Source organism: Callorhinus ursinus, unplaced genomic scaffold (genome assembly GCF_003265705.2).
Source record: "Callorhinus ursinus isolate GAN/ISIS: 27379988/994484 unplaced genomic scaffold, GSC_fseal_2.0 scaffold34, whole genome shotgun sequence".
NCBI lineage: Eukaryota > Metazoa > Chordata > Mammalia > Carnivora > Otariidae > Callorhinus > Callorhinus ursinus.
In genome coordinates this window covers 6,025,902-6,090,417 of record NW_027397096.1, presented here as the reverse complement: position 1 = coordinate 6,090,417, position 64,516 = coordinate 6,025,902, and the positions used below count along the sequence as shown (strand labels likewise).

General features: G+C 44.9%; 3 protein-coding genes across 8 annotated transcripts in view; 1 reads left to right on the top strand and 2 right to left on the bottom strand.

The window, feature by feature from the left end:
* Positions 1-4,499: 4,499 nt before the first annotated feature.
* Positions 4,500-30,879, bottom strand: ADAP2 (ArfGAP with dual PH domains 2). Of its 3 annotated transcripts, XM_025851236.2 has the most exons (11): positions 30,684-30,876; positions 29,675-29,805; positions 27,893-27,984; positions 24,735-24,814; positions 23,674-23,786; positions 16,300-16,446; positions 13,103-13,186; positions 10,568-10,630; positions 8,997-9,074; positions 8,050-8,278; positions 4,500-7,121 (listed from the first exon to the last, which is right to left on the bottom strand). In XM_025851236.2, the coding sequence occupies exons 1-11, from the start codon at positions 30,775-30,777 to the stop codon at positions 7,087-7,089; spliced, it is 1,146 nt and encodes a 381-aa protein (XP_025707021.1). In that variant the 5' UTR covers positions 30,778-30,876; the 3' UTR covers positions 4,500-7,086. The 3 variants fall into 3 exon arrangements, with proteins under 3 accessions (XP_025707021.1, XP_073735495.1, XP_073735493.1); XM_073879394.1 differs by lacking the exon at positions 16,300-16,446 and having other exon boundaries at positions 30,684-30,879; XM_073879392.1 differs by lacking the exon at positions 4,500-7,121 and having other exon boundaries at positions 7,128-8,278; positions 30,684-30,879.
* Positions 30,880-41,817: 10,938 nt separating this feature from the next.
* On the top strand, positions 41,818-48,469 carry TEFM (transcription elongation factor, mitochondrial). 2 transcript variants are annotated; one of them, XM_025851540.2, is made up of 4 exons: positions 41,818-41,917; positions 42,823-43,286; positions 45,834-45,983; positions 47,837-48,466. In XM_025851540.2, the coding sequence occupies exons 1-4, from the start codon at positions 41,887-41,889 to the stop codon at positions 48,272-48,274; spliced, it is 1,083 nt and encodes a 360-aa protein (XP_025707325.1). In that variant the 5' UTR covers positions 41,818-41,886; the 3' UTR covers positions 48,275-48,466. The 2 variants fall into 2 exon arrangements, with proteins under 2 accessions (XP_025707325.1, XP_025707326.1); XM_025851541.2 differs by lacking the exon at positions 45,834-45,983 and having other exon boundaries at positions 47,837-48,469.
* Positions 48,470-48,583: 114 nt separating this feature from the next.
* The window catches only part of ATAD5 (ATPase family AAA domain containing 5), a 49,487-nt gene continuing 33,554 nt past the window's right edge, over positions 48,584-64,516 (bottom strand). The window contains exons 15-23 of one of the 3 annotated variants that reach the window (XM_025851040.2): positions 64,240-64,413; positions 63,828-63,961; positions 62,527-62,620; positions 61,347-61,411; positions 56,078-56,258; positions 53,832-54,013; positions 52,488-53,347; positions 51,901-52,059; positions 48,584-51,806 (exon numbers count right to left, since the gene is read on the bottom strand). In XM_025851040.2, the coding sequence (XP_025706825.1) occupies positions 51,728-51,806; positions 51,901-52,059; positions 52,488-53,347; positions 53,832-54,013; positions 56,078-56,258; positions 61,347-61,411; positions 62,527-62,620; positions 63,828-63,961; positions 64,240-64,413 (1,928 nt within the window). In that variant the 3' untranslated portion in view covers positions 48,584-51,727. The remainder of the gene's footprint in view (positions 51,807-51,900; positions 52,060-52,487; positions 53,348-53,831; positions 54,014-56,077; positions 56,259-61,346; positions 61,412-62,526; positions 62,621-63,827; positions 63,962-64,239; positions 64,414-64,516) is intronic. The other 2 variants (XM_025851041.2, XM_073879408.1) reach the window with 2 other exon arrangements.

Sequence of the window (64,516 nt, the reverse complement as noted above, 5' to 3'; positions counted from 1 at the left end):
TTTTGAGGAACCTCCGTAACCGTTCTCCACAGTGGCTGCACAAATTTACATTCCCACCAGGAGTGCCCAGGAGTTCCCTTTTCTCCTCATCATGGCTAATACTTGTTATCTCTTATCTTTTTGATAGCTATTCTTACAGCAAGGTGATATCTCATGGGTGTTTTGATTTGCATTTCCCTGATGATTATGATGTTGAGCACCTTTTCATGCACCCGTTGGTCATTTGTACATCTTCTTTGGAAAAATATCTATTTAGGTCTTCTGCCCATTTTTAAATTGTATTGTTTGGGTTTTTGCTATTGAGTTATATGAGAGATGAACATTACTTAACAATAGAATTAAAGATCGGTAAATTATATTCCTATTTTTTGTTTTTATAAATGTTAGTGCTGAGGAACCTTGTCCACATATATAAATGACAACAATGTCACACATTTTGTTGAATACTTTGAGATCAAAAAAAAAAATCACAGTGATCCATCATCAGAAATTACTTAGTAATCTTTCAGCTGACCAGATTGATTCGATTTTCCTTCAATTTTTATTGAGTACAAAGAATTTGAAACTACCTGTATTTCAAAAATCATTAGAAGTATTCACTTTCTTGGGATGCCTGGCTGGCTCAGTTGGAAGAGCAAGCGACTCTTGATCTTGGGGTCATGAGTGTGAGCCCCATTTTGGGTGTAGAGATTAAATAAATAAAAACTTAAAGAAAAAAGAAGTATTCACTTTCTCATTTTCTGAGAGGTATGCTAACAAGACTTTGCCAAGGCTTACCAAATTACTATCAATTAAACCACTCTTTTATGAGTCACTTTGTTAAACCTGTTATACTCAAAAAGGGCTAGAAAAATTAGAATATTATTCATTTAAATACACCGTTATCAATCTGATATTTTTTTGGAAAGATACTTTTCTAGGATTGAAATATATTTTAAAATTTGGGAGCTGCAGATTTAGCTTATCCAATTTATGCAAAATACTTGCCACATAACCTAAGTGGCAAGGCCAGTTCTCAAGTCAAACCAGTCAGGCAAGTCATATCCATTTTCTGTCAGAGAATCTGACATCATTGTTAAATTCAAATAGATGTGTTAAGGGGTGACTGGGTGGCTCAGTTGGTTAAGCATCTGACTCAGATGAGTCGGGCTCCGACATGAGTCAGACTCCGTGTTCAGCGGGGAGTCTGCTTGAAATTTCCTCCCTCCCTCTGCCTCGGCCCACCTCATGTGCGCTGTCTCTAAAATAAATAAAAACTTAAACACACACACAAAATAGATGTGTTAATACACATCCCTGTGACACTGGTTCTAATGTTAATTTAGGTGGGAAAGGACAAGATCCTGAATTTGTGCACTGGATGAAATAAGGTACGACCATCATTAACATCTACAAGTGTCTTGCTTTGCTCTTACTGGATTCCTTCCAGTTAGGGACAGGAGAAGTCATTAAATGAACATCATCCTTATTTCCACTCCACTTTATATGAATTCAAAACATCCAAACATAAGCCCAAACACACCATTTTTTAAAAATTTTTATTGTTATGTTAATCACCATACATTACATCATTAGTTTTTGATGTAGTGTTCCATGATTCATTGTTTGTGCATAACACCCAGTGCTCCACGCAGAACGTGCCCTCTTTAATACCCAACACCAGGCTAACCCATCCCTCCACCCTCCCCTAGAATCCTCAGTTTGTTTTTCAGAGTCCATTGTCTCTCATGGTTTGTCTCCCCCTCCGACTTACTCCCCTTCATTCTTCCCCTCCTGCTATCTTCTTCTTCTTTTTTTCTTAACATATATTGCATTATTTGTTTCAGAAGTACAGATCTGTGATTCAACAGTCTTGCACAATTCACAGCGCTCACCATAGCACATACCCTCCCCAATGTCTATCACCCAGCCACCCCATCCCTCCCACTCCCCACCACTCCAGCAACCCTCAGTTTGTTTCCTGAGATTAAGAATTCCTCATATCAGTGAGGTCATATGATACATGTCTTTCTCTGATTGACTTATTTCACTCAGCATAACACCCTCCAGTTCCATCCACGTCGTTGCAAATGGTAAGATTTCATTCCTTTTGATGGCTGCATAATATCCCATTGTGTATATATACCACATCTTCTTTATCCATTCATCTGTTGATGGACATCTTGGCTCTTTCCACAGTCTGGCTATTGTGGACATTGCTGCTATAAACATTGGGGTGCATGTACCCCTTCAGATCCCTACATTTGTATCTTTGTGGTAAGTACCCAGTAGTGCAATTGCTGGATCGTAGGGTAGCTCTATTTCCAACTGTTTGAGGAACCTCCATACTGTTTTCCAGAGTGGTTGCACCAGCTTGCATTCCCACCAACAGTGTAGGAGGGTTCCCCTTTCTCCACATCCCCGCCAACATCTGTCGTTTCCTGACTTGTTAATTTTCGCCATTCTGACTGGTGTGAGGTGGTATCTCATTGAGGTTTTGATTTGGATTTCCCTGATGCCAAGCAATGTTGAGCACTTTTTCATGTGTCTGTTGGCCATTTGGATGACTTCTTTGGAAAAATGTCTGTTCATGTCTTCTGCTCATTTCTTGATTGGATTATTTGTTCTTTGGGTGTTGAGCCAAACACACCATTTTTAATGCCAAACTTTGTCACCAACAAAAATCTGCAAAAAAACAAAGGAAGTCATAAACCCTGACCTCAGGGTTAAGAAGACTTCACTGGCACCGTTAAGAGAATAAAAAGCTACAGATTGGGGGGAAATATTTGCACATCCCATGTCTGTCAAAGGACTGATATCCAGAATGTATAAAGAACTCTCAAAACTCAACAATAAAGAAAAGAACCCATATAATTAAAAAATGAGGGGCATCTGGGTAGTTCAGTCAGTTAAGTGTCTAACTTTGGCTCGGGTCATGATCCCAGGTTCCTGGGATCGAGCCCCATGTTAGACTCCCTGCTCAGTGGCAAGTCTGCTTCTCCCTCTCCCTCTGCCCCTCTCCCTGCTTGTGTTCTGTCTCTCTCTCTCAAATGAATAAATAAAATCTTTGTTTAAAAAGTAAAAAGGGGCACCTGGGTGGCTCAGTTGTTAAGCGACTGCCTTCGGCTCAGGTCATGATCCCAGGTCCTGGGATTGAGCCCCGCATCGGGCTCCCTGCTCAGTGGAAAGCCTGCTTCTCCCTCTCCCACTCCCCCTGCTTGTGTTCCCTCCCTCGCTGTTTCTCTCTCTCTGTCAAATAAATAAATAAAATCTTTAAAAAATAAAAATGTTAAAAAAAATAAAAAAATAAAAAAATAAAAATGTTTAAAAAAATAAAAAAATAAAAAGTAAATAAATAAATTCTTAGAAAATGAAACATGGGGGCGCCTGGGTAGCTCAGCTGTTAAGCATCTGCCTTCGGCTCAGGTCATGATCCCAGGGTCCTGGGATCAAGCCCCACATTGAGCTCTCTGCTCAGCGGGAAGCCTGCTTCTCCCTCTCCCACTCCCCCTGCTTGTGTTCCCTCTTTCACTGTCTCTCTCTCTCTGTCAAATAAATAAATAAAATCTTTAAAAAACTAAAAAAATTAAAACGTTTAAAAAAATAAAAAGTAAATAAATAAATTCTTAGAAAATGAAACATGGGGGCGCCTGGGTGGCTCAGTTGTTAAGCATCTGCCTTCGGCTCAGGTCTGATCCCAGGGTCCTGGGATCAAGCCCCGCATTGGGCTCCCTGCTCAGCAGGAAGCCTGCTTCTCCCTCTCCCACTCCCCCTGCTTGTGTTGCCCTCTCCCTGTCTCTCTCTCTGTCAAATAAATAAATAAAATCTTAAAAAAAAAAAGAAAGAAAATGAGACATGGACAAAGTCACTTCTCCAAAGATACAAGGTTGGCAGATAAGCATAGGAAAAGATGTTCAGCATCACCAGCCACTGGAGAAATGCAAATGAAAACCACCGGGATACCACTACACATCTACTAGAACTGTTAAAATTAAGAATACTGACAATGTCAAGTGCTGGTGAAGATGTAGGATAACTGGAATTCTCTGCCTGGCTCGGTGCCATCATAGGTAGGGCACGGGACTTCTGGGCAGAGTGCCTGGACATTGCTAGTGGGAATGTGAAAGGGTCCAGCCACTCTGGCAGACAGCTTGACAGGTTGTTATAAAGTTAAACATACACCTACCAAATGACCCAGCCGCTCCACTCCTGGATATTGTTGCGTGTACCAATGATTCATTCATATTTATTGCCGAGTACTATTCCATGGGATAAACAAACCATGGCATATCCATACAATGCACTACGACTCAGCAATAATAATTGTTGATACATGCAATGACTTGGATGAATCTTGAAGACATTATACTGAGCGAAAGAAGCCAATTTCAAAAATTACATATTGAATGATTCCATTCATAGAACATCATCAAAAATATAAATCTGGGCTGATGAAGGACAGAATTGTGGTTGGCAGGTGGCAGGGGAAGAGTGTGGCCATGGAGAGGTAGCACCGGGAGTGTTTGAGGCGATGTAACCATTCTTTATTCTGATTGTGGTGGTAGTTACAGGAATCCATACATGTATTAACATTTATAAAACAGTACAAAAGTCAACTTTAGTATAGAACAATGTAAAAAATAAAATTTAAAAAGGAGGCTTGTCACTCCTATTTCAAACTGTCTCTTTATTTGGCATCCCAGTGATTTTTATTGCCTTGGAGCAATGTAAGGTTTAAGGTGGTAAGAGGTATGGCTTGCTTTTCTGAACAGAAGAAGGATGTTTAAGAAAGAAGAGGTGGGAAGGAGAGCTGGTGTGCTGTCTCAGACACAGGCCCACAATGACACTTTGGGGCTTGTGATTTATGCAGTGTCCTCCCAGTTGGTCTCCCCGCCTCCTTCCCACCCTTTATTTGTTTTCCTAAGTTTCAAATCTTTTCATGGACTTTGCTTCTTCATGCCAAGTAGCTTTGACTGCCTACGAAAGAGACATTTTCAGGGTGCTTCAGGGGCTAGAAGAGGAAGCACCCCCTTCTCCATCAGGGCTGTCAGGAAGCCTCCAGAAAGACACTCCAATAATGCTGTTTGTCCTCTGGGGGATCCGTAGGAAAACCCCATAAAAAGCAGAGACTCTGTTAAACACCCTCCTGACCCTCTTGGTCTCCACCCCCTCGGTCCCCATCGTTCTGCACGTGACTTGAAGGACAAAGAGTCATAGAGCAGGGACCTCGCTGATCTATTTCTCTAACACTTCAGCCACTCCAGATTTCTTTCAGTTCCTCTTTCTCATCTAAGGGCCTTTGAACAATTTCTGCCCTCAGACGAGTGTTTTCCTCACCCTCTTTCTGTTGACTAACCTCCAAATATCTTTAAGGTTTCAACTTCAACATCACTTTCTGGAGGGCATGGAGGCCCCCCTCTCCCCCTCAGGGGAACCCCTATGTTGCAGGCTCCCACAGAGGTCTGTACTTCCCTTTCTGAACACTTATGGCATTGTCCCACCCCGTGTAAGGGTTGCCTTGCTGCAGTCTGTCATCTGTGAAAGCAGGGACCATCTGGTTCCTGCCCTATTCCCAGGGCTTGGCACAGATCCTGGCACCTGGGAGAGGCTCAAAAATACTTGTCGCTTCCATGGAATTTCAATAGTTAGTACACCTTCCTCATCTGAAAGAGGAAGACCAAGGCACATGGGTGGGAGAATGAGGTTTCTGACCATTTCAAGTTAGTGGCAAAGGCCAGAGCTGGCTCGCAGACTAGAGAACTCTCTGCCCTGGGGTCCAGTGGAGCTGCCTCCTTGGCTTGCTTCTTTGCGTCCGAGTAGGATGGTAATCAACTGGGACATTGGTTTTTGTGTTTTTGGCGGGTTTTTTTTTTTTTTTTTTTTTTGGTATTCTCTGGGTTTTCACTTCTAAAATGTGCACAAAGACGAGACTTTCCCAAGAACTGTTTTGATTCATGTAGAGAACACACTGCTTTTGAAGAGTGGGAGTGGGTGTTTCTTTAAAAATTTCCTCCAGCTTCCAAGTGTTTAATTTGAACACTTTTGAATCTTTAGAAAATTTGCACCAATAGGACAACAAAGACCCATCTATACTTCGTCTAGATTCTTCGGTCGCTAACATTTTGCTAGTGGCTCGCTTTTTCTCTCTCTCTCCCTGTGTGTGTGTGTGTATACACACTTCCTGTCTTCTATACACACACACACACACACACACACACTATATACATGTACACATACACTTTTTCTTTGTTGACCCATTTAAGAGTCAGCTGTAGACTAAAAATTATTACACTTTACCCCTGAACACTTTAGCATGTACCCACCAAGAACAATGAGCAATCTTCTACACAAATACAACATAGTTATCAGTCTCACAACATGATTAGCTAATATACATCCATATTCAAACTTCCCCAGGTATGTCAATTATGTCCTTTATAACTGCTTTTTAAAAAATCCAGGATCCAGGGGGGAGCCTGGCTGGCTCAGTCAGTGAAGCGTGTGACTCTTGATCTCAGGGTCGTGAGTTTGAGCCCCACATTGGGTATAGAGATTACTTAAAAATTAAAATCTTAAAAAAAAAGCATAAAAATCCAGGATCCAGTCAAGAATCATGAACTGCATTTTGTTGCCTCCTTCGCCTTCTTTAATGTTGAACAGTTTCCTCACTACTTTATCTTTCATGATACTGACACTTTTGAAGAGTCCAGTCCAGCCATTTCATAGAATTTCCCTCACGTGGATTTGTCTGATTACTTCCTCATGGTTAGATCCAGAATCAACTTTTTTTCTCTTTGAGCAAACATGCCACTCGCATGACACAGTGGGTGGCTCTTTGTTGGAGTGTCTTCAATTCAGAGGTCCGGGGCCTTGAGGTCATGGGCTAGATCCCCAAGACCTCCCCGCCCCCCCTCCGCCGGGGCTGGACAGTGGGAAGGCCCAGGGAGCCAGCAGGGAAAGGCCAAAGCTTCAGTCTTGGCAGAAGTCATGGCCAGCCATGGCTGCTGACGGCGGGGCACTGCTGCGGGACAACCAAGGCCGAGGTGAGAACTTGCCCTTCCTACCACGAGCTCCACGTGACCAGTGGCCAGCTCCTCAGCCGGGCGGTCACCTGCTGCTGTGGCCAGTCTCCGATGATGCGGCTGCCAGGGGAGCAAGAAGAGAGCTCAGGTGATAATCGTGCCAGTGTAGTCCTACTGGAAAGAAATGACAGCAAGGGGACAGGGGCACAATGACAGAGAACCAGAATTAAAAAACGAACCGACGGGGCGAGAGACAGAGGGGACACACCCCAGAGTAGAGAGTGAGAGACACAGACACAGAGAGTCAGACATGCAGGCCTGCAGGGACCAAAAAGCACCAGCTGCTGGGCTTCACGAGCAACTTCCAAGTCTGTTTCTCAGGCTCTTTGGCTTTAAGATTTTGGAAAGTGAAAAGCGGGTGGGTTTATACTGGTCTGACTCAAAGGGCACAAGGGCTTCTCCTAAGGGGCCATGTGGGGTCACCTCCTCCGTCTGTCCTTTTCCAAACACAGAACTTCTTCCCGGTGCCCCCAAACCAGGCCCCAGGCCAGAAGTTTCCTACTCCGGCTCAGAATGTCTTCCCATTTTTCACAGGGTTGTCAGCAGACAGAAACCTACTTGTCACACATCTGGGGTGAAGGGGACGAGGAGAGAAGCAGACAGAAGGGACCACACAGAGAAAAGAAGGGCACCAAAAATAGCCTTCCCTCTGTGAGTGGAGAGCAACCCAAGACCCCAGGGGTTGCCCAGCGGGTGTGACCGTAGCTAATAATAACAGGCCAGGGTTTCTCACGCCGAGAGGGACTGGTGGGGGGCGGGTAGCTCACGAGGTAGAGCTCCCCACAGAAGAACTGTATGTGGACAGAGAGGGCTTCCTGGCGACAATGTGCACCATCTGTACTTTTCTTTGGCAGGAAGAGAAGAAAATGTTAAAAGCACAGTGGGGAGCCACGACCCCGGCTTCAGGGCTCCCAGCTGAACCCCGTGAGGCCCCTGTTCTGCCTTCTGCCCTTGGCCGAAAGAACAAAGCTCAGGCTGTGCATCTTACTGAGGAGGTTGAGGGGCGTCAAGGGGCGGGAGAGGACATCCTGAAAACTCTCCAGCCATTCCCGCTGCTCCTTCTCGCTGGGGCAGGTGAAGATGAATCTCCGCTCAGGGGTGACAATCGTGAGGCCGGCTTTCCAGCGGTTCCCTCGGATACCTTTGGGCAGGTCCTCGTAGACTCCGTACCCCTGCTCGTTGCTCCCAAGAAAAACCTGGCCCTGTTCAAAGGCATCCTGAAGATAGAGGACACTTGGTCATCAGAGGCCACACCTGGGGCAGACAGGCACCTGCAGCCCAGACATCCCCCAAGCTCTATTTTAGGAAGAGGTGTTTCATGCGTGTAGTGAGGGTCTCTGCTGGGGATCTCTGCTTGGTGGGACCTGGAATTTGAAAGGCTACAAAACCATAAAAGATATCACACACGTGATCTGTTAAAATGATACTTACTTAACATCATGGGCAGCTTGCTATGCACCAAGAATTCAAGTTCTTGACCTTAAGTAACTTATATAATCCTCATGGCAACCTCTGAGGAAGGCACTGTTATTAAGCCTATTTTCCAGAGGAGGAAAGTGAGGCACAAAGAGCTAAGTGCTCTGCCCAAAGCATACCACTAAGTGGCAGGACTGAAAGTTCTAAAGCCCACAGTCCTAACTACTAGCCTCCCCTTGAGAAGTGAGCCCGGGAGACAGGAAGAGGAAGAACTACATTTTTACAATGTTTACATTGTAAAATATAAGTGTTACAATGTTTTACAATGTTTAACTACACTGACAGCATTTTGGATACACAGAGGAAGTCCTGTGCACAGGAGATGACAGAGACCAGCAAAAGTGGAGGTGTGTTCCTCACCAGGTTTCTCCTGCACTGCCACTTCCCCACGGTCCCCGGCTAGCCAGACCCCACCTCTGTCTGCGGGTGTACTGAAAAGGGGCCGGCAGTGGCTCTTACCAGTGGGTTCTTGTAATAGAGCAGCCTCCGCTCCTGGGGATCCAGGGCAAACCACCTTTTTTTGAAAGGTTCTCTCTGCTGCAAAAGAGGGAAGCTCAAACCAGGCCCAGCCAAGCGGGGGAGCACAGAGGTCAGAGAGCTGGCCAGTCCCTTAGCCAGCAGCCACCCCAGCGCTCCTCCCGGAGGCTCTGCCCGCCTCCCCCCCTCCTCCCCCCGCTGGCTGCACCCTGTGCCTCTGGGTGCTGCTGTGGGTAGGAAGAAGGGCTACAGACAAGAAGTCTCAGAAAAAGGAAGTGGAAGTCAGAAGCAGTGATGGCTCAGCAGTGCTGACAGCGCTGGCCTGGGTGGAATTCTAACCGAGGTCAGGGGAAAGAAAGCCCCTGGCAGGAACCCTTGGGGAGTGGCTGTGCCATCAGCCGGTAAAGGCAGAAAACAAAATGTGCAATGCTTTGACTTGTTTTTGAGCTGCCCAGAGGCTTTCTTTCACACTGATTGCCTAACACCTTTCCCTGCAGTCTTAACATCCATCCTGTCAAGATAAGACATCTTAAAAAAAAAAAAAAGAAAAAGCAAGCATTGGATTGCCGCTGCTTTGGGAGTTTTTTTAGGAGGTTCCCTCTGCTTTCCCTTCTTGTCCTCCCTTCCCCCCTTCCTCCCCTCTCCAGCCAGACTTCTGACTTGGAGCTGCGCCCCTCTAGGCATCCAGGCTGGGCACCCCCCCCCGCCCCCAGATGCTCTCACAGCAGGAGCTGTCACCCCTCCGGACCCTCCAAGGGATGCCCAAGAGCAGCCAGCCTTCCCTTCCTTCCTAGGTAAGTGGGAATGAGCAGCACTGGGAGTTGGGGCAGGTTTAGCAAAGGAGGGCAGAGGCTGAGTTGGAGGGAGGGTGTGTGTGCTGGGAAGGGGTGAGACCATGTGTGGGCCTAGGTGTGTGTTTTCAGACCAGTCACTAGCCCCCGTCTCACTTGGACAGTCCTGGTAGGCCCCCAGCACAAAGCTCACACGGGTTCTGGAAAGGGCAAAAGCTGTCGCCCCGAAGAGTCCCTTTTCAGCTATGTTTTCCTAGGAGTGGGGTCAGTTAGACGGAGTTAAGAGGAAGAAAGAGGAAGGAAGCTGGGGCTCCTGCGTGGCTCAGTCAGTTAAGCTTCTGCCTTTGGATCAGGTCATGATCCCAGGGTCCTGGGATCGAGCTGCACGGGCTCCCTGCTCAGCGGGGAATGAGCTTCTCCCTCTCCCTCTACCCCACCTCTCCCCTCTGCTCACTCACTGTCTCTCAAACAAATAAATAAAATCTTAAAAAAAAAAAAAGGAGGAAAGAAGCTGCTTGTGATGTCGATAAAGAAGGAGGATGCCCACGGATCAGAAGCACCTGTAGCCATCCTGGACCACGCACCAGCTCACCAGTCTCCACTTGCTCTTTTGCCCCAGGAACTGACAAACATTGGGTTATCTTCCCTTCCCTCCCTCTTCCCACCACCGTCTGGCTCCCCACTTCCCCACTTCCCAAATTCTGCCCTATTGCCCACTGGAACCAGGGCCGTGTAAGTCCCCCAGAGAGCGGTGGAACGTACCTTTGGACCAGTCTTTTCCATGAAGCCTTGTTTGAGGTACTTCCTGGTGATGAGGGGCACGAGCTGGGGGAAGGGAGATATAACACTGATCCCCCGACTCACACGCCAAGGGTTCAAGGTCCCCCACTGAACTTGGCTCCCCAACATAGGGGAAGTTTGGAATGGGGAAGGATGTGTGCTCATGGTTCACAGGGTTATATTTGGAATGTGGTATTGGATGCAATATTAACATTTCAACAGTCAGATGACAGCATCTCAGATGTTTGCGGAGCTCACCAGCAGAGCCCAATCGTGGCTTAAGGAGTTAGTCTGAGGATTCCTTCAGCAACCCCAGGAGGTAGACAGAGGCAAGGCTCTGAGGAAACCCTCCTGGTGTCAGGGGGCATATTCTGAGGGTCTACGTGTGTCAAGCTCTGGGTGCAGTTCTCACCCACCCTGTGAGGTGGACATTATTATCTTCATTGGGCCCAGGGCAGGGGAAAAGGGGAAGTGAAGTCTAGGAAGTCGAAAGGAAGAAAACTGTGGGCCGAAAAAGATAAACTCGACCACTCCCCTGGCCCCAAAATACATTCTATAGGCCTTAATTCCTTCATTTGGAAGGAAGACTCCTGAACTGTGCAAGAATCTGAACCCGAGCCAGGGCCATGCTAGTCTCGGCCTAGGGAAGCAACCGGAAGAAGGAAGAGCACATGGATGGAGCACTGCTCACTGACTGAGTCCTAGAAGCCGAGGCTCTCTCGAGTCTCACAGCAGCCCTGGAAAGGAGGTGTTGTCCCCACAATGACAGATGAGCGAACCAAGGCTCAGAGCAGTGAGGTGACGTGCCCCAGGTAACACATCAGCTTCTCTGACTTCGGAGGCCACCCCTTTCTTAGTCTGGGACTCCCCCTCCGCCGCCCCACTGGAACTCCCCAGGTGTCTAGCCTCTGGATCCCCAAGCTTGAGCCAGGTCCAGGTGGCTGCCCAGAACCTCAGGCCATCCCTAGCCGCAGGGGGAGGAAAGGCAGCAGAGACATGGGAGGGGAGAGGAGAGGAGGTGAGAAGACACTGAGGAGTTGGCCAAAGATCAATGTCCTCTGCAGAGGTCAGCAAAGTTGGAGAGCCAGCCCGGATGACGAAGGCTGGGAGTCTGTCCTGTGACCCCTCTAGTCCGCACTCAGCACACACAGCGCCCTGCCCGCAGACTGTGCATTTGTTCCTGCTGGGTGCTGACTCGGCAGACCAGGAGGGTCCTGAAACAGGCCTGGCTGGAGTCGCTCCCAGAGAGTTGCCAATTCCGTGCACTGCCAGGCCTGGAGCGGACACCTGTTCCCAAAACTTAGCTCCCTGCAAACCTTGGAATTTAGGAGCATTTAGGCATTCAAGGAGGGTCTAACGGTTTGGAACAAGAAAGTCCTGGGATGAATAGGGTGTCTCCGCCCCCATCATTTACAAAATCCTCCTAGAGCAGGGTGGAAAGCAGACCCCAGACCATAGCACCTCGGAGCTGGAAGGGACCCTGAAGATGGCCCAATCACCATCTGACAGATGTGGAAACAGATGCTCTGGGAAGTGATGAGACCCACAGCGGTCAGTGAGTTAGCGACAGAGCATCGTGAGAGCCCGAGCCTCCTGGCTCAAGGCAGCAGCCTCTGCCCCACACACCTGAGAGATGTAGATGGGTGCCCCACAAGTCTGAGGATGACCATAATGAAGTTCTCAGGATCACCATTACCTTGGCCACAGAAGGCAGACTGCTCCTGTTAGAATTGTAATGGAGAAGATCCCATTGCCTTCCCAAGACCAGAACACAAAAGGGCAAAGGGAGGACATCAGAGTGGGAAGAGCACCCTTGAGTATTCACCTGACCTTCTGGGGATTCAGTTTCTCATCAGTAAAACGGGAATAATCACTCCGCCTAACTGTCTACTACAAGGGATTACTAGATAACAGGGAATACAAGATAAAATGGGCTCAAAAGCACTTTGTAAACAGTACATTAGGAATCATCTGCACATTTCAGTGGGAAAAGGGGTGAGAAAGAGATACCCCCCAAAAAAGAGAAGTCCAAATCCTGAGCCCCTTGACACTGGGGATGGTGGCTATGCATCCCAAAGGGGACAGTCTGACCTATATTTTGGAGATTGCCTTGCCATGTGTGAGGCCATAATCCCCCAAAGAAAGCCTTTGGTTTCCCTGTGAGGTATCCAACCCCAAATCTCAAGGTCTTGTCCACAAACAAAGCTAGTCTGGCCTCTGAGTATTTTTGAGGTCAGCAGACAAAGAGAGGGGATGGCAGGGAGGAGACTCAGAAGTTGGGGTCCATGGGGCACCTGGGTGGCTCAGTCAGTTCAGCATCCAATTCTTGGTTTCTGCTCAGGTCATGATTTCAGGGTCATTAGATCAAGTCCCGCAGCATCAGGCTCCGCACTCAGCGGGGAGTCTGCTTTTCTCTCCCTCTCCCCCCACCCTGCTCACGCTCTCTCTCACTCTCTCTCTCTCAAATAAATAAAATCTTAAAAAAGAAGAAGAAGTTGGGGTCCACGTTTAGCTCACCTCAGACTCCGGGAACTCAGGAAAGGCTGTTTTTAGGTATTGCAGACGGGCAGCACGGAGGGCATTGAACCAGTCCACTATCTCCTGTGGAGAAAAACGAGAACAAACAGCCTGTGAGATGGAGTAGTGGGGGAGCTGAGTTTGGTGGCAGGAAGCTAGCTGGGTCTTCAGGTTCAGCACATGCACATCCCCCCATCCCAGTTCTGCTCAGGGGCCTGTGCACTGATCACAGGTATCTGTGAGGACGATGCCAGAGCAAGTGGGAAGCCACTGACAGATGTCCAGAGCCATGGGGAAAAGACCAAGGTGAACTGCACCAGAGTTAGGTAATGGCCTTGGACCTTGCTTGGCCCTTTCCAACGTGTGTAAGAATCACCTGAGCATCTCTTTTTTTAAAATGCAGATTTGGATCCAGTGGGTTTGAGGTAGGTGGGGCCTGAGATCCTGCATTCCTAACAAGCTCTCTGGTGATGAGATGCTGGTCAGTGGGACACAACTGGAGGAGCAAGGGTCTTCAGATGTCAAAGACTGGCTCTCGAGTGCGGGCAGGTACACCTGCAGATTCTCCTCCAATGTGGATGCTCATCACCTGGAGTGCAACTTGGCCCAAAGCTGGCTTGGACTGGCTTGCGTCCTTCTGGGGGGAGTGCATCCTCGGCAGTGTGGGCCACCGTTATCCCTGGTGAACCACTTGTCCAGCTGGCTCTGCTGTGGCTCCGCTGCTCTGCAAAGGGTCCTCCCACAGCAGCCGGAGTGATTTTTTTTTCCCCAGAGTGATTTTCTTTTTCTTTTTCTTTTTTTAATTTATTTTTTAAATTATTTATTTGTCAAAAAAAGACAGGACGAGCGGCAGGCAGAGGGAGAAGCAGGCTCCCCCCTGAGCAAGGAGCCCGATGCGGGGCTTGATCCCAGGACCCTGGGATCATGACCCGAGCCGAAAGCAGTCGCTTAACTGACTGAGCCGCCCAGGCGCCCCTTGTCCACTTCACTTTCAAATGAGCTACGTGGCTCCTGCAGGCATGAAAGTTTGCAGCCCCCATTTATGCCTATCTAACAGAGAAGCTGGGGCATTGAGGAAAAGAGAAGGGCCAGACAGTATCAACGATGCCTATTTCCCCATCTTACTCCCTCCCCAGTCTGTGAGATCCTTGAAGCCCACCCATGGCTCTGCCCTATTTGCTACCACACTCTCTAGAGCCCAGGGCAGTACTTTGCACATTGCAGAGGCTCAATAAGGACTAACTGGAAGAGTGAATGAGTGGGCTGCCTGGGTGGTTCAGCTGATGAAGTGTCTGACTTCAGCTCAGGTCATGATCTCGGGGTCCGAGGATTGAGCCCGTGGCGGGCTCCACACTCTGCAGATGGAGTCGGCTTGTCCTCTGCCCCTCCCCCCTGCTCTCTCTCTCTCCCAAATAAATAAAATCTTAAAAAAAAGACTGAGTGAGAGATACAGATGTGAAATTGCCCATAAGATTTTACCCTTTACAACTGCTACAATCATGAGCAAATAATTAGCGAGGTTTTTTTGTTTTGTTTTTTAAAGATTTTATTTATTTATTTGAGAGGGAGAGATAGTGAGAGAGCATGAGCAGGGGGGGAGAGGGAGAAGCAGACTCCCCTGCTCAGCAGGGAGCCCGACATGGGGCTCGATGTCAGGACCCCAGGATCATGACCTGAGCTGAAGGCACTTAACCACTGAGCCACCCAGGTGCCCTAATTAGCAGAGATTAATGTTTGAAATGTACTTCACTGTAATGAAATTCGTTCACATTCACGGTTCATGGTCATTCACCCTCTAAACCCCTCTGGGCAGGTGGGTGTTCTGATCCATAAACAAGCAGATGGAGGAGGGGAAGGGACTTGGCCCAGTAACACAGCCCAGAGTGGCAGAATCAGGGCTCCAGTTTCTGACTCCAAACCCCAATTCTTCATAGCCTCCACTGCCAGGAACTCTGCCCAGACTCTGCCAGCATCCCAGTGCTGGGGCCCCTTGGGAAAATCTTTGTCTCAGTCTCGGGTTCCTGGCTCCTGCTACCAAGGATTCTCCCTCCAGCAGAGGCACAAAGGGGGGTGGGGTAAGATGGTCGTAGGACTCAGGAATCATAGTCTGGGTGACCCTGAGCAAGTTACTTAACATGCCTGTGGCTCAGTAACATAGGGTTAAAACATCTCCAGGACTGTTTTGAGGATTAAGAAATGATATACAGCAGGGCGCCTGGGTGGCTCAGTCAATGAAGGGTCTGCCTCTTGATTTCAGCTCAGGTCATGATCTCAGGGTCATGGGTTCAAGCTCTGCATCGGGCTCTGCGCTCAGTGGGGAGTCTGTTTGTCTCTCTCCCTCTGCTCCTCCCCAACTCGGTGCTCTCTCTCTCTCTCTCTCTCAAATAAGTAAATAAATAAATAAAATCTTAAAAAAGGAAAGAAAGAAATGATGTATGGTGGTTACCAAGAACAGTGCCTGGCACAGAATTAATAGGCACTCAAAAATGTCTACCCTCACCTCTACCCCTCTGCACTTCCACTTGGCATCTGTGTCCCTTGCTCAGTCAGGAGACTGCTCATTCTGACCTAGCTTATTCTCTTGGACCTGTACTACTGGCCTGCTCTTCTCTGGCAGAGTTGATGTCTTAAACTATAATGTGCTTAAGGATCCCCTGGAGCTCCTGTGAAAACGCAGTTTCTAATTCAGTAGGTTCCAGTGGGCCTGAGACTGTGTTTCTAACCAGCTCCAAGGTGATGCTAACGCTCTGAGGGAGCCGGACGTGGGGCTCGATCCCAAGACCCCAGGATCATGACCTGGGCCGAAGGCAGCCACTTAACTGCTTAACTCCGAGGACCACGTGGGGAGAAGCAGGGCCCTCGAGTTCAGGGCTGCCGGATCTTCCGTTCATCCCTGTTCCTGCATGCAGAGTCTCTGCCCTACCTGGATTCGTCCCCCTGGGCATAGCCCCTCCTGCTAACTGGACTCCCCGTAGTGGCTATGCGCTGTCCAGGCGCACACCCCATGGTGCTTGTCAGGTTTTTCCCCCTGACCTCGCTCTGCGTTGCTCCTACGGCTCTCTGGGACCGGAAAGGGACAAGAGATGAGGCCAACAGCGGCAGCACACCTCAAGCGGCAGCTGAACCAGCTGGCAAGGCAGGCCAGCAGAGTCCTGCGTGTGGGCTGGGGGCCGGGATGGCAACGCCGGTCATCTCACCTTCCCACTCTCGTGGTACACGAACAGGTTCCTGATGTGGCCCTCTCTCCTGTAGGTGATCTGCAGCCCATGGGGGTTCCCTATCTTCTCTGTCTCAAAGGTGGCATTCAAATCCTTGATGCTGATGACAGCTTTGGGGCCTTTACCCTGAAAGAGAGGATGCAGGTGACTTCTCTCCACCTTCACCAGGCCTTAATACACACGGATAACCAATTTGTATCTTTCCGTGGCTTTTAAATGTTCCTGCTCTAATATCGAGATGCACCGATGTTGTACTGCTCTCCTGTGTTTTGGCCATCCCGCCATTTCCACTTGATCAGATTGGCTTCTCAGAGCTGGGAGGTAGCTTGGAAAGGCCTGAACTTAGGACATTTCAAACTTTTTAGCCACAGAACTTTTTCAGAAGTAAATCATTTATGGAAGCCAAATGAATGAAATAAAGCAGATAAAGGGCACCTGGGTGGCTCAGCCGTTAAGCGTCTGCCTTCAGCTCAGGTCATGATCCCAGAGTCCTGGGATCGAGCCCCACCTCAGGCTCCCTGCTCAGGGGGAAGCCTGCTTCTCCCCCTCCTACTCCCCCTGCTTGTGTTCCCTCTCTCGCTGTGTCTCTCTCTCTGTCAAATAAAATAAAATCTTTAAAAAAAATAAAAAATAAATAAAACAGGGCGCCTGGGTGGCTCAGTTGGTTAAGCGACTGCCTTCAGCTCAGGTCATGATCCTGGAGTCCCGGGATCGAGTCCCACATCGGGCTCCCTGCTCAGCGGGGAGCCTGCTTCTCCCTCTGACCTTTCTCTCTCTCTCATTCTCTCTCTCAAATAAATAATAAAAAAAAAATCTTTAAAAAAAAAATAAATAAATAAAACAGATAAACAGATAAAAGCAGGTATGGGAGTCTTGGGGAGCTCCCTTCCACACTCTACTCTGTTGGCAGGGGTCTGGAACACGGGTTAAGCATTAACCGTATCTATTCCTTGCTTGGTATCTAAGCAAGGAAGGGAAAAGAGTGTTTTCCTTTGTAACTGGTAAGAGAGAAAAATGGTACAAACACTCTAGACCTGGGGCAGCCATTAACCACATGTAGCTATTTAAATTAAAATTTAATAAAAATGAAACTTCCGGGATGCCTGGGTGGCTCAGTTGGTTAAGTGACTGCCTTCGGCTCAGGTCATGATCCTGGAGTCCCAGGATCGAGTCCCGCATCGGGCTCCCTGCTCAGCAGGGAGTCTGCTTCTCTCTCTGACCCTCTTCCCTCTCGTGCTCTCTCTCTCTCTCTCTATCTCATTCTCTCTCTCAAATAAATAAATAAAATCTTTAAAAAAAATGAAACTTCCGTTCCTTGGGGCATACCTGGCTGGCTCACTCAGTAGAGCATGCGACTCTTAATCTCAAGGATCATGAGTTCAAGCCCCACAGTGGGCATGGAGCTTAGTTTAAAAAAAGTTACAGAAAAATACAAAAATAAAACTTCAGTTCCTTATGCTTAGCCCCATTTCAAGTGCTCAAGTAGCCACTTGGGGCTAGGGTATCGGACAGGGCAGACAAAGAACATTTCCATCACTGAACAAAGTTCTATTCGATAGTCTTCTCTAGAGGGAAATTTGGTCATACTTATTAAAATGTTGAATTTTTTTATTTTTTATTTTTATTCATTCGAGACACAGAGATACAGAGAGAGAGAGAGAGAGAGAGAGAGAGAGAGCATGAGCAGGGGGAGAGGCAGATGGAGAAGCAGGTTCCCCGCTGAGACAGGAGCCTGACATGGGGCTTGATCCCAGGACCCTGGGATCATGACCCAAGCCGAAGGCAGACACTTAACCTACTGAGCCACCCAGGCACGCCAAAATGTTGAATTTTTAAAAAGATTTTATTTATATATTTATATAAAGATATACTTATATCTTTATATATTTGACAGAGAGATAGGCCGAGTGGCAGGCAGAGGGAGAGGGAGAAGCAGGCTCTCTGCTGAGCAGGGAGCCGGATGTGGGGCTCGATCCCAGGACCCCGGGATCATGACCTGAGCCGAAGGCAGACGCTTAACCGACTGAGCCACCCAGGTGCCCCTAAAATGTTGACTATTTTGCCTTGACTCACAGTTTCACATCTGCAAATCTATCCCAAGGAAGTAACTGCATTACTGTGCAAACATGTATGTCAAAAGATACTTGTTGCTGTGTTTTTTAGAATAATAGTAGTAGTAGCAGAAGGAGGAGGAGGAGGGGGAAGAGAAACTATTATATCTATAATATATAACTATATGATAATATATAACTATATAATATATAACTAATATATATATACATATATATCCATCAGGGATAACGGGTTAAATAAACAATCATGGTATATCCATACAGTGAAATACCACAGAATTTTTATAGGATAATTTAGATCAATGTTTTTTTTTAAGATTTTATTTATTTATTTGACAGAGAGAGACACAGCGAGAGAGGGAACACAAGCAGGGGGAGTGGGAGAGGGAGAAGCAGGCTTCCCGCAGAGCATCTTAACACTTAAAGACTGAGCCACCCAGGCGCCACCCAGAAAAATTTATTTTAGATTCATCTACATTATTGCATTTATTAGTAGTTTGTCCCTTTTTATTGCTGAGTAATATTCATTCTGTGGATATACTACAATTTGTTCATTCAGCTGTGGATGGACGTTTGGGTTCTTTCCACATTTTGGTGGGGTTTTTTTATGAATTAAACATCTATGAACATTCACATACAAAGATTTTTGTGGACAGATGTTTTTGTTTCTTTTCAGTAAATACCTAGGAGTGGAATGGCTGGGTTATACGGTTAAGTGTATATCTACCTTCAGTAAAAACTACCAAATGGTTTTCCCAAGCGGTTGTATCACTTTACAATCCCACCAAGTAACATATGGGAGTTCCAGTTACTCCACGTCCTTTACATGGAGTTGTCAGCCTTTTTAATTCCAGCCATTCTGGTGCAGTATATCCCATATGGCTTCATTTTGCATTTCCCTGACTGCCCAGAGAGATTGGGGCATCTCTTCTTATATTTATCTTTATCTTATATTTATCAGGCATTTTGGTTTCCTTTTCTGTGAACTGCCAGTCTATTTTCTTTGCCTATTTCCCCATTGGATTGTCTTTTTCTTTTTGCTTTGTAGAGTTCTTAAGAAAACGTGTTCTGGGTATTACTATTTTATTTTGTTGAGATGAGTCTCACTTTCTTTATACTTACTTTTCTGTATTACCAAAAAAAATTTTTTTTAAGATTTTTTTTATTTATTTGACAGAGAGAGACACAGAGAGAGAGGGAACACAAGCAGGGGGAGTGGGAGAGGGAGAAGCAGGCTTCCTGCCCGAGCACGGAGCCCGATGTGGGGCTCGATCCTAGGACCCTGGAACCATGACCTGAACCGAAGGCAGACGCTTAACGACTGAGCAACCCAGGCACCCTGTATTACCAAAAAATTTAGCGTAAAAATGAATTACCTTTACAATTTAAAAGAAGTTCCCTCTTGGGAAAGAAATTAAAAAATAACAAAAGCCACTCATTCTGATTTTAGACTGTTTTAGACTGAACTGGCTTAGGACTGAGAAACAGATTGACCTTGGCTAACCAAGGATGAGACTCTCCTAGAGGCCAACTCATAGCTGCTGCAGGGGTGCCGCGTCCGCTCCTAACTCTGCGGCAGCCCTTTCTCTGCCTGCCTTTTGGACAGAGAAGAAATCCCTAATTCTTACTTGGAGGGGTAATACTCTTCACCCCCCACCATTTTTCACTTGGCCCCAGGCTGCAGTCACACTGGACAGCCCTGATAGCATTGCTGTGGTCTATCTAGGAAAGCAACAGGGGAAATCAATCAATCAATCAGTCAGTCAGTCTACATGTAGGAAATGGAGTCAGGTGATGGCTGACGTGCTCAGAGCTTGCCCTTTTCTGACTTTGTTGGCCGCTCCTTCACATTCTCTGCTGGAAACTTCTCATTTTTTTTTTCTGCCCTTGAAATACTGGAATGTCTCAGGGCTCAACGTGGTAAATAACCTCCAAAGATGGTCCTTACCAATTCCCTCCCTCCCAGTATGCACACCCCATGATACCCATAAAGAGGGGGAGTCTATATCCGCTTCCCTTGAATATGGCTGCTTGAGTTGCTTTGATCAACAGAAGGTAGTTCCTGACCTCATGTTGAAGAGGCCGAGCAGCATCTCCCTTTGCTTAGGGGAGGCCAGCTGCCACGCTACAAAGAAACTCAAGCCAGACTCCTAAATACGGAACAAGCACACGGAGAGCCAGAGCCTCCCTGGAGAACCCAAGGCAGCAGACTTATGAGTGAAGGCTTCCCGGACACTCTCGGCCAGCCCAACCACCATCTCAGTGCAGCAGGGCCAGTGACCTGGCTGATGCCACAGGGAGTACATTGCAGCAGCCAAGGCCTGCCCAAATTCCTGACCCCCAGGATTGAGAGAAATAGTACATTGATGTTTTAAGCCACTAAGTTGTATGGTGGTTTGTCATTGAGCAACAAGTAACAAAAAATCCTCGGTCCTAGGATTTGTGCTTTCACTCCTTTCTGGAGGTGACAACCTCCCCATGACCACATGGATCTCCTGCACCCATCCCCAGAAGAGAAGAGGAAGCACAAGGAGCAGCACCTGGCGCGGAGCCCCAACACCTACTTCATGGACGTGAAGTGCCCAGCGTGCTACAGAATCCCCACGGTCCTTAGCCATGCACAAATGGTCGTTTTGTGTCCTAGCTACTCCACTGTCCTCTGCCAGGCCACGGGAAGAAAAGCAAGAATTATAGAGGGCGGTCCTTCAGACAGGAGCAGCACTAAAAGCACCCTGAATCAAGAGGAGTAGGAAACATGGGTGCCCGGGGGACTCAGGTCATTAAGCATCTGCCTTCAGCTCAGGTCATGATCCCAGGGTCCTGGGATCGAGCCCCACATCGGGCTCCCTGCTCAGTGGGGAGTCTGCTTCTCCCTCTTCCTCTGTGCACTCTCTCTCTCAAATCAATCAATCAATCAATCAATCTTAAAAAAAAAGATGAATGGGAAACTATCCCAATAAACACATTTTGGATACAAAAAAAAAAAAACCCTAAAACAAAACATCTTTTCTCATCTACCCACACTCCCCGCCCAGGTGATCCCAGCCAGTCCCATCGTTAAACCAGCAAGTGTTGGTGAGGATGTGGAGCAATTAGAACCTTCACACATTGCTGGTGGGAACATTAGATGGTGCAGGGACTTTGAAAAACAGTGTGGCAGTTCCTCTAAAACAGTGTTACAGTTCCTCTGTAAATACAGATTACCACATGACCCAACAATTCCACTCCTAGGTATAGCCCCAAGAAGAGTGGAAACATGTCCACATGAAAACTGGTACACCAATGTTCATAGCAGCATTATTCATACTTGCCCAAAAGTGGAAATAACTCAAATGTCCATCAACTAAGTGAACAGATGAACTATCCACACAGTGGACCAGTACTTGGCAATAAAAAGAAGTACTAATACGTGCTATATGAACGAATCTTAAACACATATGCAAAATGAAAGAGGTCTGTTACAAAGGACCACATGGTCCGTGTATTTGAGGTGTCCATAATAGGCAAACCTACAGAGGCAGACAGTAGATCAGTGGTCTCCTGGGGCTGGGGGGGTATGATGGGTAGAGGATAAGGGCTAACGGGTGTGGGATTTCTTTTGGGGCTTATGAAAATGTTCTAAAATTGGTTGCGGTGACAGTTATGCAACTCTGTGAGTACACTAAAAACCATTAATTGTCTGCTTTAAATGGGTGAATTGTATAATATGTGAATTTACATCTTTTTTTAAGATCTATTTATTTTAGGGAAAGAGAGAGAGAAAGCACAAGTGGTGGGGGAGGAGCAGAGGGAGAGGGAGAGAGAGAATCCGGAGCAGACTCCCTGCTGTGCGCAGAGCCCGATGCAATGTGGGCTGGATACGGGCCTCGATCCCACCACCCTGAGATCAAGACCTGAACTGAGATCAAGAGTCCCACACTTAACTGACTGAGCCATCCAGGGATCCCTATGAATTTATATCTTGATAAAACTGTTTCAAAAAAAAAAAAATCTTGAGTCTTACTAGGCCCTACAAGGTCCTTACCTATGTGAGCTCATCTCCTCCCATCCTTCTCTTTGCTCCTTCTGCACAGATCACTTTGGCTTCCTTGATCCACCACACCACCCTCCCAGCTCAGGCCAGGGCTGTGGCTTATGGCTGAGTAGTTTGTGCACGAAACAAAAAGTCCCTGGATGAGGGTGTAAGTGAGAACTGCAACCTAGGCTTCTGCTTGTCTAGACCTGGGCCCCAGGGCTACACCATCTCGGAGGGGTCATTTTCTAACTGACATGCAGGACCATGTTCACGTTCCCTCTACTTCTTCTATTCTGCCCCCACATACGCACATGACTTGCTCACTTTTTTTTTTAAGATTTTATTTATTTTAGGAGGGGAGGGGCAGATGGAGAAGGGAGAGAGAGAGAAGCCCAAGCAGACTCCACACTGAGTCCGGACCCTGACACAGGGCTTGATCCCACGACCCCAAGATCATGACCTGAGCCGAAACTAAGCACCAGATGCTTAACCGACTGAGCCATCCAGGCATCCCTGACTTGCTCACTTTTATTCATTTCCCTGCTCCAATGTCATCAGAGGGGCCTTCCCTGACCCCTGTGTGATATCAGCCCCACCATCCTCTAACTCTTCACCCGCTTTTATTTCTCTTCACAGAACCTACTATACCTCGTCTATCATATATTGATGTACGTTTTGGTTACCACCTGTCTCTTTCCACTAGAATGAAAGCCCCATGAAAACAGGAGCTTAGTTTCATTTACTGCTGTAGCCCCAGTGTCTATAGGAATGTCTAGTATATAGTAGGTGCTCAATAAATAATTTCTTGTGGGGCACCTGGTTGCCTCAGTTGGTTAAGCGTCTGCCTTCGGCTCAGGTCATAATCCTGGAGTCCCAGGATCGAACCCCACGCTGGACTCCCTGCTCAGCAGAGAGTCTGCTTCTCCTTCTCCTGCTGCCCTTCCCCCTGCTTCTTCTCTCTCTCTCTCTCTCTCGCTCGCTCAAATAAATAAATAAATAATTTCTTGAGTGCATGAATAAATGCAGTAAACTCAAGTGGTCATCCAGGGCTTATTTGTGGACCATTCTAAGCCGATTCTACGTGAAGAGAAGGTATGTTTTTGATTGCCTGGATTGATTGCCTAACTGTGGAAAAGTAACCATGCGGTGCTAAACACTCAGCAGCTGAGATTATCCAGAAGACACGGCACCATTGATTCCAATGTGACCTCAGTGGGGTACAGTCCAGCGCTCAGGGAGGGACCCCTTGCTGGTCTGGTCTCTTACCTCCTCTTTAGTGTAGTACTTCAGGAGGCCTTCTTTTGACAGGAGGACAAACTTTCTTCTCAGGAACTGGGCATTGTCCCTTCCTCGCTTCCACAGGAACCCTTCTCGGGTACCTTAGCCACCAAGGAAGAGAAAGAGGGAACACCCACATCCTTAAGATAAACAAGCAGTTTGCAAACCTCGTAGGGTCTCGAGGGTAGAGTGAACGCTCCACCCAGTGCTAAAATATCTTAAATCTAACTTAGCTATGTCAGCTGCAGCACGTAGGGTTCTGTCTGGGGCCAAATTTGCAAAGTCTCATGATTTCGGTTGGGCTCTCCCTAACTTCCTTCTTTGGCTATTTCATAAGAAGACCAACTAAACCCTTAGGAGGCTAAGTCCTGAGAAACTGCATGATTCTGAAAGACGCCGCTACGGTGCTGCCCAATGTCACGTCGACATCGACCTAATGAAACCCCTCAGAGGGCGGAAATGATGAGTGACCTCTAGGAACCTGCTAGTGGAAGAGCACCGTGTGCTCCCCATAGCTAGGGGCGCTAAGCTCTGGCCGTCACCGGTCCTCACAGTGGTTCTGGACGCTTTGCCCTCCAGGTCAGTGTGAGCTTGGACTCAGAGCAGCTGGGCAGACACTACCACGGGTCGAGGGCCAGCCATGGGGTTGTGCCCCACACAAAGGTAGGAAGGGAGGCAGAAATCCCTCCCATGTTCCTTACCAAGCGGTTTGTCACACGAGGGGCCACACTCACCAAGAGCAGGGGTGCCTTTTTCTAACTGTTCAGCCTGGCGGGTGAGTCTTCCTGCAACTTTATACTAAGACTCTGTACACACGTGTGGCCCTGTGGGGACCAGAGATAAAAATACTTCTTGACCACTCAGACCATAAAACTCCACCAGCTGACACGTTGCTGTTTCAGAGGCAGAGGAACCCACACCTTGGCCTCTGTGGCCACAGTGAGGCCAGCAGATATCTCCTGCCTGGGCCCTCTTCCTAATACTCAGGCACTTTATTGTCTAGAATTCATTAGAATATAGACCTCAAAAGATGATGGAAATAACCTTACCTGGGGGTGAGATGGATTTCCCATCGGCCATAAATTCCTGTCTTTCATACTTAGCTCGAATCCACTGTTCCTTTAACACCCTAAAAAGAGGGAAACTTTGGTCAACTGTGTCTGAGGCGTCCCCTTCCCACAGGGTGGGGATGTCACAGCAACTACCTGCTCACACCACCCAGCGCTGCTCAGCCTCGGAACCGTTACATTTGGAGCTAATTCTCTGTTGGGGGAAGGGGAAGAATCCTGTGTTCTGTAGGATGCTTAGCAGCATCTCTGGCCTCTATCCTCTAGACGCCAGTAGTACCCCCTCCCTAGTTATGACACCCCAAAATGTCTTCAGATATTGCCAGTGTCTCCTGGGGAAAAATACCCCCCCCAAAGGGGATATGAAAACCACTGGGCTATTCCAACCCCAGCCCAGCCCTTTAGGTCAACCAGGTCCCCTGGACCATCTACACTACATGTCCCACTGCATGCTCATGAGCTGAAGCCAGGAGAGTCCATGAGCCTCTTCCTTTGGCTTGCCCATAAAATCTGGGCCTGCTACACTGGACAGAGCAGTGATCTTGGGGTCCAACCACCCGGGACCTGGTCATCCTCCCCAATTTATCCACTGTGTGACCAGCAGCAAGTTACTTAACTCTTCTGAACTTGGGGAACACGTCAATAATATTATACCTACCTTCCCTTCAGGGTTGTTGAGGGGTTTAAATATATATAAAAGGGCCTAATACCATGATCAGCCCATAGTAGGAGTTTAATGTTAGCCTAATCAGATATTGTCACATGACCCGTGCAGAAAACTTATTTCAATTGTTTGGTTCCCTCTTGCCTTTTCCAGGTAAATGTTCCAAGGTTTATGTGACCTTACCCCAAAGCCACAAGGAATGACCCAGAAGTGGGCACCTGACCTGAACTGGCTAAGCAGAGCTCTGCCCTGAGCTATCAGAGCAAAAGGAGCAAAACTGAGAGGGGGATGGATTGGAAGCCCTCTCACCGCCAAGCTGGGAGCTGGAGCCCAGGATCAAGTGGCCTTGCTCCCAGCTACATGAAAGAAGCCTGGCCCACAGGAAGGGGCAGGAATGAGAACCAGACAGAGAGTGTAGGAGGCCCAATAGTGTTTGTGCCCCTGGCTTGCTCTTCCTGAGAGTAGCTCCACCTCTGTCCCTCCTACGGTCTGATCCCCAGAACCCACAAAATCCGCTCGGGCCTAAGCTGGGTTAAACTGCATTTCTATCGTCAGGAGTCCTAACTAATGCACAGCCCTCACCCCAGGCACACTGAGGAGAGTCACCAAGCCCACTGTGGAACCCCGAACCACAGGATCAGAGCTGGGAGAGGGAGTGGAGACTGAGGCCCCAGTCCTGGTCCTGGAGGTGGGGAATTTAAAGGTCTTTTAGAATTACAGGGAGGAGGCCATTAGTGTTCCACTACAAGGGGGGAAGGTGCGGGCCTGTGGTTGGAGTCGTGCAAGTAGTGTCTGGAATGCCGGCAGAAAGCCTACCACATAGTAGGTGTTCACCAAATGCCTGTTCCTTTCCCCTTGCAGCAAAGGGCTGAGGAGCAGCAACAGTGAGGCAAGGGGAGCCAGACCCTCTCGAGTTAAGGCTGGCACCTCCCTCAGCCGGGCCAGGGACAAGGCAGCATTCTGAAGGTGACACTGAGAAGTGGACTAAAACATTTTACATAAAATTATCTCATTTAATCTCTACCACCATGCCATGATGTAGGCAGCATTAAGTACATTTCAGAGATGAGGAAGCCACGGTTCAGACAAGTTTGGTAACTTGTCCACCTTCTCATAGCCAGAGAGTGGTAGAGTCAGGAAACCATACTGGGGTCCTCTGAGCAGAAAGCTGTGCCCCCTACCCTGCCACTCCATGCTGCATTAGCAGCCCCTGAGTTGTTTAACTACTGGGAAATGGCAGGGTACTAGGTACAGTTGTATAGTTTGTGTGCTGTCCAAAAGCTTTCTGCTGAGGCTAGAGGACAATGGGGGCTGAAATGCAGCCTGCTTCCTGAAAGCCATAGCCGCCCCCCCCATGGGGTCATAACCTGCCCAGAGGGTGTATCTTCTTTCCATTTGTATCAGAGTGGTGGCTGGGGGGGGGGGGGCTGTCTAGCAGCCCTGGCAGTGAGGCTGAGTCCCTGGAAGGAAGGCTAAGCCTCAGGCAGTCAGTCCTGCAGAGGCTGGGGTCACTAGGTACCAGGGCCACACTGATCCCTCACATCTAGGGGACCTGAAACCTCCTGTTGCTTCACAGCTTCCCCCGACTTTTATTAGATTTCCCCAGGGCCCTGGTGTCAGATGGGCTAGTCAGTCCCAGTTCTGTCTCTTTGAGCCTCAGGTATGTCATCTATATTGTGGGGACCGTGGCAGTGTTATCTCAGAGTTGTTGAGAGAATTAAACACATTAATTGCACACAAGCCTATAGCACAGGGCGTGGTACATAGGTAAAGTTCCATAAATGTTAGTAGCTGCTATTATTTTTATGGTGATTAAATTTTATGGTGATTATTTTTATGGTGATTATCTGGGGCCAGACAGCTGCTTTGGAGCTACGCTGAGTTCAAGTGGGACAGCCCTGGGCACAACACTCCCTAGGAAGTAGCTGAAACACATCTTTTCTACTAAAATACCAGGGTTCCTCTTCTCTATCGAGTTAGCCACCACAAGTAGGCTATGAGAACATCCGAGGCAAAGGGGCGGATCATAAAGAAAATGCCCTGTGTCACAACAGTGGAAACTGAGTCCCAGAGAGGGGAAGTGACAATCCAAGCAATAAAGGTAGAGGGGGGAACGAGGCCAGGTCTAAGCGTTCTCCATGACAGCACCAAACGTCTTTCCGGGTCCACCAGGTGCATGTAAAAGACCACCAGGGACGGGCGCCTGGGTGGCTCAGTTGGTTAAGCGACTGCCTTCGGCTCAGGTCATGATCCTGGAGTCCCGGGATCGAGTCCCACATCGGGCTCCCTGCTCAGCAGGGAGTCTGCTTCTCCCTCTGACCCTCTTCCCTCTCGTGCTTTCTATCTCTCATTCTCTCTCTCTCTCTCAAATAAATAAATAAAATCTTTAAAAAAAAAAAAAAAAGACCACCAGAGACAAAGGCACCAGAGATGGAGTAGGGGTGGGGGAGATGAGACCAAGAAATGACCCACTCACAGGCAGTCGTTGGCCTGGGGGACATAGTAGAAAGCAGGGACTCTGGCTTCGTACTTGGCCTTCCCACGGAGGTTTCCATTGTGGGTCATAAACTGCAAGACAACAGCAACTTGGGGTATTATTAGAACTTGAAAAAACGTGAAATGAAACCATGTGTCTACCCAGAAGGCCACTCTTCCCAGTGGCTCCTAGGCTGAGTCAGGAGACACTTCTACTGGAGTTTGACATGTCCCATTGGGCTTGGTTATCCATGCTGCTGGGAAGCTCCAGCCTGGGACAATGAGGTGCTACAGCAACCATAACTCATGTAGGCAGAGCACTTTACAGTCCTTACCCATTAACTCATTCTATCCCCTCGAAAATTTTAATATCACCATCCCCATTTTAGGGGTGAGAAAACAGGCTCAGAGAGGTTAGGTGACTTACCCAAGGTGACACAGCTAGAGAGTGAGGAGCTGGGACTTGAACCCAGACCTGTCTAACTCCAAAACTCATGTTCTTTCTCCCACCCCCTCCCCAGATGGCCAGGACCACCAGCAGCTACGTGCAGGAAGCAGACATAGCTGGAGGATGGAAGAAGTTGGAACTGGCCCCCTTGAGTAGGTCGGTCAGGATGATCACTGGGGCCCTATGAACACCTGACAGACCCAGAGGCAGATACGCCAAGAGTGGCCCTGGCCAACAGTTAGCACTCAGGAACAGAGGTGGCCTATCTGGGGTGAGGGCACACGTGGGAAGAAATATCAGGTTTTTAATTTACATCCCCTGAGCAGAGTGAACCCCATTCTCCCCCACCCCCAGGACTCTAGACTATGACTCAGGATTTGCATGGGCTTTGGATCCCAACAGAGCATGCTTCACATCCCAGCTATACTACTGATTCACTGAGTGACCCTTGGGCAGTACTGAACCTCCCCGAGCTTCAGGGATTTCAACTGCAAAAATGAAGAAAGTACAATGGGTGTGTCATAAGAGACAAAGAAACAACCTTCAGGTCTATGTGCTGGTTTACTGGCTTCCTGTCTTTCTCCTACACTAGAATATATGCTCCACATGGGCGGAGACTCTATCCTATTCACTGCTCTTTCCTAATACCTAGCACATAGTAGGCTTACAGTAACTATGTATCCAACGAATAAAGCATCTAGCACAGTGTCTGACATAGAGTGGGCACTCAGTGAACACGGGCCTGCTTCTCCAGTAGTCCTTGAAATCCTCAGCCAACCAGCACAATTTAGAACAGCTTGCTCTCTGAAGCTTTTCTCGCCAAAATGGTATTATCATCCAGGCTGAAGGTGTCCTCCATCTCTATAGATCAGGAGAGCAAAACGGTGCCCTTCCTGGCTGGGAGGTGGGGGGTGGGGTAGGAGGGGTGGGGTGGGGTGGGTGCTGGAAGGGGGACCCAAACCATGAATTAGTATATTTCGGTTCCAGTCCAGGACTTCAGCTAACGATAACAGCAGTGTTACTTGACTACTTACTTTGTACTGGCACTGAGCCTACATTTAATCCTTACAGCAGCCACTCCAAGGGGTAGTGGGATCCTTATACAGAAGTGGAAACTGAGGGAAATAACAAGTTCTCAGGGCCTTGCAACCAGCAAGGGCCTTGCACTCAGGGTCTCTGTCTAAGCAGGGACTCTAATAGGCTGTGCTTTCTCTTGCTTTTTACTGCTCGGCTCTGGAACTCGGTTTCCTCCCCTACAGAAGAATGGGGCCACCGGCCCACCGCCTCCACCCTGGCTCTGCTGTTTCGAGGCTCTCCAGTGCCCCCCCTCACTACCTCCACAGTACTGTCGTCCCAGAAGTCAAGTCTCACGGATTTAATTTTGCTGATGTCTGGGAAGTTGCGGTGCACACCGGAGCAGTTCAGACAGATGAAAATGCCAAGCTTGTAGGAGGCCCAGTCAGGATCTAGGGGCGAGAGGGCAGAAGCGGAGTTGGATGGAGAGCTAGACACCGAGACCAGGGCTGGGCTGGGGGTGCTGGAGAGGCAGGGCTCGGCCGTTGGGATTTCTGGCGCCCAGCTCTGCCGTGTTAGGAAGCCCTTTTCTCTCTGTCCCCCCACCTTGGGTGAGCTAAGATACCAGCATGCAACCTTCCAGTCAGCTCACGGCCAAGGCACGGAGGCTACCAGGATGATCTTGGAGGGAGTCTAGAGATGGGGCGAGGGGCTGAGGCGAGTGCAAAGTGGAAGTGACAAGACTCCGGGGAACTGAGAGGAGAGCGCGGAGGAAGGCGCCGGCACCGCTGCGCCCGGCTGAGGAGTTGCAGGTGGGGAAGTCGGCGCGCTACGGAGCAGGAACTTGGGAGGACCCCAGGGGCCTCCGGGAGCTGGGAAGGGAGCACCGGACCTTCAGGGGCCCGGGGGTCTGGGACCCCTCGGTGGGGGGGGGGATGTTTGGGTCCATGGGCGTGGGAGGTTGCTGGGTCCAGAGTGAAGAGGTCCGGGACCGAGGTCCGGGTAGGTGGGGTGTCTGGCGGGGCGGGCGAATAAGATGGTCAAGGCATCCGGGTCCGGGTCTAGCGTCGGGGTCCAAGGATATGGAAGGGTCCGGGTCCAGAGTGGGGAGGTCAGGGGGCCTGGGTTCGGGTGGGCGCGGCAGCCGCTGTGGAGAGCTCGGCCGAGGGCGCTAGACGGACGTTCGCTGTCTGGGTGGGCGGGGGCCTGGGTGCGAAGGTGTCAGAAGGGTCACGCCCGGGTCCCGCGGGGGCCCGGGACCGGTCCCGGTCTGGAAGGAGGAGAGGAGGTCGGCGGGCAGGGTTCCTGCTCCCGGCCGCCGCACCCTTACCCGCCGCCCCGCAGTCGGCGCAGTGCGCGTTGCCGGTGCCCGCCGCCTGCAGCAGCTCCAGCAGCCGCTTCTTGTTGCGCTCGCGGTCGCCCATGGCCCGCCCGGCGGGCTCACCGGGGCTCAGCCCAGGCGCCCCCTAGCCCGGCGGCCCCTCGCGGCGCTGAGCTCGAGCGGGCAGGTGGAGAGCGACGCAGCTCCGCCGCCTCCCGCGCGCCAGCCCCGCCCCTCGGCCCTTCCGCCCCGCCCCCGGCGCGTGCCGGTCGCCCCCGCTCCCGCCGCTGGGTCCCCGGCTGAGGCCGGCCCCGAGAGGAGGGACCCGAGCTGACTGGGAGTCCCTGGCGCTGGCCCCAGAGCGGACCCCAGGCGGCCGCTTGCTAGTTGCGGGACTGTAGTCAACCCAGTCAGCTTCTCTGGCCTCAGTTTCCACTTCTGCAAAAGGCGAATAAGGACAGGTCTGCGTCTCTGGGCTCCTTGGAAAATTAGACGGGATCTAACCTCCGCGAAAGCATTCTACTGATGTAGCGCTTACATCTACTTAGAGACATTTCGATGCTACCTCCCCAGGAAACCCTCCTTAATACCCACCCTCGATCAATCTCTCCAGCTTCTGGTCCTGCTAGAACCCTGTTACAGGATCCGTCCCTTTCTTTGGTCCTGAGCACCTTCTATCTACGTTGCATCACAGTTATTTATATATTTATGTTAATCCCTCTCCCACCTCCAACACACACAGGGCCACGCTAGATAGTTCGATGTCAGTAGCTTTATTTCCGTATCCCACATAACTCCTAGAAACAGCACCTGCACATTTTTTGAAGCCAAATACATAGTTGCATGACTGTGTTCACCAGGAAATGTGGTTTCATCACCGTGGACTCCACTAGGCACTTTTATCTGTTAAGTTCCATCACTGTCAGGTGTGGGCAGGGCTTAGGTGGTCCTGAAGCTGGCTGGGGTCCCTTCACCATCCCTGTCCCTCCTCAATCCCTTTCTCTGTGGTCCCTGGGTGCCTGGTAAGGGACTCACTGCACACACTTGCCTTTCCCGCTGTAGGTAAACAGCTGTCTGTCGTATGCATATAGCTTTATGCACAAGGATGTTAGATTTCCATCCTGATAATTGCAGCTGAAGTTCTAGCCCACCTGCCTGTATCCCCAGTTCCACATACATGCATGCATACATGTGAATACATAGGGCAGCATGGTATAATGGAATGAATCCAAGAATACAGGGTTTGAATCTTGGCTCCACCACTTACTAGCTACTTGGCCTTGGGCAAATTCCTTCATTTCTCCGAGCCTTGTACTGCTCACCTGTAAAAATGCGATGTGGGAAGATCCACTGAATAGGGTCATTGAGATGTGCCGGTACGTGCCTGGCACACAAAATCCTCAGAACACAGTGGCTCCCTTGCTTTCCCTGCCCCTCTGGTCAGCTCATGGGATCATCATTTGGAATGCTGTGTATCATTTCCCATCTTCCACAGGGTGGAGGAGGTCAAGCTTCCGGGCCTGGGAGGAGGGGGACGTTAGTTACCAAAAATAACCGGCCAGGAGCGTCTGGACTGAAGCGGGTGAGACCTAGCCCAGCGGCAGCTCCAGAGGAACCAGAGAGAGCCCAGAGGAGGTCAGAGGGCATGGGGCTGGTGACCAAACAGAATGAAAGATGATTCATTTCCTCTGCTTTAGATGAAAAAAAAAGAGACAGAAATAAATCTCCCAGGAGACACATGGGAAAGGCGAAGGGGGGGGCAAAGAGGGGACAGGGCAAGGATGTCATTTCTCTGCTGCCCACTGCCAAGACCCCCAGCCTTCCTGGCTCATGCACCTTTGTCCTGCCCTCCTCTGGCACGTCAGAGGTCCCACAAAAGCCAGAGGTTGAGAGACTCCTTTAGTTTGCCCTCTTCCTGTCCTTATTTCTGGAGGTTTCCATTTACAGAATTCCAAGCCTTAAGGTGGAATTTCAGACATCCTCAGAGACTAAATAAATACAAAAATATTTAAGAATAAAAGGTACTATTGTATTTTGTTTGTAACGGGTTTCTTTCTTTCTCTGGGGGGAGGCCAGGGTGATAATGCTAATTAACAATTATTGACTATTTTACAGAGAGTTTCACATCATTTGATCACATCTGAGTTCCCTAACTGCCCTCTGAGGGCAGCATGCTATCCTCAGAGGAGTGAAGTTACCCAAGGTCAAGGAGCCAAAATGCGCGGAACAGGGGTCTAAATCCAGGTCTCCTGGTGTCCACCAGCCCCAGGTTGTATCACCAAATCCCACAGGGCAAGCTTGCCCTCCCTTCCGTCCCTCCATTCCTGGATTTTTTTCTCACTTCTTAAAAACTGTGGTAAAAGCTCTATAACGTAAAATTGGCCCTTTTAACCATTTTATTTATTTATTTATTTGTTTATTTATTTATTTATTCATTTATTCATTTATTCATTTATTCATTTGAGAGAGAGAGCGAACACAAGCAGGGAGAGAGGGAGAAGCAGGGAGCCCGAGGTGCGGCTCGATTCCAGGACCTAGAGGTCATGATCCCAGCTGAAGGCGGACACCCAACCCTCGGAGCCATCCAGGCCCCCCTCTTTTAATCATTTTTAAGTATACAATTCAGTGGCATTAATTACATTCACGATGTCATGCAACCATCACCACTATCTGTTTCCACAACTTTTTCATCACCACAAACAGAAACTCTACAGCCCAGTCGTGGGTATTGGACATGGTCGGCATTCAGCTCAGGTCTGTGTTCGGTAACCAGAAGCCACTCCTGAGGGAAGAAGAGCCCTGGGCCAAAGGCTGTCATGACTGGGATCAGGGGCCAGGCTATGAGGGGCAGGGTGGGCCGAGGCAGCCTTCTTCATGGACTTAGTCCGTACAGCAGCTGCAGGGGTGAGGGGGCAGTTCAGGCCCTGGGACAGAGTGTCCTCTGTAAATAAAGCTCCCAGGGTCCCTCTAAGCACAAACATCCAGCCCTGCTCTCAGGGTCACTGTCTGTTGAGCTGAGCCCAGCCACCACAGGGCTGGAAGAAAGCTTTCAACCACATTCCCAGCGCTGGACTTGGCTCAAGATCCCTGGAGAATAGATCACAATCCCTTTTAAAATTTAAATAATTATGTTTACTAGATTGTTTTTTTAAACTATAATTACAGGAAATTTGGAAAATACAATAAAGAAGGAAGAAAACACCACCCACAATTATGACCATCATTTATTCAGGGATTGCTGTATTTCAGGCATTATTCCATTTTATCTTAAATACAACCCTGAAGTATAAACTAACTTTATGCCCATTTTACAGATGAGGCAACTGAGACCCTGGGAGAGAATTTAAGTACATTTGTCCCAGGTTACACAACTGAGATGATGCATCCTGGATGATACGTAGTCTGGAGCTGGGATTCAAAGTTTGCCTTGGGCCCCTTTCATCAATATATTAGGTTCATAGTATGAAGTTGACTTACCAAAATAGTAATGTCATGCAGTTCAACCTAGTATTATTCTTTTAATAGCTCTACCACCAGGTTTTTTTTTTTTAAGATTTATTTATTTATTTTTGAAAGAGAGCACATGTGCAAGCAGGAGGAGGGGCAGAGGGAGAATGAGAGAGAAAGAATCCTTAAGCAGACTCCCCCATGAGTGCGGAGCCTGATGCGGGGCTCGATCCCAGGACCCTGAGATCATGAGCTGAGCCAAAATCAAGAGTCAGCACTTAACCCCCTGAGCCACCTAAGTGCCCCTCTAGTACCAGTCTTTATTAACTTTTTCCTAAATTTTCTTCTGGCCATTTTTATATATATTTTATATCACTGGGATCATATTTTACAATTTTATATCCTTTTTTCTTTTACTTTCTTTTTTTTTTAAAAAAGAGTCTACATTTTTTTTAAGATTTTATTTATTTATTTTAGAGAGAGAGAATGAGAGAGAGCACGAGAGGGAAGAGGGTCAGAGGGAGAAGCAGACTCCCCGCCGAGCAGGGAGCCCGATGTGGGACTCGATCTCGGGACGCCAGGATCATGACCTGAGCCGAAGGCAGTCGCTTAACCAACTGAGCCACCCAGGCGCCCTTCTTTTACTTTCTTTACATAATGCCTCTTATTGTATTGTTATAGGTGCTTCATAACATCATTTTAATAGCTACACGATAGTCCATGAGATATGTATATTTCCTTGTTGTCGGACATAGATTGTGACTGATTTTTTGCTGTTATACATAATGCTGTAATGAGTATCTTTGTGCCCAAAGTCGTTCCCCTCTTTAACGCTAGTATTTTCAAGTGCCTGCACCTCCTATAATTGCTCACTGGTTTCCTGGTCTCCCTTACTCACCTAAGCTTCATGAGGGGCAAGGTCAGGTCAGTTGTATCCTCTGTTGTATTCAAGTATCTGTCTGCTGCGTAGCAGGGATTTGAAAAATATTTGCAAGATAAACAAAGAAATGAATATGGGTAAAAAATAATAAACAATAAAGCGAGAGGACTTGGGATCACGAAAGTGTTTTCCTTTTGAAGGGAAATAACAGGCAGGCATGTGAAACAGCGGAAAATCAAGTGGCCAGGCAAAAGAATCTGATCGAGCTTACCTATTTCTTTGTATATTCAATATTACTTTGTCTTTGATAGAAAGCAGCTAAGAGCCCAGAGGGACTGCCCACTGCAATGCTACCAAAGTGTTTGCTCCTTCACTCATTAAATATTTATGGGGGATACACTATGTGTCAGACACTGTTACGGGTACTAGGGATATATAGCTATAAACAAAGCAAAAGGGTCCTGCTTTTGTGCAGCTTACCTTCAAGTGGGAAAGACAGAAAATGAACAGAGAAACAAATATACCTATATACAATATAGTACCAGAGTGATAAATGCTGTAAAGAAACACAGAGTAAGGGGATAGAGAGGGATAGAAGATGCTATTTGGACAGAGAGGTCAAGGAGACGCTCTCTGAGGAGGTGATATTGAAGCAAAGATCTGAAGGAAGGGGTTGAGCCAATGAGGCACCTATCTGAAAAGAAGAGTGTCCTAGGAAAATGGGCCAGCAAGTGCAAAGGCCCTGGGGTGGTAACATGCTTGGGGGGTGCTTTGTCCATCTCCTTTGAGCACAGAGCTGTCCAACTCCATGCTGTTGTGCCTTGCTCAAGCTGCTTCCTCTCCTACTGCAGCCCCCTCCTCCTCTACCCCACCCTCTTGCCCAGCCCCCACTGTTCTAGCAAACTCCTGCCTCTATGCCCAAATTCAAATCTTACTTCTTACTTCTTACAGTTTGCCCTATCTCCTTTACCTATTTTCTCACAATGTTCATATTTCTGTTACAATAATCATCACATGGTACTATGATTTTTTAAATCTATTTTGTCCCAGTTACCAGTGATTTTGTTAAAAGCAGATTGTCCTATCCGTCTTTATATTCTTGGTGACTAGCAAGTGCTGGGCTGAAAAAATGTTGATCTATTTATGTGAAATGTCCAGGACAGGCAAACCCATAAAGACAGGAAGCAGATTCCTGGTTGCCAGAGGCTGAGGGGGGAGGGGAGGGCCAGAGAGTGACTGCTAAATGGGTACAAGGTTTCCTTTTAGGGTGTTGGAAATGTTCTGGAACTAGATAGTGGTGATGGTTGCACAACACTGTGAATGTACTAAATACCACTGAATCGCACACTTTAAAATGGTTAAAATGGGCCGCCTGGGTGGCTCAGTCAGTTGAGCATCTGACTCTTGATCTCAACTCAGGTCTCAATCGCAGGGGAATAAAATGGTTAAAATGGTGATTTTTGTTGTTGTTGTTATGTAAATTTTGCCACACATACCCCTAAAAAATGTTGGTTGAATTGGGTGGAGTTGAGAGCCCCTTTATTACAGCTAATCTGGCGTGTGGGGTTTGCATTCTGAATAAAATATAAGGAGTTGAAGCATCCAGTTGTGACATCTGAAGAACCAGAAAATAAGTCCCGAATTAACACATGATAATTAGGTGTTTACATTTTATAACATTACCTGGAGCACTGTGTGACAAATTAGCCACAGTTTACTCACAGCTACAATTGAAGGGATTAGGGTGACATCTGTTGGAAATGTGGTTTGAACGTTGGCGTGCTAACGCTGTTTTAAAATTGGGCTCAAGGGCGCCTGGGTGGCTCAGTCGGTTAAGCGACTGCCTTCGGCTCAGGTCATGATCCTGGAGTCCCGGGATCGAGTCCCACATCGGGCTTCCTGCTCAGCAGGGAGTCTGCTTCTCCCTGTGACCTTCTTCCCTCTCATGCTCTCTCTCTCTCTCATTCTCTCTCTCAAATAAATAAATAAAATCTTTAAAAAAAAAACCTTATATGATGCATATCTAATTCAAATGACTTGGAGAATTACTCTTCTTCTAAAGATTTTATTTATTTATTTGAGAGAGAAAACGGTGGGGGGGAGGGGCAGAGAGGGAGGGAGAAGCAGGTTCCCCGCATGAATCACTAATTTTTAATGTCTTTTCCCAAACAAAATGAACTTTTTAGATGTAATGTATGTGACATTCATTAATTTTTTTTTCAACAAACACTTAATGAACCCTCAGAGTGCCAGGCAATGTGCTGGGTATTACAGGGGATATGATTATGGCCTATTTCCTCATGCGCTCTAGAGGGATTTTGGAGAGGTGACTTGTCCTAGTTCATGCTTTTAGTATGGTGGGAATGGAACACAGGGTTAAAACACAGGATTGACTGATTCCAGAGTCTGAGCATAACCACTGGGCTCCTCTATCTCTAGGAGGGATGTTGAGACCTGAAGGATGGATTTTTGATATAATCTGGTTGGTTAGCTTCCAGATCCCGTTGGGTAAAGGTATAGGGAGTCAAATAAGGGGGAAAGGACATGTAGTCAAAAGCCAAACCAAAACAAAATGCCCTATAGTTCAAGACAGTATGTATTTTGAGAGAGATAAGTCAAGTGCTTGGCAAAAAGGAAGATGCTCTGGTTTGGCAGACAGGGAGGCTTCACAGGGCAGGGGGCACACTTGTTGGTCCTTGTGAGGTGAGAATTCAGACCATTTTTTTGCAGAGGGGGGTGGGAATCTTAGGAACTGGCAGGCACAAAGGTACAGAGGTGAGACAGCGTGAGACGTGCGTGGGGAACTTCATGTCGCCCTGTTTTTCTCCTGAGTGGGTGTATTAAGCAGGAAGTTATCAGCTTCAGGTAACAGAATACTGATCTACAAGTGGCTGAAACAATTAGGTCAGTCTTTCTCTCACTGAACCAAAAGTCTGCAGATGGATGGTTTTAGGGATGATCCAGCAGCTGAACAATGTCATCGAGGCCTAGGAGGTCCCCCTCTTTCTGTTCTTCACGCTCTTGGCAGCATTGCCCGTCCTGCAGCAGGAGACTGCTCCTCAGCCCATCAGAGCCTCAGGAAGAAAGGGGAGGGGGCCGCTTCTCTGCCCACTCTTTATCACAATATAAAATCTTTCCCTGATATGCCCCCAAACTGAATCACACCCACTCTTAATCTTAATCCTTAGCAAGGGAAATGGGATTACCATAACAGGTTCACCTTCCCTGAAGACACAGCCACTCACCTTCAGTTAGGGACCTATCAGGAGAGGAGCGCTGTGGGTGGGGGGTGCTACAGCAGGTGCCTGGTGGAGAGCAGAGACAGGGCTAGAAGATGTAGGTGAGGCCCCACCTCAGGGCGGGAATTGGGAGATTTGGTCAGGCCTGGGGCTGTTGGCCAGGACAGGTAGGATGTGCATGAAGGGCAGGGAAGGGGTTAGGTTGATAGGCAGCTGGGAAATTGATGGGGGGAGGGGGGAGTATTTCAAGAGCCCGAGTGAGAGACATGAGACCCTCATTGGGGTAGCCACAGCAAGGGAGAGTTAAAAAAAGACATTTTGCAGTAAAGGTTGATAGAACTTCTTTTTATTTTTTTATTTTTATTATTTTTTAAGATTTTATCTATTTATTTGACAGAGAGAGACACAGCGAGAGAGGGAACACAAGCAGGGGGAGTGGGAGAGGGAGAAGCAGGCTTCCCGCTGAGCAGGGAGCCCGATGTGGGGCTCGATCCCAGGACCCCGGGATCAGGACCTGAGCCGAAGACAGACGCTTAACAACTGAGCCACCCAGGCGCCCCTAACTTCTTGTTTTTAAGAATGTACGCATTGCCATGCAGTAGTGAGTCACGAAATTAATATTGACTTCGTGGTTCCAACTAACCCAGCTTTCAAAAAAAAGAAAATCTCCAACTCCCCAAAATCCTTTATGTCTTTAATCTCTTTAACTTGACTTTGTCCTGTTTCCTTTTAAATCTTTCTAAACATTGCCTCTTCGTCCTTTTGGGTATCTGAATTCTCTACTTAACCCCAGTACAGGTGCTCCCAGAGTCTTCTCCTTGACTTGGTGTGGTTTTCTCACACTATCCTCTCCCTGGCTCATCCCATGCACTCTCACGGGATACAACGCCATCTCTCTACGCTGACAGCCTCCAAATCTATACCCCAGCTCAGTCTTCTCCCTTGGCTTCAGACTTACATATCTAACATCTCCACCTGATGTCCTGCAGGTTTAAAAATGGATCAGTGGGGGTTTTTTTAATGAAATAAAATAGAAAATATCAAGATGCCTTATATGTAATAATGCAAGTATTTTTTAACGAAGCTTTTGTTTCACACCATACATCTATGCGTCCTGTGTCATGGCCAAAAATGTTTTAAAAACATAGAAACCAGGGGTGCCAGGGTGGCTCAGTCGGTTAAGCATCTGCCTTCAGCTCAGGTCATGATCCCAGGACCCTGGGATCGAGCCCCACATCGGGCTCCCTGCTCAGCTGCTTCTCCCTCTCCCTCTGCCCTTCCCCCTGCTCTTTCTCTCTCTTTCTCAAATGAATAGATAAAATCTTAAAACACACACACACACACACACAGAAACCAGATAACGGGCTAGACATAATGATGAAAGGAGTGGGAGGAGCCAGGGATTTCTGCAATACAGACAAGGAAATGAGAAGGACCTGGTGTCTGGGGAAAGTTACAACTTTCATTTTGAACAGAGTCTGGTTTCCAGTAAATCATGCACCTACCGTAGCTGCCTCTTTCCTTACCATTTCCAGCTTCAGATCAAAGGATATTGAATGAATGCTCTGAGAAATGCGAGAGTTTCCCCTGAAGGTCATCAGTAATTAGCTATCAGGAAGAGGGAATGCTTTCAAGGGGGAACTAACATTTACTGAACCCTTAGTATGTGCCTGGCTCTCAGCATCCAGTTTTTAATGAGAAATCCTCTTAGCAGCTGTGTGAGGTAAGTACCATTATCTTCACTTTACAAATGAGGAAGCCGAGGTTCAGAGAGGATGAGACTGTCTAAGGTTGTGCAGTTTGCAAGTGATTTGTTGCATCTGGTGCCAGGGAACGTCATCATCTCTGAAAGCGTCAATCACCAGGGCTCCTTATGGCTCCATGTCTTAGTTTTCTAGGGCTCCTGTAATGACTTACTCTGAACTGGGCGGCTTAAAACAATAGAAATTTATTTTTCCACTGTTCTGGAGGCTAGAAGCATGAAATCACGATGTAAGCAGGGCTGGTTCCTTCTGAAGGTGAATCTGTTCCATGCCTCCCTCCTAGACTGTGATGACCCCCTGGTGATCCTTGCCTTCCTTGGCTGGTAGATGCATCACTCCCACCTCTGCCTCCATTCTCACATGGCGTTCGTATGGTCCTCTTCTTTTAAGGGCACCAGTCATATTGAGTTAGTCACCTGCCCCTACTCCAGGATGATGTCATTTTAACTAATTACCTCTGCAATAACCCTATATCTGAATAAGATCACATTCTGAGGAACTGATGGCTAGGACTTCAACATCTTTTTTTTTTTTTAAGATTTTATTTATTTATTTATTTATTTATTTATTTATTTATTTGACACAGAGAGAAAGAGCACAAGCAGGGGGGTAGGGACAAGTAGACTCCCCACGGAGCGGGTAGCCTGATGCTGGGCTCGATTCCAGGACCCTGGGATCATGACCTGAGCCGAAGACAGACGCTTAACCAACTGAGCCACCCAGGCGCCCCATCCCATGAGTAATTCTTATGAACACTCAGGACTCCATACATCTCCACTGCCTCCTGGACAATATCTACAAAGACACTGCCACCTCATAAAAACACAGGCCCACCACCTTTCCCTTCAAAAGCCACCTCCCTCCTGACTTCCTTATTTTTCCACAAAACTAGCTAAAATCTCCCCACCTTCCAGAAAGAATCCTTTCCACTCTCCTTGCATCTTCCAGGTTCAATTCCTTACGGTTGCCTGTCCCTTGGAAAGATACACTAGTTTCCTGACTCTCCTTGCTTCCCTGGCTCTTCACCTCCAATCCAGCCTCACACTTTTTTTTTTTTATAAAAGTTTTTATTTATTTATTTATTTATTTGAGAGAGAGAGCGAGCCCAAGAGGGGGTAGGGTCAGAGGGAGAAGCAGACCCCCCGCTGAGCAGGGAGCCTGATGTGGGACTCGATCCCTGGACTCCCGGATCATGACCTGAGCCGAAGGCAGTCGCTTAACCAACTGAGCCACCCAGGCGCCCCCAGCCTCACACTTTTATATATGGACAATTTTCTAGTAACAAACCTCTGGGCTGACCCTATTCAACTAACCTCATTATGCATTCGGGGCCCAACCAAATGTTGTGCCAGTCTCATCTCCACCCCCCCCCCCCGCCGCCCCCGACCCCTTATCCCTTCCAAATGGAATGCTGCTCCGACTTTCCAGGCTCAGTGGCAAAGCCACCTCCTCCTACTTCGCCCTCCCCTGAACCCCTGCCTCTCCCGGTTACCTCATTCGCCTAGTAATAGGGTTATTTGTGTACCCGTCTATGCTCCCCACCAGACTCCGCTCCTTGCCCCCCAGGCAGGGCCACAACAGGACCTTATCAGTCCATGGGCCTGGAATAAACCCAGGGAGGCTCCCTGAAGGAGGGGCCTTGCAACTACAGTCCACCCAGGGGCTCGGGATCCGGGGACACCGCCTGGGCGGAAGTCCGCCCGGAGGCCGGCAGCGCAGGAGTGGCTCACGCACTGCTTAGCGGGACGCACCTCCGGCCGGCCCCGGAACGCCACTCGGCCGGAACCTTTCCGCCGCCAGGCGGGGCACTTTGAGGCGAAGCACGTCCGGGCCGGAAGTGGAGGAAGATTGGACTGTGGGAACCAAGTGCTTTGCGTGGGACAATGAGCGCCTGTAGTCTCCTCGTGGCGGGAGGTAGGGTACCTGGAATACTGGGTTAATTTCCCACTTGTCCTTAGCCTCTGGTCCTGGAGTACTTTCTCCCGCAGGTCCCATGTCCAGCTGTCCGTCTTGGAGTCCCAGCTGAGCTGACGGGGCGCCTCGGAGCGACTGTGCTTCCCGGGCGAGGGTCGGCGAGCGGCCCCTTCCCCGACAGTGTGGCGGGCGGAGGGTTGAGATGCTAACAGCCGTTTGCTCACCTCTGGCTGTGGTATTTTCCTGTGGCTGCAGTGTCCGAGTGACTTCCCATTGGTTTTGCAGAATTGTTTCTTACGTGGTGTTTTGTTTTTCTGCTTGCGGAAACAGTCATAGTAGAAATCTGGAAAAGTGTACCGGTGAAAATAAAAACCGCCCCTTACATCTACCACTCAGCCAAAACATGTCTTATAAATGTACACAATTTAATTTTATTTGGTTCCACCGCGTAAGACACAGCGAGAGAGGGAACACAAGCAGGGGCAGAGGGAGAGGGAGAAGCAGGCTCCCAGCGGAGCAGGGCTCGATTCCAGGACCCTGGGATCATGACCTTGAGCCGAAGGCAACGCTTAACCATTTGAGCCACCCAGGCTCCCCTAGTGAAAATATTCTTAACAAGAGATATTAATTACAGAAAGATCCCTCTAAAGTTAAAAATGTCAAAAACGTTAAGCAGTTGAAATCATTGTTTTAAATACATGTTTTCTTATGGGCATAAAATATCTAGGCAGTAAAACTTAGGACTTATCCACAAAGAATAGAAGACATCTCTTGTGAGTATGGTATACTAGTTCTAAGATTATGGGAAAGTCTCTGTCCTTTTGCGAAGGCTCTGGTCCAGCCACAACTAATATTAAAAAGAAGTAGGACATTCCAGCTTACATTTTGCTAAATTTTCCTTTTAGGAAGGTGGCGATGTTTCCCTGTTCCATTAAGGTCATCCTTGTTCCAGGTGCTACATAATTCCTGCTGTCGGAAAAAATCCACTGCACCTAAGAAGATTATTCCCAATGCTGCTATTTGTGATGAAAATACAAAGGAGCCTGGAAACGCACTTGACAAGCTCTTCTCTTCAGAGCAGCAGGCTTCCATCTTGCATGTGTTGAATACGGCGTCTAATAAAGAACTTGAAACTTTCAGATTGCTTCGTGGAAGAAAATCTGTCAATATTATAGAGCACAGAGAGAAGTTTGGGCCTTTTCAGAATTTGGAGAGTTTAATGAATGTGCCCTTGTTCCAGTATAAAACTACCATTCAAATTTGTAACTCCATCCTTTGTCCAGAGACTGGAGGGAAAAAAAGAAAGTTCCAGGACAACCGGCTCTTGAGAAAGCTCATCAAACCGGAAATAGAAAGAGGGAGACTGAAGGTATACTGTTTTTCTTAATGTTCGTTATACTACTTCCTATATATTGAGAACCTACTTTGCAAAGCACTGTTTTGGGCAGCAGGACAGCTTATAGTTTAGCTGGTATGTGATCAGCACGGAAGAGTGAGATGGAGAGAGAGGAAGTGGGTAGGGAACCGTGGGCTGTACCTGTGGCGCAAAAGTTGACCAAAACCTGGATCTCAGAGAGGGAGAATGAGGCTCGTTGGAGGAGGCGGGCTTTCTAGGAAGAAAGAACAGTTGTAGAGAAATAGGTCTGTGCGAGGTTTATATAAGAGGAATTGAGGAGCTATCTGACCGTGTTTTGAGGGGTTATATTGAGAGTAATGAGAAATTAAGATGCAGAGAGGGTTATGGCCTCTCTGCATCTTGGGGAGTGACTTCAGAACGTTATGCTGGTCTTTTCAGTAGGATTTAAAGTTATTTTCTGTCCCTCCCCTTTACCCCCTTTTAAAAGGCATTCTATAAGCAAATGCTTTTCAGTGTTGTCTTAAAAAACAAATATTAGAATTACTTGGCACATCAAACGTTAAACCTTGGAGTAGGCGCTTAGGTGCTTTGTAGCAATACATGATAAAATATTCTCATTGCGTACCAATAGTAAGCACACTTTCTGGACCTGTAGTTCTCAGCTTTGGGAGAATTATGGATACTTTCTGAAAACCTGATGACAGCTAAGGACCCTCTTTTCAAGAAAAACAACCAAAAAAAAGCGCATTTACATAGAATATTGCATACACTTTCAGAGGACTTGTAAGTTTCATGAAGTCCATTCAGGGACTATGGACAGAACTCCTCCTGCAGTTGATCTGGAAAATATTTGAACCAAAGTTTTCAAGGTTTGGATTTCCCTTCAGAGTTTTGGCTACAAATACTATTTATACTCTTATAGTGGAATTGCAATCTTATTTAGAGGGATAGGTTCTAAAGTCATTTTGTATGGGATGAGAAAAATTGTACTGACTTCCAAATACAGTATTATTTTTTTTTTCCTCAAAAGAAAAAAAAAATCATTTTGTATGGAGAAAATCATGCAGTAGTCCTTGAAAAAAATCTGTTGTCCAGGAAGTACTGTGTGCAACCTGGCTCAGTAATTCTTATGTACACTAAAGCTTGAGAATCGTTGAGCTTAAGAAGCAAAAGGAGGTCTGTATTTGGGGCGCCTGGGTGGCTCAGTCATTAAGCGTCTGCCTTCGGTTCAGGTCATGATCCCAGGGTCCTGGGATCGAGTCCCACATCGGGCTCCTTGCTCAGTGAAGAGCCTGCTTCTCCCTTTCCCTCTGCTGCTCCCCCTGCTTGTGTTCTCTCTCTCTCTCTGACAAATAAATAAAAATCTTAAAAAAAAAAAAAAGTGCTTTCTCTATAACCTGACTGCTACTGGTTATCTTTTAATAATTATTCCTGAGGGGGGCGCCTGGGTGGCTCAGTCAGTTGTGACTGCCTTCGGCTGTCATGATCCCAGAGTCCTGGGATCAGGCCCCACGTCAGGCTCCTTGCTCAGCGGGGAGCCTGCTTCTTCCTCTCCCTCTGCCCCCCACTCATGCTATTTCAAATAAATAAATAATCTTTAGGGCGCCTGGGTGGCTCAGTTGGTTAAATGACTGCCTTTGGCTCAGGTCATGATCCTGGAGTCCCGGGACTGAGTCCCGCGTCGGGCTCCCTGCTCAGCAGGGAGTCTGCTTCTCCTTCTGACCGTCTTCCCTCTCGTGCTCTCTATCTCTCATTCTCTCTCAATAAATAAAATCTTAAAAAAAAATAAGTAATCTTTAAAAAAATAATTACGGGGCACCTGGGTGGCTCAGTCGTTAAGCGTCTGCCTTTGGCTCAGGTCGTGATCCCAGGGTCCTGGGATTGAGCCCCGCATTGGGCTCCCTGCTCGGTGGGAAGCCTGCTTCTCCCTCTCCCACTCCCCCTGCTTGTGTTCCTGCTCTCGCTGTGTCTCTCCCTGTCAAATAAATAAATAAAATCTAAAAAATAAAAATAAAAATTATTCCTGCATTTCTTTAACAATTCTCAGTTCATAAAATGGAAGTGTATTTCTTTGTTTTATTTTTATTATTTTTTAAAGATTTTATTTAGAGAGAGAGAGCATGAGAGGGGGGAGGGTCAGAGGGAGAAGCAGACTCCCCGCTGAGCAGGGAGCCCGATGCAGGACTTGATCCCGGGCTCCAGGATCATGACCTGAGCCAAAGGCAGTCGCTTAACCAACTGAGCCACCCAGGCGCCCCTATTTCTTTGTTTTAAAGATTTATTTATTTTCGAGAGAAAGAGCTCGGGGTAGGGACAGAAGGAGAGAAAGTTTTAAGTAGACTCCACAGTGAGCTCCACAGGGAGCCCAACATGGGGCTTGATCTCATGACTCCGAGATCACGACGTGAGCTGAAACCAGGATGCTCAACCAACTGAACCACCCAGGCACCCCAGTATATTTCTATCACATAAACTGATTTGGCATTCTGAGTTTATAGCTTAAATTTTGTATCTGTTAAAATGTTTATACTTGTAATTAAACCAGCCTTTTTGTTGTAGGCAGTTAATAGTATCGTATCCATCGTTTTTGGAACTCGAAGAATTGCCTGGGCTCACATGGATCGTAAATTGGCGGTGCTGGACTGGCAGCAGAATGAGTGTTGCCAGTTGATGAAAGGAACATACTTATCATCTGTCTATTTACAAGAGGTAAAGCAACTGCACCTCCAAATTCCTACCTGCTAGAACTCCTTGTTGTTTAATCTTCTAGTCCTAAAGGGAATGTAATACAATACTACAGATGGATTTTCTTTGGGTGCTTATTACTCACACATTCCTTTTTTTTTTTTTTAAGATTTTATTTATTTGAGAGAGAATGAGAGAGAGCATGAGAGGGGGGAGGGTCAGAGGGAGAAGCAGACTCCCCGCTGAGCAGGGAGCCCGATGTGGGACTCGATCTCGGGACTCCAGGATCATGACCTGCGCCGAAGACAGGACACGAGAGAGCACAAGCAGAGGGAGTGGCAGCAGAGGGAGAAGCAGCTCCCCTCCGAGCAGCGAGCCCAATGTGGGGCTTGATCCCAGGCCCCTGGGTTCATGACTGAGCTGAAGGCAGGTGCTTAACTGACTGAGCCACCCAGGTGCCCCTACTCACCCATTCCTATCATGTTTTCCGGCACCTATGATTTTTAAAAATTGAATCTTTCTTCACTTATTTATTTTTTAAAAGATTTATTTTGAGAGAGTGAGAATGAGAGAGAGAGAGAGAGTACATGAGATGGGGGAGGGTTAGAGGGAGAAGCAGGCTCCTCGCCGAGCAGGGAGCCCGATGCGGGACTCAATCCCAGGACTCCAGGATCATGACCTGAGCCGAAGGCAGTTGCTTAACCAACTGAGCCACCCAGGCGCCCTGAATCTTTCTTCATTTAGTTCATGAAATACCTTAACGTATCAAAGGCAGATACTGAGAAAATTGGTGGTAAAGGACATTATTCTAAATGTTACAGAACTTCATCACTATATTTATAAAGCTTATTTTTCATTTTTTTGTAGAAGTTTTTATTTATTTATTTATTCATTTGAGAGAGAAAGCATGAGCAGTGGGGGAGAGGCAGAGAGGGAAGCAGGCTCCCCGCTGAGAAGGGAGTCCGATACGGGGCTCGAGCCCAGGACCCTGGGATCAAGACTTGAGCTGAAGGCAGATGCTCAACCATCTGAGCTATCCCAGTGCCCCTTATTTATTTGAGAGAGAGCGAGTGAACATAGGGGGAGAGGGAGAGAATCCTCGAGCAGACTCCCTGCTGAGCACAGAGCCGGACATGGGGCTTAATTCCAGGATCCTGAGATCATGACATGAGCTGAAATCAAGAGTCAGGCATTTAACTGATTGAGCCACCCCCAGGTACCCCTAAGCTTATTTTTCAAAATGCTTCACTTAACTGTCTCATTTGAGTCTTCAAAACCTTGTGAGATGGGTAATAATTACCATCCTGATTACACATACAAAAACTGGTATAATCAAGCATCTGACAGGATTAGTCAGTTGCAGATTGTAGGCTAGGTATTCTTTTTTTTTTTTTTTTTAAGTAGCCATTGTGGAGCCCAACACAGGGCTTGAACTCAAAACTGAGGTCAAGACTTGAGCTGAGATGGAGTCAGGCACTCAACCAACCGAGCTATAGGCGCCCCTGACTGTAGGCTGGGTGTTCTAACCCTTATGCTCTACCCTAGATATTTTTAAAAGGTTAACGAACGTTTTAAGTTGTCTAATCTTAAAGTCAGTATAGATTTTAGAGATTATGAAGCCCATTTTCGAGATGAAGAAACTAGTACTTGGGGGGACTAAATGATCTGCCTTAGCTCAGCTTATTCCTGATAGAACCATGAGCAGAACTTGGCTCCTGACTCCTCTGTAAAATGCTGATTTTTCAGTTACTTCAAAACTGTCAGTAGCAGTATAAGGTAAGTTATATATTTAAAAAAAATAAAAATGGGAGAGGGGACCCAAACAAAACTTAATGAATTATTTTTGTTCACTTATTTTTTCTTTCTGTTTTTTAAAGATTTCTTCAGTCATTTCAAAGATGCCTAAAGCTGACTTCTATGTTCTGGAAAAAATCGGGCTTTCGATTCAGAACTCATCTCGGTTTCCTGTAGTGTTACATTTTCATATCATGGAAGCCATGCTGTATGCCTTATTAAACACCACCTTTGCCCAGGATGGCCAGCATCGGGTGCTGAGCATGAATCGAAATGGAGTGGGGAAGCACTTTGAACTGATGATTGGGGACACGCGGACTAGTGGAAAAGAACTGGTGAAGCAGTTCCTCTCAGAGTCTGTTCTGAAGGAAGAGCCTCGGGTAGTCTTCCCCACAGAGAAGGTCGTCCATTACAGACAGATGTTTTCATCTACTGAACAACAGAGAGCAGAAGAGTTATATGATTCATTATTACAAGCTGTTGCCTTCTATGAATTAGCAGTTTTTGACACTGAACCTTAAAATGCTTAGGTTAATATAAAGAGCTCTAAGGTTATATTAATTTATATTTATTAGCCCTAAAGCTGTAAAGCCAACTGTTTTTAACATCCATGTATATGGAGAAGAAAACATGTTTGTATTTAAAGTCAGACTTTCGGCTGTTGAATCGTTCACATAGTAATAAGCGAAATCAATAAATATCTTAGGAGATTCTGTGCCTTTTGGGTTTAAGTGTTAAACAGTAAGATGCCCCCTAAACAGCCAAAACAAGAAACAAAGTTAGCTTCCCTGAAAAGCAAATTCCATCCTATACTAATGATTTGCATCCTTCTAATAGAGAGTAATGATTTTTCTCGGTGGTACTCATCATGGGAATAATGCTAAATATAACTGAAAACACAACTTATGAAACCCTCTTAATTCTGTAAGTAGCATGTGGTTTGATGTATTGCTCCCAAAAGGGGACTGTCATCAACTTAGTCTATCAGCCCAGAACAAAGAAGCTTTCATTTCTTTTTTCACTTTGAAATATTTTACTTGGACAGATCATCTTTTTTAAAAAAGATTTATTTGAGAGAGAGAATAAGTATGCGGGGGGGAGGGACAGAGGGAGAGGGGAGAATCCCAAGCAGACTCCACTGTGAGTACAGAGTCCGATGCAGGGCTTCACCCCAGGACCCTGAGATCATGACCTGAGAGCCAAAACCAAGAGTCAGGCCCTTAACCGACTACACCACCCTGATGCCCCTAGACAGACCATCTTTTGAGAAAAGTAGCACATAATTTTTTCACATCTCACATTTTCCAGTATTACATTTGCATTAGTTCAGGCCCTCATCATATCTTACCAGTGCTGAACCCAAAACTTTGATGTCAAAGCATTACGTCTTTCCTTTAGAGTGAAATATGCTTGTTGGAAAAACATTCAAATATGTAAAATAAGTAGAAGTCCTCTCTTCCAGAACCTCCCAACTCCCTAGGGAATCTGGGATGCAGTCTAGACTTACTGCCATTCACTTGTAAATCTCTACATTTATATATATGATTGTACACAAACATCTCCACCTTCCATATGTTGTAGGTATCCCAAACTATCCATCTCAAATAATCTTTCCTTCAAATCACCTCCTTTGTCATTGTTCTATACTTTGGTAAATAGCTTCACCAACCATCCAGTTGTTCATGCCAGATATGTGCATTATACCTCCCACATATTTCTGGGAATAGCTTTCAGTGAAAACATGTTCATTTTAGACATTTAGAGGATAAGATGCTAAGTACTGAGAAGGCCATCAGAATTTGCTTACTTTATGTCAAAAGTGAATCTAAATCTTACAGGAATTTATCACCTTTAAGAATTCATAATTTTGGGGTGCCTGGGTGGTGCACTCAGTTAAACATCTGACTCTTGGTTTCAGCTCATGATCTTGTGATCTCGGGGTCGTGAGATTGAGCCCCACTTTGGGCTCTGCACTCTGGCTCAGGGTGGAGTCTAGGTCCTTGAGATTCTCTCTCCCTCTCCTTGCCCTTCCTGCTTGTGCTCGCTCTCTCTCTCTAAAATAAATCTTTGGGGCACCTGGGTGGCTCAGGTGGTTAAGCGTCTGCCTTTGGCTCAAGTCATGATCCTGGGATGGAGTCCCACTTGGGCTCCCTACTCAGCTGGGAGCCTTCTTCTCCCTCTCCCTCTGCTGATGCCCCTGCTCATGTTCTCTTTCTCTCTGTCAAATAAATCTTAAAAAAAAAAAAAAAATTATTTCCCCCCCCAATAATGCTAAGCCTAAAAGAAAATCTGAAATGTGTCCCTATTAGGGAAGAAAATATCCCCATTGTTTCTTGATTTTTGATCTTACTAAATAAAATCCTAAAGTTATTTTTTTTATTTTAAAGATTTTATTTATTTATTTGAGAGATACAGCGAGAGAGGGAACACAAGCAGGGGGAGCGGGAGAGGGAGAAGCAGGCCTCCGCTGAGCAGGGGAGCCCGATGCGGGGCTCGATCCCAGGACCCTGGGATCATGACCCGAGCTGAAGGCAGACGCTTGACAACTGAGCCACCCAGGCGCCCCAATTCTAAAGTTATTTTACTTTGATTATTACCAGAATTTTCTAATAATAAGACCAAATTAACAGGTAAGTGCTCTACAAATAGTGAACGCTAGGTATGCAATAGAAAAAATCCATATACTTAAAAAAAAAAAAAACCCACAGAACTTCAGATCTATTCTTTTGTACAAGGATGAAACCTGTAAGATAGAGCCTATATCCAAACCTATAAAATATCCATATTTACCCAGATGGTTACATCTGGACCACCTATTTTAAATATTGCATTAAGTCTTTTAGCTTTAACCTTTAATTAAGTCAATATACTATCAACGAAAAAGCAGACTGAACAAATAAGAGGTAAAAACATATCTTCATACATATTTATAAAGAGGTATACATCAATATTTTCCATCTCTACAAAATTAGGATCCTTACCTTTGAGGTAAATATATAATTCACCAGATAATGTAACTGAATTCTAGGCTAATACATAATATAAACACTTGAAATAGGAAACTATTTTCAGATATACCTGATTATATGATTGCAAAAATGATTTTAAGTGAAATGTGGGATTTTAAAATCTTGTAATTAAAAATACATACTTTCTCCAAAAACAACCTTAAGTGGAAATGACTATGATGTAGGAAGTCCATAGTAGAATCCTCTGTTACAATTTTAATGAATAGCAGTTTGTCCAAAATAGATATATTAACATCATTAATATCTTTATGAAATAAAACATCGCTGATATAAAAATACAAGAAAAATGTACAAGGCAAATGATGTGAGTTGGCAAAATATACAAGCAGTCACATATGAATGGTTGCTAAAAAAGATTTATGAAAAAGAATTCATAATTTTGTTTTCACTTTATCAACATTTCAATGATTCAATGGCAATATATGCTGGAGGAATACACTAAAAATAAATTTATCGGGAAGATGGTACTTTTTGTAAAATGAAATATAATTTCTTCCCTAGGAAGTTCTCATGTATTACATAATTTTGTATTGTGTTAACTAGATTACCACCTAGATGATTCATAAATACAACTTGACAGAGTACTGATGGTTGGGTTGGAGAGAGGTGGATTAAAGGTAACAGGAAGGAGAAAAATTATGGATTAATTTAACAGTGAAACATCTTTAGAAATATAGTGAATTCTACCTTCTAGAAACAGCTTGCTCACATGCAATAATACAACAAAGCTAAGTCAAATAATACAAAAAAATTCAGAAAAAAAAATACCACATCATAAATACAGTAACTCAATTTTTTTCATTTTAAATATTTGCACACTATTAAAAAAATACAAAGTCTCTTTTAAATGTACATTGAGAAAAAAATTCTTCCATGAAAATCAGTATAAAAATGTATCTTGAGGAACACATAATAATCTGTACAAGGCTTTGTTAATGTGGAATATTAAGGGAAGCCAGCTGCCAAAGTGTTCACAGTCTCTTTCGAAATGTTAAGATGAATACCTTCAAGATAGTGTAGGAACCTGTCAAAATTACAAGGAAAAATTCAGTTTAACCATCAGATGAGGATATTTATTAATCTTGAAATAGCTATTTACAATGTTATAGAGCCTTTACCTTCTTTTACTTTTTCCTTGTTCTTTTAGCTTCTCAGTCCTACAAATGTTCCGAAGAGTTGGCAAGTACTCAATTATACTAGCTTGTTTGTTCCCCAGGTTCAGAAGGGCTCGGCTAGAAAATACACTTTTAATGACTGCTATCCTCTTCCAGGCACTGCTGTAAATGAAAAGTAATGCATTACTTTTGATTTTTACTGCCCAAGAAAAATGCAACAATCCCCAACACAACCAGCTTCTGGTTTCTGCTTCTCCTTGCTTCTGGTCTAGACTAGATTAACTGGATTCCAGGTTGACTTCCTGTATTACTTTCAACACATCACTCCCATCTAGAAAAAATCTTTAATGGCTACCCGCTATCTGCCCCAGCAAACCCAAACCCCATTCCCTGTCATTCAAGTCTCCTAATCTCTCTCATTTTTCTTCCCAGCAATCAGGCTGGTCTCCCTGTCTTATTAGAAGCTACATTATTAATATTGAGGGTTTACCATGATCAATAAAGCCCAGCATTTCAAATTTAGTAAAAAGAAACTAATCATTTCTTTTATCATTTATTACTGAAAAATCAAAAGTAAAAGGAAGACTTACTCTAAATTAGTTGCTGACTGACTAAAGTATATATTGCTGCGCTTCTGTGAAACATAAAGAGTAAGCTCTTTCGTTGGATCTCTTCCCAATTTCTTGCAAGAATTCAAGGTTTCCAGTGCCTTTGAAATAATAGACGAACATTTAGTAAAGCTGAGAGCTTCTACAGCTGCCTTTAATTCTCCAGAGCTCTGAGAAGTCCATCCATCACTGGCCTCCAGACTAAACTCATCACAAAGTCCGCTTTTCACATTTGTCCAACTGAAGTCATTTTGACCAAATTCCTTTTGTTCTCCTACGTCAGTTAAAAGTGCATCTAAGAAGGACATGTTATCCATGAACTCAGTGAGAGAATTTAAACAGTGAGAAACAAGGGCAGAACATTTCTTTTCTGCTGGTGTTTTAGGAGGACAAGGAGTAGATTCCATGTTAGACTCTAAACATTTGTTCAGTTTCTTTGTCTCTGGATTCCTTTCTTTGTCTCTGGCTTTGCTTTCTTCTGAATTTGAGGAGGAAGATGCAGGGGAAAGGCTAAGAAATTCATTAGAGAAGTCCAATTCAGTGTCAAATAAGTCACTATCATCTAGAGTTACCATCTTTTTCTTTTGTTTCTTTTTTTGTGGCTTTTTCAATGGCTTCTCTCCTTCAGAATGTTTCCTAGCAAGACATTTCATATTTTTTGTTGCTGCACCGGTGTCCACACTTACTGATGCACCACAAAAGTTTTCTGTTTCTGGAATGATTCTAACAGGTAGTGGTAGAATGAACTCAAGATTACTATATAAGAAATCTACATTCTGCATTCGGAATTCTGTAAGAAGCTGGATGAACTGATGCCATTCTTCCTTTGTTCTGACTTTGTGCTGAAAAACAATTTTGAGTGAAGTGTTAGAACACAGTCTGAACACTTTTCTACCTATATGAATACAGTGGCATCCTTAGTCTATCTGAAAAGTAATGAGTCACTACCCTCTCCTAATTTTATTAATCTGTACTCCCTAAATTCATCAAAATGGTTCTGAGTCTGAAAAATAAACTTAGACTATTAATATTTGAAGAATTAAATTTTCTAATAGTTTATACCCCAATTCAATAGTGAGAAGCTCATTTGTTTAAAAACTACTTTTCTGAAATTGTCTTTTTGATCTGAAATCTTTCTAAATTCTAGTCTAAATCCTATAATATATGTTTATTTGTCTGCACCATTTGTCAAAGTAGTACAGTATGCTAAAATCAGAAATCTAAAGCCTATAAAAATTAAAGTTAACCTTAAGATTCAAAAGATGGGAGTGTTAGGAATTGAAAAGGAATATGTATTTGATATCCCACACTAGATACTGAAAATACCTTTAGAAATGAAAATAAATCTTCAGATGGGGAAAAAATGTTCTTAAGGCCAAACAAGGTCTCAACACAGCCAGTGTCACATTTGGGAAGGTCTATAGGACTCCTTTTAGTATTTTTAGGTTTATTTTTGGAATCAGGGCCATCTTCAGAGCAAACAAGTTGAATGTTTCTGCTATTTCCTCCTACAAAATTAATAAAAGAAAACCTTAGCCATCTATATTTTTAATAAACTGTAGCAAACAATTATTTAAAATCTAAGATCCTTTGGCATCTTTTGCACCTATACTCCCATTTTGTTCTTCTCCACATATGTATTTAACTCATAAAAATTACAATACAAACATTATTTTTAGCATACGGGGGGTAAGAGGGTTATAAAAGGGCTTATAAAACAATCCAAAAGAAAAAAGTGCAAAGGACTATGAACAGACAAGTCACAGAAGAAAAGCAAATATCTAATAAACTCATAAAAAGATGTGCGATTTCACTAGTGATCATGGAAATGAAAATTAAAAGAAGATACCATTCGCTTTTCACCTTTTAAATTGGCAAAAGTATAACAACTGGTAACCTAGTTTTCTCAGAGGCATACATTTAAAAAGCCATCATACACTATTCATGGGAACATAAATCAGAACAATCATCTTTGGGAAAGCAACCTGACAATACCTATCGGAATGTAAAATGTATTCTCTAGCCTTTGGCCAGCAACAATACTTCTAGAATTCTTTCCAGCAGCAGTACTCACAGATATGCTCAATGATATGTGTATTGATATTCAATGCATAGTTTAATGACAAAATGAAGAAAACCTCAATTTCCTCTAATAAGTAATGGTTAATTATGTTACATTCATTCCCTATTATGGAATAGCATGCAGCTGTGAAAAACAGAGGGCTAGAACTGCACGTACTAACAATACATTCTCAAGTAAAAAAGAGCAAATTGATTAACAATATATATAGTATTGGTTAATTTTGCTAAATAAGTAGGTAGCAATATTTGTATATGCATAGATAAAGCTCTCACAGTGGCTAACTTTAAGAAGTGGTGAAAATCTTTTACTTTTTATTTTATATACTTCTGCAGTGTTTGAATTTCCAATGAATACGTATCTGTGTTTTTTAAGAAAGAAAATGCATATAAAATCTTCAAGAAAAGAAATAATGCTATACTTATTATCTTTTAAAGTTTCTGGTGTAGCATTTTATATCCAATAGTATGGCAATAGTTACTAATTTGTTTTTTATAAAAGGCTATTTTCCATGTCATATTTATCATATTTACTTCTAAGAAACAGTTAAAGATATAAGCTCACAATGAATTAAATATATATGTTTGCTACTTTGAAAAAGAAAAATATATTAAAATTTTGAATGATCAAAGAAAAAAAAACTTGACAGGGGATTAATATTACAGAACTTCACCTTGGTTTTATTTAAATATTTGTGTATTTCCCAGAGCAGGATCTGTAACTACAGAACTGTGACTATGGAGCATGAAAACCACAAACTATGAACTTCTTCAGGGAAGGAACCATGTCTTATTCATGTAAACACAGGACCTGGCATGGAGAAAGTCCTCAATAAATGTCTGTGACTTCAATTAGGTAACAATGACTGAAGATCAATAAGAAATAAAACATTTCTGAAATGATAAAGCTCTTATGAAAAATAGAATTACAGACTACTGAAGAAGCTAAAAGAGAACTTACAGTCATATAAAAATAATTTATATATATATGGAAAAATCACCAGTGTTTTTTAATAGGTAAAAAAAGGAAGCTAGTTGCTAAACAATATCATCCTATTTGTTTATAAGAAACTATGATTACAGGGCAACTGTGTGGCTCAGTCAGTTAAGCATCCGACTCTTGATGGTTAGAGTCGAGCCCCGTGTCGGGCTCCAGGCTCAGCACAGAGTCTGCTTGAGATTCTCTCTCCCTCTCCCTCAGCCCCTCCCGCTTGTACACATGCTCATTCTCTGTCTAAAATAAATAAAATCTTAAAAAATAAAAAAAGAAACTATGCTAATAAATTTATAAGTAACAATTTGTTCCGTGTGCAGTTTAACTCTATTTACCCACATTTAATATTTATAAAATTTTCACCAACACAGTTGACATATGTATGTTTATACATATGTTTATGCTCAAAATTTTTAAAATCTTTCAGACATTTTGGTATAGCATGTACTTTAACATAGGGTCCCACTGTAGAAATTTCTTTTATAACAGATCAACTTACGACAAAGGGATAATGGCCTTTCTTCTAAAAATCCACCTCCACTTCTAATCCAGAATTGTAAGTAAAGGATACTTTTTCTGATATCACAAGTATTTGCAGTTAACAATGTTACAAAGTCTTTCACATCAGTTCTAAAGTTCTCAGCCAAGCAGATCATCTGTAGGTAGCTGGCAACATTTAGCTGAGAAAAAGAGAAAGAGAGAAAGAAAAAAGAAACATGGTGAATTGCAGAGTTAACAGAAATACATCAGTAGTACACATCTAAAAGTAGGACAAATTTCACTAAAATTCACACTATCTTAGCTCTTGAGAATGAAACTGATCTAGAAAAATATAATAAAGGAATATACTTCCAAATTAAAAATATTTTACATATATTTATTTTAGTAACTGTATACAATCTAAAACAGCAATGAAACTTTTATGGGAGATTTTCCATGAACCCTGAAGGCAATTTTATTAAACCTTGAGACATTCCCTTAAGATTAAATAATGGTATAACTTGATGGGATACTTTACAGCCATTAAAACTATAAATATGAATACTATAATAATACTGATAGTTTTTAAATATCAAGAGCTAGAAAATTGTATCAATGCATGCACAAATGCATAAATGTAAACAAACAAGAAACATTAGGGAAAAAAATGAAAAACAAAAAAAACCCATGTGATTTTTTTTTAAAGACTATTTATTTGAGAGAAAGAGAGTAGAGCACACACGAGCAGGGGGGAGGGGTAGGGAGAGAGAGGGAGAAGCAGACTCTCCGCTGAGCAGGGAGCGCATTGAGGGACTTGATCCTAGGGTCGTGGGATCATGACCTGAGCCAAAGGCAGACACTTAACCAACTGAGCCACCCAGGCGATCCCAGATTTTTCATTTTATTTAGTGTTCCATCAATATTGCTATAATATTTTTTTGTAAAACAACAAAACATATATTATTCTCTTCCCACTGTTTATGGAAAGCTTTTTACCTTGAAAAGCTAAAACAAATAAAATTGTATGTGCATTTTGCAGATTTTACAAGACCACTAGCATTTTTACCTTAAACAAGACAATTAAAAAAAAGATTTCTCCTATTAAATCTTTGACCTCTGGGGTGCCTGGGTGGCTAAGATGGTTGAGCGTCTGCCTTCGGCCCAGTCATGATCTCAGGGTCCTGGGTTCGAGCCCCGCATCAGGCTACCTGCTTGGCAGGAAGCCTGCTCCTCCCTCTCCCTCTACTGTTCCCCCTGCTTGTGCTCTCTTGATCTCTCTGTCAAATAAAAAAAAAAAATCTTTAAAAAAATAAAAAATAAATCTTTGACCTCATTCTATGCACATACATTACTCCTGCATACTTCTGGGACTTCTGCTTCCCATGAACTAAGAATTCTGCTTTCAATAATGAAGTACCTACTATCAGACAAATCTTGCCATCAGTAATAACGATAAAAATAAATCAGCTACAAATAAATATAAAAAACAAACTATTTGATAAGAATAAACTATAAAAAAAAACACTATTTGAAGGCATAAGAGAGTAACCAAAAGCAGAAGATAACTGAAGGGAAAATCAACACTTAGAAGAAAATGGCCCTGGGTGAATTCCCACCTGCCCCCCACCTCTAAATTGATTTCTGACTTAAGACAGGATGCCGCAGTGGTGGCTAAACTCAGACAGAAACTCAAAGTGTTACTGGCTTGAACCAGAGGACAGAGTTTGGGATGCTGGCAATAGCTGGAAAGTGAGAGGGGAAGTCTATGAAAGTAGGGAAACAAATTCTTTTTTTTTTTAGGATTTTATTTATTCATTTGAAAGAGAGAGTGAGGAGACAGAGAGCAAGCAGAAGCAGGGGGAATGGCAGGCAGGGGAGAAGCAGGCTCCTTGTTGAGCAGAGAGCCCGACATGGGACTCGATCCCAGGACCCTGAGATCATGACCCGAGCTGAAGGCATCTAGCTCCCCAACCGACAGAGCCACCCAGGCGTCCAGGAAACAAATCCTAGCTATAGAAGAATGCAAACCCCTGGTTGATGCCTGAACTTCACATGTGTGGGTCTGTCTCAAAGCTGCCCAGCTAAAACTAAAAGAACTGAACAGAAACTTTAGCTGCTACATACTACAGGAGGATATTTATTCAGAGGAACAGAACCAAATCCAGAGTATCTACAACATAATAGCAAAGTACAGGATAAAACTCTAAAACTACTACACACACAAAGAAACAGAAAAAAATCACAAGACGATGAAAATGGGAGACAAATCATAAGACACTTTTTTTTTTTTTTTTTTAACCATAAGAGACTCTTAATCTCAGGAAACAAACTGAGGGTTGCTGGAGTGGTGGGGGTGGGAGGGATGTGGTGGCTGGGTGATAGACACTGGGGAGGGTGTGTGCTATGGTGAGCGCTGTGTATTGTGTAAGACTGATATATCACAGACTTGTACCCCTGAAAAATAATACGTTATATGTTAATTAAAAAAAGTGACGAAGATATTCGAATTAGCAGAATTTTTTTTTTAAGATTTTATTTATTTATTTGACAGAGAGACAGAGACAGCGAGAGAGGGAATATAAGCAGGGGGAGTGGGAGAGGGAGAAGCAGGCCTCCCGCGGAGCAGGGAGCCCGATGCAGGGCTCAATCCCAGGACCCTGAGATCATGGCCTGAGCCGAAGGCAGACGCTTAACAACTGAGTCACGCAGGTGACCCAGAATTAGAATTTTAAAACAGCTAGTAAAACTATGCTTGAAGAACACATGCTCATAATGAACAAATAAGAAAGCCCAGCAGAAAAACAGAAGCCATAAAAAGAAGCAAACAGAAATTATAAAACTAAAAACCATAATATCAGAATAAAAATTTTACTAGATGGGCCTCATAGAAGAATGGAGGTGGCAGAAAAAAAGTGGCAGTAAATTTGATAATTAATCAATACAAATGATCAAATCAAAAGTATAAACAGAAAAGTTAGGGGGGAGGAGAACAGCATGCCTCAGCGACATGGGAAACAATGTAAAATGTCTAACATACTTATAATTAAATTCCCAAGAGGGAAAGAGAAAATGGGCATAAAATAAATTTGAAAAAATAAGTTTAAAAGTGTCCCTCATTGGAGGAATGACATATATTTATGTAGATATCCAACAACCAGAAGCAGGACAGATGTGAAGAAAAATAACACCTAGGCATACCACAGGCAATTACTGAAAACTAAAGTTAGGGACGCCTTGGTGGCTCAGCTGGTTAGCGCCTGCCTTCGGCTCACGTCATGATCCCAGGGTCCTGGGATTGAGCCCCGCATCGGGCTCCCTGCTCAGTGGGATGACCACTTCTTCCTCTACCCCTCCCCCCCACTTGTGCTCTGTCTCTCATGCTGTCTCAAATAAATAAAATCTTTTAAAAAAATGAAAGAAAAGAAAACTAAAGTTAAAGAGAATATCTTGAAGGTATCGGGAAAATAATGACATACTACACAGAAGGCAAAAAAAAAAAAAGGTGACTTATGATCAGAAATACCAGGGTCCAAAAGAAAATGGAATGACATCTTTAAAGTACTGATACAGGGGCACCTGGCTGGTTCAGTTGGTAGAGCATGCGACTTTTGATCTCTGGGTGGTGAGTTCAAACCCCATGCTGGGTGTGGAGCCTACTTACAAAAAGAAGTACTGATGGAAAAACTGAGAACCCAGATTTCTATGCTAAGGGAAAAGACTCTTTGAGAATGAAGTAAAAATAAAGACACTTTCTTTTTTTTTTTTTAAAGATTTTATTTATTTATTTGAGAGAGAGAGAATGAGAGATAGAAAGCACAAGAGGGAAGAGGGTCAGAGGGAGAAGCAGACTCCCTGCTGAGCAGGGAGCCCGATGTGGGACTCGATCCCGGGACTCCAGGATCATGACCTGAGGCGAAGGCAGTCGCTTAACCAACTGAGCCACCCAGGCGCCCCAAAATAAAGACATTTTCAAGTAAACGAAACCTAATATAATCCACTGCCAGCAGACTAGCTCTATAAAAATTGTTAATGAAATTCTTCAGGCTGAAGAGAAACAAAATCAAAGAAAAAGTCACATCTTCAGGAAGGAATGAAGTATATTAGAAATTATAAGTATATAGGTAAACATAAAAGTCAACTTTTTATTTTCCTAATTTCTTTCAAACATACATGGCTGGCTAAAGCAAAAAAGCAGAGCATTATATTGGGGAGTTTATAATGTGTAAATGTAAAACATTTGAAAACTAAAGCATACAAGAGAGAGGGATGGTAAATGGACTGATATCTTTGCAAGGTTCTTAGATTCTCTATAAATTAGTATAATACCAACACTAAATACACTATGAAAAACTGGGGCACCTGGATGGCTCAGTTGGTTGGGCTTCTACCTTTGGCTTGGGTCATGATTTTGGGGGCTTGGGATCGAGGGCTCCCTGCTCAGCAGGGAGTCTGCTTCTACCTCTGCCTCCCACCCCCCCACTTGTGCTCTCTCTCTCTCTCTCTCTCTCAAATAAAGAAAATCTTAAAAAAATATACACTATGAAAAACTAAGAATGCGTATTATTTCTAAAGAAACTACTAAAATCTATGTCCCAATCCATTTCAAATGGCCTGGAAACCACCCACTAACATCCTTCATAAACGCAGACACGAAAGTCCCTAACAGTATATGAGCAAATCAAATCCAGAACTACAAAAAGACATAACACATCATGACCATATTATCTTAAGAATGCAAGACTGAGGGGCGCCTGGGTGGCTCAGTCGTTAAATGCTGCCTTTGGCTCAGGCCATGATCCCAGGGTCCTGGGATCGAGCCCCGCATCGGGCTCCCTGCTCGGCAGGAAGCCTGCTTCTCCCTCTCCCACTCCCCCTGCTTGTGTTCCCTCTCTCGCTGTGTTTCTATCTGTTAAATAAATAAATAAAATCTTAAAAAAAAAAAAGAATGCAAGACTGATCTGATATTAAAAAAACAACTAACATCATTCGCCATATTAATAGAATTAAAAGGATAAACCATATGATTGCCTCAAAAGATTGAAAGTATCTGACAAAACTTAACACTATTCACAATAAAAACACAGCTGATGAAGAGCATCTGTGAAAATATATGGCTAATATCACACTTAATGGTAAAAGAATGCCTACTTTAGCCCCAAATTCAGAAACAAGGCAGAGATATTCACTCAACTCCCATTCAACAGTGTACGGAAGATACACTGGCACTATCACAAGATACCACCTTTTATAGAACTGTGACATGATTTATAAACAAAATGAAAACTTACAAGCGAAGGAGTACTGAAATTAATTTCTTCAAAGCAGCCATCAAACATTAAACTAAATGTTGGATCTATAGGAAAAAAAGCATTTTAAAAAACCATTAAGACCACTAAATTAATTTTTCCAGTTACTTTTTCTATGAAAATATTCTATATTTCATTGGTAATGAAAATATCATTTAAATTATAAATCACTAAGGAACTGAATTTCTGTCTTGACCTAAAGTAACTTTTGATCTTTTAATTAAACTATCATGTAACCTTGACTAATATGATTTATTTCAATATTTTTAGAGTATAATCATTAATAGTCAAATGAGCTGTTAATTGTGAGTCTAGTATAAATACTTTTTCCTATAGAAATCCATAGCAGAGATATGCTACTGAATATGTGCAATGAAAAATATTAGAAAACAATGTTATAATTCAGTGTTTATAATAAAAAAAACAAAACAAAACTACGTGACTCTTAAAATTGAACACCGAATGCAAATTATTAGGAAGGTGGACCAATTCCAAGGTCCATCGGTGGAGTGTGTGACTCTTGATCTCAGGGTTGTGGGTTCAAGCCCACATTGGGTGTACAGATTACTTAAAAATAAAATCTTAAGGAAAAAAAAAGGAAGGTGGACGAATTCCATTAGGCTGGCTATGGCTTACTTTAACTAAAATATGCAATAATCCACATGGAAGTGTTCTCAGGCGATAAGGAATGGCTAAGTTCAATATTAAGGCCCTCCAGAAAGGTTGAGCTCCATAAAAAATTCTGACAAGTAATATTTGGTGATCTAATTATAAGTATGAGGAAGAGGCAAAGAGAAGGCTCTGTTACCACCCCTACCAAAACCCCTTTCCTGGATAGTTCATAAATCTCTTTCCCTGCATTCTAGGCTGTTGTAAGCATCCTAAGTATCTAATACTCAACACAATGATTCAAAGTAGTATCCAATATCCACACCACAGCTATTCGCAGGGTAATATAGTAATTTTATAATTACTCAAGGTTGTGAATCGATAGCAAATTTAAATAATTCTTCATTTAAAAATGATCTAGGAGCCTCCAAATTTTAGAAAAGAAGACTTAATTTACTAGCAGACTTTTAAAGGAATGTTTCTAACTAAAATGACAAGCTTTCTCAAAATATTTTAACCAAAAGTAATTACTTGTAATATCACTGTTACTTACCACTAGTAGTAAGAATCACAGGTCTTTTAGTGGTTGCCATGAATGTTTTGATTGCATTCAAAAACCCAGCATCTTCTTCAAAAATAACATCAACCTAAGAGCCATTTATGAGAATAATACTGTATTGAGTAACAAAACATTTACTGGATAGGTTCTGTATATATACTAGATACACTATATGTCTGTTAGAGACAAAATTTATGAATTTATGAAAAAAAATTTTTTAAAGATTTTATTTATTTGACAGAGCGAGACACCGAGAGAGGGAACACAAGCAGGGAGAGTGGGAAAGGGAGAAGCAGGCTTCCCGCTGAGCAGGGAGCCTGATGCGGGGCTCGATCCCAGGACCCTGGGATCATGACCTGAGCTGAAGGCAGACGCTTAAACGACTCAGCCACCCAGGCGCCCCAATCTTTTTACTTTTAATAGTGTGAAACATTTTAGGCTTTCAGTGTGGGCTGAATTCATACTTTTCATAAATTTCATAAATTCCGGGGTACTTGGGTGGCTCAGTTGTTAAGCGTCTGCCTTCAGCTCAGGTCATGATCCAAAGGTCCTGGGATCAAGCCCCGCATCAGGCTCCCTGCTCAGTGGGGAGCTTGCCTCTCCCTCTCCATCTGCCTTTCCCCTAGCTCATGCTCCCTCACTCTCTCCCAAAAAGTCCATTTGAGATTCTCTCTCTCCCTCTGCCCCTCCCCCCACTCATGCATATACATACACACATGCTCTTTCTCTAAATAAAATCTTTTAAAAATTTTTAAAAAACTCAGATACAAGGATTCTTTTTTTTTTTTTCAAGATTTTATTTATTCATTCATGAGAGACAGAGGGAGAGAGAGAGAGAGAGAGAAGCAGAGGAAGAAGCAGGCTCCCAAGGAGCAGGAAGCCTGATGCGGGACTCAATCCCAGGACCCTGGGATCATGACCTGAGCCGAAGGCAGACGCTTAACCATCTGAGCCACCCAGGCGCCCCAGATACAAGTATTCCTGACTTTCTTGGCTATTTTATTTTATTTTTTTAAAGATTTTATTTATTTACTTGAGAGAATGAGAGAGAGAGAGCACATGAGAGGGGGGAGGGTCAGAGGGAGAAAGAGACTCCCTGCTGAGCAGAGAGCCTGAGGCGGGACTTCGATCCCGGGACTCCAGGATCATGACCTGAGCTGAAGACAGTCGCTTAACCTACTGAGCCACCCAGGCGCCCTCTTGGCTATTTTAGAATACTTCATAGTAACACATACAGAAACCTTTTGAATAAGTTCTTATTATGAGATAACATGAACATATGCCCATAAGCCTACCTCCTCAAAAAGAATGAGAGATGTTGCATTTTTCCTGTTGGGTTCCTCAGCTCCAAATTCTTTGACATTTGACTTAGTTGTGTTTGTAGATTTAGTCTGAATAATTGGTTTTTGTTCACAAGAGTTTTTTATTCCTGCATAAATAAAATATTAGTATTTTAGATAAAATCAACTTTTAATAGAACACTGGATGTTTCTGCAGGATAAACTCAAATGGAAACCCTCTATCAAAACTAAACAAGAGGTGGGGGAAAAAACTGAAACAAAATATCAAAACTCCTCTATGTAGGACCTTAAGTGTAGCTGAGGTTTAATAAAGGGCAATAGAAACTGAGGAAATATGATATTTTTATGTATCAGGGTCATTAGTATTAAAAACTGTCACATATATTTTGTCCGTTTAATGTCTTACCTTTATTATTTTCCGGAAGTACTACTTCTTCATTATTTTTTGGCTTGGAAGACACTTTAAAATAATTTGCCAAAGTTTTAGGTGGAAGTGTTCGCTTTGGTACGCTAGTTTGTGGTGACGGTGGAGGAAGTTTCCTTGGTGATGTAACAACTTTCTTAGGGGAGCTTAATTTTTCTGCCAAAAACAAATTTACTTAACGATAAGTATTCTAAAAGTTAAATGGATGGTAAGATTGAGTTCTCCACAGTCTACATTTCTCTTACCAGTTAAAAATTGC

Coding starts and splice junctions, on each gene's coding strand:
- TEFM (XM_025851540.2), top strand. CDS start 41,887: ATGAGCGCCTGTAGTCTCCTCGTGGCGGGAG. Junction 43,287..45,833: donor TAGAAAGAGGGAGACTGAAG/GTATACTGTTTT, acceptor TTTTTGTTGTAG/GCAGTTAATAGTATCGTATC. Junction 45,984..47,836: donor CATCTGTCTATTTACAAGAG/GTAAAGCAACTG, acceptor TGTTTTTTAAAG/ATTTCTTCAGTCATTTCAAA.
- ADAP2 (XM_073879392.1), bottom strand. CDS start 30,777: ATGGGCGACCGCGAGCGCAACAAGAAGCGGCTGCTGGAGCTGCTGCAG. Junction 23,787..24,734: donor GAAATCCATCTCACCCCCAG/GTAAGGTTATTT, acceptor TTGGTGGCTAAG/GTACCCGAGAAGGGTTCCTG. Junction 16,447..23,673: donor AGTACTACACTAAAGAGGAG/GTAAGAGACCAG, acceptor CCTCTCTTTCAG/GGTAAAGGCCCCAAAGCTGT.